This window comes from Pleuronectes platessa, chromosome 24, assembly GCF_947347685.1.
Source record: "Pleuronectes platessa chromosome 24, fPlePla1.1, whole genome shotgun sequence".
Lineage (NCBI taxonomy): Eukaryota > Metazoa > Chordata > Actinopteri > Pleuronectiformes > Pleuronectidae > Pleuronectes > Pleuronectes platessa.
In genome coordinates, this window is record NC_070649.1 from 8,274,091 (window position 1) to 8,332,832 (window position 58,742).

A 58,742-nucleotide genomic window follows, 5' to 3' on the forward strand; every position below is an offset into this window, starting at 1 on the left:
AACCAGCCGTCCGGACCGCTCCGTGAAGAAGGAGGAGGAGATGTTTCTTTACTTGGAATGCGGCCACTTTATTTCTCGGATATACAGCAGGAGCAACACTCGCATCACCTCTAGGTGCTCCGTCACTTCTCCTTATAAACACACTTTTAGCGTATTTTCCCACAATACCCTGGTGCACTACGTCACACACTACAAACTTTCCTTAAAGGGGCAGGCCATACCTGCAACACAACAGCTCTCGGTCTCATATACAGATGGCAAGAGAAAGCAGAGACGCAGACTCAGCAACTACATCCGAGATCCGATGCACCTTATTATTATCTGAGGGATTTTTACACACTGTCTGATAAACATTCCGACAGTAAAGGTAAGGGGTAGTGATGGATAAGGTTTTCTTTAACAAGTTAAGTCTTTCATTCTCACTGTCCACCTTAAACCTATGAAATGAACTGAAATATGAACTAGTTCAGAATTTAAATGGTGAACTATGAACGTGAACTATTCATGTTTACTTGTATGAACTGAACTTTGAACTTGTTCATGAGAGTAGTGAACTTGCACAACACAGCACTTCAGTCAGCTCCTACCATTTTATTCGGACAGAAAGTATCTGATGCACGTAAAGAATAACATCTTAGGTAAGAAAGTGCACAGCTGCATGAGCCGGCATGCAGTGACTTCAGTGAACTGTAGAAAGTTGTTATCAATTTTCCCGTCTGCCCCAATCTTGACTTTTTCAATCTCAGCAGGAATCTCAGCTTGAAGTCAACCAGATTGTTCATATCCAGGACTCGCAATTGTGCAAACTACTGGCATGATTTGTAGGTTGTTTCTTATAGTAAAGGGTCTCTTCTGTATAAACATTTCTGGAGGAGGTATGATTATACTTTTGAACTGGAACCCTCGCTTGAATTGTGTACAGTATTGAGTTTGTCTCTGTGACAATCTTCTGTGGTTGCTTTGACTTTAACCATTTCAAACTTCTTTGGGGATTTCTTTTTGTAGCAGCAGGCTATAGGTGACATGCAGGGGTGGACTGGCCATCTGGCATACCGGGCATCGTCCCGATGGGCCGTTGACCCAATGTGGGCCGGTCTGGTCCGCTATGTTTTTTTTTTCTTGTTTTTTTTCCTCTAAATTCCCTCCAATTGTGCCGGCCAATTGGCTACAGAGGGCTAGCAGTGTGTTGCCAGCATCGACACATATTATTGGTCTATTGTTTGTCATTGTCAATCAATCATGGGCTAACAGGCTCAGAGAGCCCTGACAGTGCTGTCAATCACAACACAAACCAGGGTGGGGCGGGACCTCATGGCATTGGCGGGGGGAGTCGCGGGACGGGCTGCTGCTGAGACAGAAACTTATTGGGTTACCCTTATTTTTCAGACATTATAATGTATCCATGTCCTTCTCAGGTTGACCACTTGACATGTGAGAGCCTGAGGAGTTGTTCCCCCTCTGTCCATGTTCGAGGACTTGCTCTCTGTCTGCCTCCACTGTACCAAAATTTGTCTGTTGAGTCTCCTCTAGTCTGGTGAGTTTATCATTTTTTATGTTTTATGAAATCATACTTAATTTGTGATGATTAGAGACATTATAATGTATCCATGTCCTTCTCAGGTTGACCACTTGACATGTGAGAGCCTGAGGAGTTGTTTTCCAGACACAGGTAGAGCTGGCAGGGGTGTCACCCTGGGCCTGCCCTTTTGGGCTGGGCTTCAGCTGCAGATCTAAAGGCTGCTTCCAGGGGCATGGGGCCCTCAGCCTTCGTTTTTCTTTGCTTCTGCACCTTACAACATACATCACACATTATTTTCACACATCCAAACACTGTTAACACCACTGATGCGTAACATATTTTACACATCCCACTACGTAGTTAGAGCTATCTTGATTTGGAGTTAAATAAATTTACTTTTGGCTTGAGAGGTTTGTGTGTGGCCTCCCTTCTTGTTGCCATCTTTGAGCTAGGTGGAAACAGTAGTATGCATGAGAGAAGACGCCGCGAGATTTTTGGACTTCTATGTGGTGTCCGCTGATAATGTAGTGGGCTGGTCTGGACAGACAATGCCAGGGCTGAAATTTTGTCTCAGTCCACCCCTGGTGACATGTATAAAGATTGTCCCCAGACAGCCTGCATTTTAGGAATAAAATCCCTCACAAAAAAAGTTTTAATTCGTAATTATAGCATGTTGTTGATTTGTCTCTGTTTTTAATGTATTCTATTTTTAGAATGTGGAATGCACTCACGTGTTTGTTGTAACATTTTATTTTCTAAATTGACATTGTGAAACAGATACTGGAATGATGCATCCATAACTTAGAAGTAACAGATGATGACTGACATACGAACTGTTGTTATAAATTGGTTTACAACACAGACAGGTGTAAGCTGACCACTGGGAGGCTCCTGCTTTATGTCAATAGTAACACAACAATAAACTACTGACTGACATTAATTGTTCTTACCACTAATTGCTCAGTATCTGTTTTTTTCAGGTTAACTTGGATTATTATTTCACAACACATAAGGACCTTGCCTCAGACTGAAACACCCAGTCTGTTCTTTAACATGTTTATTAATACTTATATTTCACAACAGGCTAGATCTGATGTAAGGACATTATCTCAGACTGGCACACCCACTCTGTTCTTTAAAAGCCAATGGCCAGGACTGGGGTTGCGTAGAAGAGTTGCAACTGCAAATCAAATACACTGCTAGTCACATCTTTCAGCGTTGACAGGAAAGTTCCAAGTCGTTGTCATCATGCAGTTTGGTGTGAGAATTGCTTTCCTTCTGCTCTTAGTTACTGCAGCAGTATCTGCAAAAGGTAAGTTGACTATTGGAAAATAGTATTTTTTTGACACTGTTACTTATAATTGGTTAAAATGTATTATGTAGTATCAATTAACTTTTTAAAAGGAGCCTAAAAATGTGTTTCAACTATACTGCTCAAGAGCAGTGTCAAGTGGTGTACATATTTAGCATTTTTACCTACTTAATATTTTAAAATGATTTAAACATTTAAAAAACTCAATTTGCACATATATGGTACTTTACCTCATCAGACTTGTGTGTCAGCTTATATAAGGTTCACACCTTCCAATCATACTTTTTTTTCTTATTAAATATAATTATAGCGACCAAAATGTACTGTATGACTCTTACCATCATCTGGAACTGTCAACTAACATTAACGTCATGGAATTTAAATTTGTTTATCTGACAACTATACTTAAGTGCACATGCATTCAACAATTTGTCAATAGACAGAATAAGGTCACAATTTTTTTTTACATTTGGACGTATAAGACGCTATTTGATATCATCAGCTTGTGATGTGTGCATGTGTTAAACTATTTTAGCCTACCTGTGTACAAATTGCCATTTAAGAGCACCCAAAGTTATGCATAAATCATTGTACACATTTTATTCTATTAACAGTGAGTTATGTTTATTTAAAAAAATTCATGTACAACACCCCTGAAATGTTATAAATGGGTAAATGGCAAATGTGTACTGTTAAGCACTCTGAGTAGTCATCATAACAAGAAAAGCACAATTTTAACACAGACCATTTATCTGTGACACTGAAGGGCATATGCAATTACTCAATTAGTATCTCCATGACAGAGAGCAAAATGGAATCAAACTTGAAATATCATTTGATCCTCTTGCTATGATGTCAAGAATAGTAGTGCTATACCCTGGATGTTAAAGGCACCCTACAACACTTGTGTGTGTCGCACTCCGGTCCAGATAATGCCGAGAACTTAACGAGTAAACCGAAGAAATACAAGTCAAAACAGCAACATGCCCTTCCCTCTGTTGACGGGTTTCTCAAGGTTGACAGTGAATGTGAATCATAACGCATGTCTACACTAACCTCAGCATTGCAATATTTCTGCTGCCGCCCAAGAATTAAACCTGCGGTGTGACTGATCCTAACTTCGCCATTTCATGGGGGTCACACACCCAACATTTTTTATTTATTGCTGTACAGAGAAATGCAAATACAATATACGATGATGCAGGTAAATGTGCATTTAATTGTGCTGAAAACTTAATAATGAAGAGCTTTAAAGATAATTTAATTGCTACTAACAATAAGGTGATGGATACCTACTGAGATCAAACCCCCATTTGATTAACTAACTAACATAAAATAGGAAATTAACAATTTGAGCAATAACTGTTTTATTTTATAATTTACATTCTTACATTCATGACTTTGGATTTTGATGAGTCATCAGTAACAGACCTTCTTAAACCTGGACTAGTTTTAGGTTCTTATTAAAAAAAACAAGCTTCAGCAGCCATACCAAGGCACGTACTTCCTGTCCAGACAAGCATATGTCATTTAATCTTTCGCAATTGATTTTTGTTTGCTTACTGTTTTTAAACTAGTTCTACGACTTCCGTGTTTGACATGACGTGCTGTAGAAATGTCTTGCCTTGCATTTCTGCTTTCTTATTGGCTCAATGTTTCCGTTCTCACAGGTCAACATCACAGATCAAGTCCTTGGAGTGGTAAGTGTGCAAATACAGGCCCACTAGTTTTTATTTTTACCAAATAATTTAGTCAGATATGTAAAAAGAATCCATGTTCACCAACAAATACCAGGAAGCAATGCTTTTTTAATAGCTAGATTTGTTAATGTCCTGCTGTATACAGTGCATGACTCATTTATCCCACATTTGGTTATGGGCGGAGTCCCTGATTTTGTTGGAACCTCCATTGATAACTACAAACCTCGGAAACTCCCAGCCTAGTGTTTGGAGGCTCAAGCTTTTGACTGAAATTAAATATTTGTGTTCACCATAACAGAAACACATAATTTACAACAACGAATACATCAATATTGTCTTAATCTAATTGCATAATTTCCTTTGTTTTTACAGTTTTTTTTATTTTCAGATACTGATTTTCAGATTCTACTTTGTACCCTTTCAATAATGATTGAGATTATTACTTTGATTATCAAAAGTAAATAACAGCTTGAATCGATATGATGTTTAACAGCTTTTATGTTTTTCTTCAACAGGATTCAGTTTGTTTGACAGGTTTCGTAACAGTGGTGAGTGACTTCAACAGAAATACATTTTGGTGGCATTCTCTGACAAACTTACTGCATATGGAAAAAGTTGTTACTGCTTTTATAGTTGCACACAAAATGTAAAAATACACCAGCATGTTATAGCTTAAAGACAAACAAAATCAGCACATCTCACACTTGGTAATTAACACATATATCGTATCTTATATATATATATATATATATCTTAATTGTCAAATTATATCTTTAAGGTATAGTGAGTAAAATATGTTTGGCAGTGACACCTTCCATTCATACATTCATGCAAACAATATCTATCTTACAGGAGATTCTTCCTTAAACCCCAAACCCACTAAAGCAACAAGTGAGGGTGAGTCTGAATGCATCTTTCAAACGTATCATGCCTCGATCAGAATAGCAGTGACCGGATTGTATTAAAAAAGTATTTTAATAAACATCTGTAGATGTATGTACTGTTCTTTAATCGGAATCCCTAGAAGTTATTAACTCTGTTAATACTTTGTTGGTTAAAGATTGACGTAGTGTTTCTGTAAATCCATAGATTCCAAACCCTTCAAACCGGTGGGAGGAAGTGAGTACACACAACTTCACTTGCTTAAAATTGGGTTGATAACAGTCTTCAGAGTTACAGTGACCTTCATGTAATATATTGAACAAGCTAAATCATCCCACAGAGCACAGAACATTCTTTACAGACACTTTATCAAGCAAAAGAGTAAACTCCACATTGACAAATATATAAAATGCTCAACTTGAGGAGCATCAGTCGACTGACTGATGGGATGATTACAATCTTGACTTTAATGTGTTAGCCCTGTTTGGAAGTAATCTATTTTAAATTTAACTTTAAATCTTTCATTCCTAGATGGATTTTCTCTGGAGGATGCTCTAAAGCCAGGTAAAAGGATAATGGACACTTCGTGGAAGAGTTTCTTCACCTGAATTTCAAATGTTTGCGACTTATTTGCATCACAACCAAATGTATAAAAAAAAGTGCAACCATGAACTCAGAGCTTTTCTAATAAATCTGATGAAATCAGGTGACCCAGCAGAAACAGAACAAGTTCAATTATTTATAACAACTTTAGATTTTACATATATTGTGTAAAAGTGTTTTATCTTGAGTGTTATGTTCTGATTATGTTCCCCCCAGCTGCAAAGCCGACTGACAATCCCACAGGTGAGTCAACAAACCTGCTACTCCGGTCATCTTGATAAAACACTAGAGAGCTTTGTCTAATCTTGAATTAAACTACCTATAACTGTATACATGTTTTGTACATGCAATGTATGTATTGAAAAGATTTCATACCAGCAGAATAAGAACATTTTATAAACTCTCCCTCAGATGATCAGGGAAATGTGGCTCAAAGACTTGGCAAAGTCATTGAGCAACAAAACCAGCAGCTCCGCCTGCTGCAACAGCTGATGGCTAAGTCCTCTTCCTGTTGCCTCAAATAAAAGGTATATTTTGAATAGGTTTCCCCAGATTTGCAAAATAAAAATGTTATCAGGACACAATTGCAGTCATCGACCCATTTACTCATTTTAACTGACTAACTTGTTTTTCTTTTTCTCAGGACATGAAGAGGATGGGTCAACAGCTGACACCATCTTGAATGTGCCTGAACTTCTGAATCTTTCTCCTGATGAATAAACGATTATACATTTATTCATGTTATGTCAATCTTTTCAAAATACGTGTTAAGCAGAACATCTGAACATAATTAAGGTTTAATGGGTATCAAGACACTGATGACTGTTTAAAGGATACTTTATCAAACTTTTAGTGAATCGATACAGATAATCATGAAGGGTTACCTTTTGTGTGATTCTATTTGCCTTATCCTTAGAAGACCACATTATTTTGCAAAGATGGTGCAAAGCAAAGTCCCAAACAAAGGGGGTAAGCCCAATTGGTTATCGAAAGTTCGATATAATAGATCAAAATATGTCAATGGCCCAACTACTGACCAATAAGATCAATCTACGGGTTCATAACAGGAACAGAAGAGTTAGCAGTAATGTGAGAAATAATACATGTCAACAGATATCTTTATAGATGATTGAAATGGTTGTTTTGCTCCAGACTTTCCGGGTGTCCACTCGTTTGGTGTTAAAACATCAAACGAGGGAGAGTTTCACAATATATAAATACCTCACAATAACAATCACCTCATTTCAAATTGAACAAAGATCCTTTGCCAAAATATTGTCTGAGAGTAGATGCAGACCAACTTCTCTATCTCAAGCTAGTCCGATAGCGTTTACTACAACACTTTAGTTGTCCTAATAACCGATATTTAATAAAACACTAAGTATAACTAAAACATAAACAACATCATGATCTGTATGTGAGGGGGGAGATTTGTAGGCAGCCAGACATTGTATTCAAATTCTGGAGTGACAGATAACATTTATTCAGAGTTGTCGGATCCCTGTCTCACTAGAAAGGAATTGTCTAATCATTGTCGTGACAGTCTGAAAATGGCTTCACTCCACTGGGCTGTGTTTAAAGATAGAGAGCGCAATGTGAACTCCTGCCTGTAGGGGGCAGCATTACGCTACCTGGCAACCCTAGAGTACAGCCAAACAGTTTGCCGTCACCGCAACTCACTGTTCTGTCTCTGAAACAACACGAGAGTTGGTTATACAATTTAAAAAATAATAATAAAAAAAAGGGTTCAGTGTAAACTGTCTACGCTGCAACCCGAAACGAATAACTGGTTGAACCCACATGTATTTACGCTTTAAATGTTGTTGTCCGGGTTCTTTGCTTTGCTGACAAGTAAGTTCAAATCAATTTGAAGTGATTAAATATTCAGGAGCTCCGTTAATGCTCTAAGGCTGAGTGGTGGATTCGATTTGTGTGAGGCTTCATATCTCTATTGATAAATAATGACAAGCCCGGAGATTCCTTGTAAAATCCTTTTTTATCGTGGGTGCGCACACACAGTGAACGCCCATGTCAGGCCGCGCCACACCCAGCGTGCTCGCCCATGGCAAAGTTGACTCACAGTCGGTAACAGGACACCAGTGAGAGCCGGAGAGCCGAGTCCTCAGATCCGTGCGAACTGGAGAAACACCCTCGAACACGGAGCAGAACACTCGGCGGCATTAGTAAGACTAGAAACTAAAAAGCTTTTAACGGAGCAGTGAAGGAATAAACTTCCCAGTAGACATGGCGTGTTGCCTGAGATTGGTTGTACTTCTTTTTCTCGTTGCTGGGACTTTAGGACAAGAAGGTAAGCCACTTACTAAAAAGGATCATAAAGAGGCATATATGTTGTTATTGTGTACACACACACACACCACATAGTCGCAACGTGTATTTTAGGCCAGGCTTTGCGGTTACTTTAAGACTGAACGTTTCTATTTCTAAGGCTATGCCATGATTTGCTGGAAGCGGTGGGAGGGGCATTCTCTTCCAGACGTGTTACATGAGCCTGACACAAACTTGCAGAGTAGAACCTAACCCTTTGTTTTCTCCGGTAACGGTTGTTTCAGTAATTGTACATCATGTCTATTTGTCACTATGTGGTCAATTCCACCGTTGTATGCCATGTTTTCGCTTTAAAATAATGACGCTACCCCATAAATACGACACCCCATAATGACAAGTTGAGACAGAAGTGGGATTTATCTTAATACATTTATTTTATGCCATGTTACACGTTTATTACGTATATTTAATTTATGCCTTGTTACACGTTTATTACATATACTTAATTTGTGCCTTGTTACACGTTTATTACATGTATTTAATTTATGCCGTGCCTAAATAGTGTTCCTCGACATAAACATCGTTAAAGTCACCACTGTGTAACGTCCCCTATTTATACGTGTTAATACTTAATTAAAGTTTGGATTGGCAAAATAGGTTTTAATAGGAGCAGCTCTCGGTATGAAATGAGATACTGTAATTTGATGGAGACCCGAGTATTTAGGTCACGGCCTGCAGCTAAATTATCATTGACCCAAATTATGATATGATTTGATTGTGTGGCTCCTTTTTGATCAATGAATAATTCATCTGGTTTATTTGAGGTAAGAGCATATTGAATTTTGTTTTCCAAAGGCTTAAATGGATTTCCAAAAGGAATGAATGCCCTGTATATACATCAATTGGGTAATGCTTGTTTTTTTATATGGGAATAATCTGATTTTCAAAGGATCGTCACATCATAGTTTATACCATATGATGACAAATTATTAATATGAAACGTTTAATCTCAATATTAAATGTCTCGGTTCTTTTGCAAAACTTAATACATTACTACATTATATGACATTCATGTTCTGACCCCTGTAATATTATTCCCACTAATTTAAATTTTTATGAACTTTAGGTCATGCCTACAGCCCTACAGGATGCAAAGATAGCTGAACATGCTTTTTTCTGCCATGCATTACACAATAATCAGACATCTTTGTGGCGTCTTCATGAAGTCACTATATGATATTTCAGGGAATCATCTTTTTCATCAATACAGCATCAGATTGTTCATTTAGCCTTAGCCACACACGCACATGCACACACACACACTTCTGTCTTACTGAGGACACTAATTGGCATAATGCTTTCCTTAGCTCTGCACCCTAACTTTGACCATCAAAGAAGGTCGGCGGCTCGATCCTAACCCTAACCCTTAAGCGCTTTGAGTTGCCATCAAGACTAGAAAAGCGCTATTTACAATTTACAACTTAATACCCAATCTAAACCTTACCCTTACCAATACCAAGTCTTAATCCTCGAACAGCCATTTGAAAGTGGGTCAGAGTATTGGCGAGAATCACTTCACAAGGTTTGTAGCTCTGTAAGGTTTAGGCTAAAAAAAAGGTCCTCGCAAAGTTATCTGGCAAATATACAACATGCATACAGGGAACGCGTCACTTCTCTGATGAGTTTCATTTAGTCATGCTTATTATGTTGAGGCTTTCAAATAATATTTAATATCCTTACATTGGATATTTGGGAAATTGGGATAAAAGGGAATGTAGCATGTTTGACGGTCATTCCTCCATGGTTCATTCATCATAGATTTATATTATTGTAAGAATCTTAATAACTAACAGCTGTATGCTGAAAGAACATCTTAGAGTCAAGGCTTTTCTCAGCTTTATTGAATTGGCCAAATAAATCAGTTACTGCAGACTGTCACTGATTTAAATGGATCTGTTTAGGATTTAATTACATTTTTCTATGTTATCGTGGTGCTTTACCCTCTGGTTTGTGAAATTAATTGATCTAAAAGGATGTATAACTCCACTCTGTCATTTTATATGTCAGAACTCTATATCGTATACATAAGAGTTAGTAATTATAACTATTTTACAACCTCCTGGGTAAAAAGTGCCGGCATGTGCTTTACTGTGGAAAACCACGTTACTAGTTTCACTAGTTATTCAGGTTCCAAAGCTGTTTATTGAGCTACTGCTACCATAGCAACTTGCAAATATACTGTATGACTCCTTGCATCACCCAAACACGGAACACATCTTCCCACTGTGCAGGGAAACTCAGAAAACAATGTGTGGCTGGTCGCTGTAGAGTCACACGGGTTCGGTGAAAGGCAGATAAATACTAGAGCTGGTCAGTCGTTCTATGTCAGTGCTGATTGATAATGTGCTCCCTTGTCTTTTCATGCAGGATTTGACCTTGCGGATGCCCTTGGTGATCTAGGTGAGTGACTCTCTCAGTAGAATTAGTGGTTGTAATAATAACAATAACAATAAAGGATATTAAACCAGAACTGATGCTTATAACAGAAACTATTTTAAAAGATTTTTTTAAAACAATAAAATCTTAAAAACAGGACATTAAAGCAATGGAAAGCAAAGTAATTAAGACCATACAAATACATATTTTGCATTTCCTGCAATCAAATTTAAGACTGAAGACATATCAGTTCACTGTTACTCCATATCTGCTGCTGAGTGAACTATATTTATTTTTTCATTTGACTGCTCTGTTGGAAATTTATCAGGAGATCTGAAATAATGAGTTTGTGATTCCGGAGTGGTCTTAGAGGTTTCATTATTAGCTCTGCAGAGGGTAACACAGCCAGCAACATGGCTCAGAGTGCAACCACGAGAGGTTAGGGTTAGACAAGACCGTCTGATATCAAATACACAGTTGCACAAAAATAGGGTCGACAGGAAGTGGACGACATTTACTGTCAGAGACAATATGTATTGTCTCTGTATGTATTCTGTCACTGACAGTAAATTTTGAATACGTCTGTGACAGTCTGTCACAGATTCATTCAAAATTGACCCGATTTGAAGTCGGTCTGGCAATCAAGTTGGGTGTGCTTTAACATGGGGAATATGTTTATGCACAAACAAGTTCCTGATTAGATATTTATTACTATGTCTTAAATTGGTAAAATCTTTATTCATAGCTGCACATTCATTCAGTCCTTCCTGACTTTATTTCTCCTCTCGATACTTCTCATTCGCCCTGATACAGACAAGCATGTAATTATTATTACCATCATAATTATTATCATTATAATAATTATTATAATTATTGTAATTGTATAGTATATAATACACTGTACTCAAAGATATAAACAGCGCTTTGGCTCAAAACATTATGACTGTTTGATATAATAAAATAACCTACCTAAGCAGAGGACAGTCAGATCAATAGCTGTCACAAGAGACACATTCAGAACGCATTGTAACGTCAGGTGAGCAACATAATTTGGTCTTTACAAACGCAAGTGACAAATCTGCTAGAGCTGGGAAGTGAGATCCACTCACAAGTCACAGGAGAATCATTTAGTGAACAGAAGGACTAAAGCCCGCTCAGACCACATCCATCCAACTCAAGTGACAACCGCTGACCTGATACAGTTTCATAATCATACACACGCGCACGTTTTCTGCGTGATCTCCATTTACTTTAAAGAGACTTTCGGTTAATAAAATGTACCGCAACAAAGAATTGGCGTCCACACCTGCTGCGCCCACGCGACACTTCCTTACACGACCGGCAGTGGAGAGAGAGAAAGAGGAAGAGAGCTACTACTGTGTCCCTAAATAAACTTCTCCGCCTCCGCGCATCGCCGTCCTGTCAGGGAAATTAGAGCTGTGATTTTATACCTACAGTGGCATATAAACATAACTGGAGAAGTAAAACTGATTAAAGTATCCTGTTTTAGCTAAAGCATTTATTAAGGATTAACCCTACTACTCATATATATGCGTCTTTCTTAAAAAGTTCTTGGATATTGATTATTTATCGACATAAACACTTATAAAGTTAAAAAAGCTGTATGCCACCACACATATATGCTGATATGAACTCGCTCTATATAAATAGGTATTAAAACATATACTAGATGTTCAGTTTCCTTGTATTATAAATCCTTGTGGCATAAACCAATATTACATGAAAGGGACACTCCCTGCATCAATGCACTGAGACATATGCATCATCTTTAATCATGAACACATGATCAGAACACACGTGCCTCCGGCGCCTCGCGCTCTGCACCTGTGGTTTCGGCGGCAGGCCTATTTTTTGCTTTTGCCGCGAGCGGATCGCGCCAGGAAACACCCTGAAAATTATTGAAAAATATATTAAATAGGATATAAATGGTCAAATATGCATCCCATACTTCTAATTTACTTGCTGTTGTTCTGGAGTTTCAATTTCCCAGATTTTTCCCCATCACATTATTAAATCTCCCCATCTGCCCATCCACCACAAAAGCACAAGCAGACAGAGGGAGAAAGAGAGGGATGGGGCTATGAAGACCATCATCATTTACCCCCTACATTGAACGGAGCATACAATAAAATACATTGGCACTATAATTAATTTGGTCTTTGCAAACAGAAGTGACATATGTGTAACCACTTAGAGAGGAAGTGAGATCTTATCCCAAGCAGCCACAGAAGACTCATTCTGGTTGCATGTTCCTGCCAGGCTTGAACAGGGTGTAAAACTCCATGTGTAAACAACGTAGCATTGTCCTGTTGTTGTGACATTAACAGATGGTACACCATCAGTAATTGTCCCATCTAGTATGGCTTTAAAAGTAAAGCAACATTATGATTCCCATAACAAGAGAGCTGTGTCCTGTTGAAAGTCTGCAACAACCGTGGTAGCAAAACGTTTTTAAAGGACCCAAATTCACATCCACTTGTATGACACCAAGGTCTACCTGGAGCATTGTGCATTATACAGGCTTATTTGTCTCAGGATGTTAAACTTCTGCCACTGGTATATTTATAAAACTTAGATAAGATACCATCACATGGATGAATGAGATTCTTCACACACTAAGTTTCTTTGTGGTGTACCTGATGGCTTCTCTTCAGATCTGTTTTTCTCTCTTAACAAAATTACACACTTACGTCTTCTCCATTTCACTGTCATTGTTGTAGTGTTTTATGTTCATAAATAATTATTAGTGCTGTCAAACGATTAAAATATTTAATCGCGATTAATCGCATTTATGTCATAGTTAACTCAAAATTAATCACGATTAATCGCAAATTTGTATCTATTCTAAACGTCCGTTCATTTATTTTTTTTCTCCATAATTTGTTTTTCGTTTTAATGCTCTATCAACATGGAAAAGTGGATTGGCTTGCTTTATGCAAATGTTTTATTTTATTGAAAAACAACACTGCCAAACAGGGCGGTACAAAATAAAATCATTAAGTGCACATTTCAGGTAAACAAGGAGTCAGCCTATAGTGCAGCTAAACCATGGCTTAATATTTTCTTTTTTTCAAGTTTGCTGTGAACATAGCATTCAGGCCTCTTATTTCAGAAACAATGAACCTTAACAGTTAGGTTACCAATAAAAGGTCAGACTGGAGGCGAACACAGATACTGAAGCTCGTTAGAAAAAACTGCAGCTTCTGCTCTGATCAAGAAGCTGCAGCGCTGATCTCTGATCAGCTGAGACCAAAGAAACTCTGGGGTTTTCACTGTTTCCACTGATAAAGAGCAGGTTTTTGAGAAGTAAAAACATATTTGTGTCATTGTAAATTTTATAGCTACAAATAATAACACTGGTTCTTTCTTTGTATTCCCTTAGATCCACCAACTGTAAAACCTAAGGAGGAACCAAAGGCCCCGGAGAAAACTGATGGTTTGCACCTTCTCACCTCTCATGACATCCAGATTTCTTTTAGATTTTTCTGTACATACAAATGATTTCCAGATGATGAATCTTTGAGGTTTAGTCACCCTTGTCTGAAAGGTCATGGGACAATTTTCACAACCTCAGGTCATTTGCCATGTTCCCTTTTGTCCGTGGACAGTTTAATAACGATCTCCACCAACCGACACCGCCTAGAACTGTTTCAGTAAGACTACGAGTGGTGGGGCCAGGTCTGTGAGGCAGCTCTCAAGCACCAGTGGTGCTTTGATCTAACTGCTACCATCTGCAATACTGGTGGGATGATTCTGAAACCATAGACAAAACAACTACACAAATCTTGTGTCGTGATACGGACCAGCCGCGATGCCCCAAAACTCAGCATGCTCTCTCAGCACTGGATGAAACCTCTAGAACAGTGTGTGTGTTTGTGTGTGTCCGAGAGAGAGAGAGACAGAGAGAGATTTCTTTACCAAATAACTTTCTAGCTATGAAATTATAAATGGTGAAGTTTGTAAAGTAATTCAGTTATTTGAGTGACGCTATGTTTGTATAATATGGTTTGTTTGGTCCAGTTTAAATCCCTCCCACTTCCTTTTCCTCTCAGGTGGGCTGGACCTTCAATACAGTGTGGGTCAGTGTTTAATGTTTGTGTGCTTGTGTATTACAGGTGGCTTCGGACTTGATCTGAGTGATGCATTTGGACCAGGTAAAATCCAGCGTGCAAGCTGGTGTTATTTTTGTTTGCTCTTTTTTTCCCTGTGTTATCCACAAGTTTGTGTATTTTGATGTATAATATGAATGTATTCTTTGTTCTTTGTGTCCTTGTCTGCGTGAATTATTTTTCTCCAGACGAGACAGCAACTGTGAAGCCAAAGCAACCAAGTTCTGGTGATACTGGTGAAGGTTGGTTTAATATTTTCAGCCACACGATGGTTTTGCTTTAGCTGAGGTTTCATGTGGTTATTTGGGATGTGAATCAACTGGTTTGCCTCATAATCTATCAGGAAGGACACTTGATTGGTCAGTGTTTAATGTTTGTGTGCTTGTGTGTTACAGGTGGCTTCGGATTTGATCTTGGTGATGCAGTGGGCCCAGGTAAAACCGTCAGATGAAATGGTTCAAATAAATGTGGATATCTTTATTATTTAAACGGTCGAGGTATATTTGTTATGCAAGTTGACTTTTTTCTGAAAACCCCCTCTACAATTAGCAATTGTCCAGTTAGAGCACCTGTTATTATAGTCATGATAGGCATGTCAATATTTAGTTTCCCCAACATCATATTATAATGCAGAATCAAAACATTCAAAATAAACCTTTTCCATATCTGACTAACAAGTTTATAACCTACAGCAGTAAGTATGAATTCCAAGGGCAGGGCGTTTGATTCTGTATTAGTTCATGGTGTTACAGATAATGTTTTAAAAAGCAGCATTCTTGCTTATCCAGCTTTTCTTTTGGTTTCTTACCCCTTTTCAACCATTGTGATCCTATAATATAATATAATAATAATATTTTTTTTCTCCCAGACACCGACCCCAAACCTGACAAACCTGCTGTCAAGCCACCAACGAACACAGGGGGTAAGCCTTCAAAAACACTGCCACATTCTCCATTCTCCTGAAAGCCGACATCCACAGACTGAGTAGCTTGTGAAAAAAATCCCAAAGTGGCGAGACATTAACAGACTGTTGCTTTTATCCTTAGTGTCATGACTAGAATGATTGTATTGAGAAAACAAATAAATTGATATTTAAATATTGTACCTTTCCTGCAGGTGGTGGATCATTTAGTGACTCCGATTTGTCGGATATCGGTGGAGGTGGGGAGTACAAGCCAGATGGAGGCAGCTCAGGAGGTAATCTTCACACTAGAAACATTTCTCATTTTGATTGGGGCTTCAATCTGTGTTGCCAGTCACTGAATTGATGTATATGAGGTTGTATGCCACATTCCATAATACTTCCCAATGTATGTCATTCACTCACAGTCGTATGAGTTCAATTAGACGCTGAAATATAAGATAGATGTGAATCTTTTTTATCTGCATTACAGTGTATTAGTAGAGTGAGCTAGTTTGAACCAGCACCACCATTAAGGGTGCAATTGTGTTTCTCAAAAGATTGATGATTTTATTTTATCTCCTGAATGTAGCTGCAACAAAACTATTGATGTATATATACATTTTATTCAACAAGGACACAAATTGCTTTCTTTTGCAACAATAAATGTGCACTTACACCATGTTTCTGTCCAGTAAACAATAACATATTGCTTTGTTTAATTCATACTTCCGAGTACATATTGTTTTTTGGAGAGAACAACCATTGTTTTCTCCATTGTTGTTTGTTTAGATATCCTTCACTACCTCTGACTCAGCTTAGTGGAGTAATTCAAGGCAATGTTCATGGTAACATTTATTTATTGTCATAGTAACTGATGTAAGGGGGTCATGTTGTTACATACAAATGTTTTGATCACATATTCACGTTGCCAAAGGGAAATGGAAGTAGTTTGTAGTAAATAATAGACAGATGTGTGTGTCACAGACAGCAGGAGTCATGCAGGGCTGAGGCATGCAGTGTGTTGTGGTTTTAATGAGACTTTCCAATTCCCCAACAGACAGTTTGTGACTGTTCAGAGGAAAATCCGATCTGTGTCACGTGAAGTGAACAGCCATATCTCATTTATATAAGACTAATTCAAAAGTCCTGTCACTTGTCCGAAGACGCTTTACCACAGTTTACACTTATTGTGGTGGAAATGTACAAATGAAAGGGTAAACAGAAGGAAAAGACAAAAATATAAAGAATTGTAATTCCCTCTTTTAAGGATGTCTTTGTGTCTCTGCACTGGGGGGTTAGTCAGAGCATGGGAGGATCTGGTCTTTCTGCCAAAGAAAGAAAAAATGAATAAATAGCCAGATGCTGATTAGAACCACATGACTGGTTATCACATCTTAGGCGGCAGCTACATTAACATGTTATTAACTGCAGCTTACAGCACTCACAACTTCTCAGTCAGAATTTTAGTCATAGTGAAAATAAACTTGTAAAAGGGGAGATCGATGGGACAGGAATATTGATCCAGCTTGACTTTTCTCCTTCTTTTGAACGCAGGCCGTCCAGAGGGCCCGGGCTCCGATTCTCACGGTAAGGGAAACTTCCTATATTTACTGGGCCTGCCTTTGGTTCTCTAAGTCATCTGTTTAAAAAAAAAAAAATCACTGACTATCTTGAGAAGTACATATCCATGTCCAGCGTTGAGACCTTTCTAAAGATTTGCTTTCTGTATTCTTCACAGGCGGTGCTGATCAACCTCAAGGTAAATCCCCCATCGCTGATCTTGTCTGGTGCTCTTCCGGGTGTTCTTCCTGTCTTAGTGCGTGCGTGCTCTCTCATCGCGGGCATCATTATTTTCTCCTCTCCCAATTGATTTGCTCTCGTGCTGCTGTCGGGCATTTCCTGTCATAGAGGAAGCTGTGTATGCCGCTGCTGTTTCCATGCTCGTGCATTGTGGTTTGTGGTTTTCAAAGCACGGGTCCTTTTAAATATTTTTCCGACTCAGTTTGGATTTATTTGTCTTTTCACCTGACAAACATGGCAACTCTGATTCTAAATTGGCCCTTGGCTTGAGTTTCATAGCGGCATATTCCTCATATTGACACCCCTGGTCTGGTTTCTCTGGCTAAAACGATACAATTGTGTGTCGTTGCAGATCCAGACCTCCCGTGGGGCCAAATCCTGAAGATGCTAAATGCTAACATGCCGGAGGAATTCTATATGTGGATCTCCAACTTAAAACAAGTCTTAACGCCCCTGTTAGAGAGGGCCATGAATCTTCTACAGGCTATGCCATGAGCCATTGGTCCATTTATGTTCTGACTGGCTTTCAGGTCTGATGTTGCTGTTGAATAGAGGTTTGCTGGTGGTTTACAAATGTCTGTGGGACTGGATGTAAACATATATAAGGGTGTTTGAAAAGCCAGGAATCGAAGAGAAATTGTCAAGGTGGTGAAAGTGTTCTCATTTTTTTGTTCCCAACATATGGAATTCCGGGGTTGTGTGGTGCTCCCCTTTGTGCTTAAGTTTAAAGGATTTCAACTGGAGCTCTGGAGGACCTAGGATAAACATATTATGAACTAAAGGTTTCAGTGTGTAGGAGTTATTAACATCAGGTTGGTTGTATAATGAGGTGTTTCTATTAAATTGTCCACCCCTTTTAAAGTAAAAGAGACCGAGGCATGTTTTTCATTTCTGTTATTAGACTGTCTTCCAGAGCTCTTTCTGTCTTTCCAACTCGGCTCAGTTGTTTACAGATACATGCCAACTGCTGAGCCACCATCAGGTTTAAACTATGCAGCCCTGCAAGTATTATATAGCATTGAGTTTGGGTGTGTATGCTTTCCTACTTTCTTTTTTTTCATATCTACACCCTGCTCTCGTCGGTGCCATGACTCATTCATGTTTTGCTGTTAGACGCCATTTATCTAAAGGTGGAGTCTGAACTCCTGTTACATAGTAGACCACATCTATTTGAATGAGCTACTTTTCACAATAAGACTATGGTGGAAGGCCGTTTTTCCTGGTATTTTATTACCACTGAACATGTTCTTATGTGAGGAAATGAAGAAAGCACTGTTCCCAGATGACAGTTCTGTTTTGTTACGTTTTGAGATCTAAAAATGCACTCAAAAGCATATGTGTTTTATTATTTTGTGGTGGCTTTGTGAATGTTTCTTTCTATCCTCCCTTTCTGGGCATGTGTGGCCTGCATTCCTAGCATTCCTAGCACTCATGGGATTGTTGTAACCCTGTTTGTTATTAAGAAAACCCATCATCTTTGAATAATGTTAAAGTTGAGATATTTTAGCACATGATGTTTTTTTCCCTTTTAGCACTTTGTAGCTTATGAATAGCTCTTTGTGTACTTTGGTAACTGGGAGCATATTTATTTTTGGTGGGTTTTTTGTAGTTGCAATTTTTAAAAGTTTACCTTGAGTCTTGATAGGATTTGTAACATTGATGCAATCACGAGAGTGTAAGAGAGTGATGACTGCTGTGATAATGAATAAAGGATGCGTCATCAGTGATCAGTTTGATTTGTCGATCCATCAAGGCTGGAGAAGCCAATGAGCATAGTGGAAAGAACACCGACCATTATCGAGTCCCTCAGGTGTCCTGCATGTGTATGGGAAAGAACATGCTCAGCATTTCTCAGGAGTATGTCAGGCCCTAGGCTGGCATCCTGTTTTCTTTTGTATTTTTTTCTTTGTGTGTCTAGGCAACGCCCTATTTTTTCACACTGTACCATCGTGACACACACATCTAGCTCATGACTCACTGCGGTTTTACAGTCATGCCAATTCCTCAGAACAGCTAGGTTTATTGGCTTGTGTGTTTTGTGTGTGCGCGTGCTGCCTTTGTGCTCCACCCTGCCCTGGTGTTTGGGTGTGTTTTTTTTTTTTTACTCTTAATCCACCTTTTTTTTGGGGGGGGGGGTAGATCTAGTCTCTGCACTGGTGTTTAGTCGGAAAAGGAATTGGTTTTTCTGTCAAAGACAGAAATGAATAAAAAGCCGCTAGGACCGTTTTTTTAGACTTATTAGAACTTTTTAAAGTTTTTCCTTGACGTGTGTGGGATGAACTTTTTTCAAACTCAAAGTAGACTGTTATTTAAAGTTATGGACTGCCACTTTGTGGAAAAGGGAGGTTATAGCAGCTCACTGGTTTGGAAAACTTTGTTCTACAATTCATCAAATACTCTCACTTGAAATATGGTTAAGGTCAGTGTAAATCTCCAGGAAATCAGTTCAAGTCAACGCAATGTCTATCGAAGTCATAAAGACATCTGTGTGTGCGTGTCTCTGCCTTGTGCTGCAGAAGCTGGACCTGGAGCGATTGCAGGAATTGTCAGCACCATAGGAGTCGCTCTGGCCGGGGTAGCAGGCAGTTACTTTGCTTACTATAAGAAAAAGCTCTGCTTCAAGCTGCAGGGAGGTCAGTATGTTTTTCTTTGTCCAATACCTGACATTTTTACAATGGCATAAATTATATATATATATATATATATATATAGACTAGTATAAAACAGTTATCATGGCAGATGACGGAGAGATCATATTGATAAAACCTTCCCTCAGGTGTGGATCCTGAAAGTGGTAAAGCCGGGGCTGGCACTCACTCTGAACCTCAAGGTGAGTTTCTTTGTTTTTCTTGGACACTTACTGCAAATACATTTTGCTGTTTACATTGAACTGAAGGGTCATGATCAGGTGGGTCTCTCATCGCCGTGACTTAACGGTACAGCTTTATCAAAAATACAGTTGATATAAAGAAAGATATACCCTCTGTCCATCTTGTTCGAAAGGCAAGGGCCCTTGTAGCTTCTCAGCATTATAATACATGAACGTGAAAGGAGGATAGTCAGTACAGCTGTTCACAAATGTATACATTATTAACACTATGTAATCATAAGAAGCATATTTAAGCCTATAAAACATTACTTACTGTCAGTAAAGGTACAGAATTATTAGCAGTTAAATATACGTAGTGTTATGCAAATAGGCCGGTCAGTATAATGTATAACATTCAAAATCAATGAAATTTTATATGTATAGCGCCAAATCATAACATACATTATCTCAAGGCAATATACGTGTTAAGGTTGAGACCTTAAAAATTATAGAGAAACTCAACAGTTCCCACAATGAGCAAGCACTATTTAAGCTTGGTCAGGCTGGTTATTATAATAAAAATGGTATGAGTGACAATAATAGATAGCAGCACCAGTTAATGCAATAATAATAATAATAATAATAACACTTTAAGTCTAACCTTAAATATAGAGATTAGAGATGGTGTCTGCCTCCTGATCCCAGAGTGAAAGCTGGTTCCACAGGGGAGGAGCCTGATATACTGTATTTTATATAATTATTGCATTATTGTTTCAGTAGTATTGTACTGTTATATGTTGTGCTTTATTTACAGCTCCGTATTAACAATGCATATTTTAAGCCCTATCTAGATATGTATCGTTCAACAAGTCCACAGAAAAAAGCTGCCTTAAAACTAGCCTGTAGGCTGACACCTAGTGGTAAATAACAGATAGTGCAGGTAGTTACTCTATATTTTGTATTGACTCTTGCACTCGTTGTTCTGTTCTTTTACCTTCCAGTACTCAGTAACCTGCTCAGCACAAACTAGACGGCCTCTTTTCCAAGCACAAGACAAAGGGGGTCTCTACATCAACAACATAGAAGTTTATTCAACTTCTATGAGACCTTCTCTGCATCATTCTGCAGCCGGATTAGTTAAAACTATAAAAAGCTGAAGCCTAACTGACAACTGTCCAACTCAAAATAGTCACGTACCATTTATTTCTCCATTCACTTTGAACAAAACCTCAATCCTGGTTGTTTTATAGAGCAAAGTGGGGATTTCAGCATGTATATTTGCACGGAGCTCTGTGTCCATGTGCTTTGGCTGTGTGTGAGTCCGGTACCAGCTTTCTTTCTTTTCATAATTTTAACACTGTAAAGCGTGTGTAGTTTAACAAAGTTGCTAAGTGGGTGGGGCACGGTGAGGTGGACATCTTTTTTTCCTATGGTCTTCTGCGATACATTGTGGTATTAGACTCACTCAGTTGGCATCAAAGAAGGATTGAACAAACCTTTAATTGTATTTGTTTGGCTCAGAATGTATATACTTCTACTCTTTCATCTAGCTGTTTTTTTCAGCTTAAGCTCCTATCAAAGCAACTCAACACTCTCTGCAGAACTTTCAAACTAAAAGCCTACCACTAACTAGATCTGTTGAGGTAAGGCTTTAATGTGAAACTGCATTCCTCAGGAAGGGCCTATTTTAATTGACAGCTATTTAAATTAGAATTCAGTCAACAGTGGACAGCGCGATAACAAGATAATTAATCAGCTGATTATTAGCAATATATTCTATTTTTAGATATTCATTGTCTTTACTGATCTACATGAAGGATTTAAGTGGCACTTCATGGCGTTGGAAATATAAACTACAATTGTTTTTTCAATATTTGCCTGGCTGTTTGAATAAAACATTTCAGATAGTTTCCCCAGCCAAACATTAAGTTGACAACAAATATCGTGAAATTCAGCATACAACACAAGTAAGCTATATCGAAGATGTAAACTACCTAAGTCAGAGTATGTGTTATCATATATGACATCCTTTTTAGAATTAAACATTTTTTGTAACTGTGTGAGCACCACGGCTTCCCCATGTCCTGATCTCATCGACTGCTGGTGCCGGCTTGTGAGCTCTTTTATTTAGTTTTATTCTTTCATAGCTGCACTGACCAATTTTTTGCTGGTTACAAACGCACAGAAATTGTGTTTCCCTTTGGTGATTTCTTTGCTTTAACAAGCCAATGTCGATATTAAAGTGAGACATCTAACATTGTTATATTTTTATTATTCTAATTTAAGACTCTTTTTTGACTTTATTTTTGCATGCAAAGCAGCATTACCATCACTGTTGAGTCTGTTTATTTTTAAAGACAACTATTATCAGCTGCATTTATGTCTTCATTACATTTTGGTGCATTTTGTTATTCATGTGAATCCACGAAGAAAAAGCATCGATTTCGCACATCCTGCGATTAGACAAAACCAAATAGACAAAACAACTGCAGATAGGTCTTGCCTATTGTGCCATTTATCTGTTCGTATGGGTCTTAAGTTGCAATATGCTCTCTAGCAATGTAATCAGTTTTTTTAATCACAAATATGCACACTTATGCACACTAATAAACGTTATTGCATCAGGGAATGCCAGTTGAGCGAGAATTGTTATGATGCCAAACAATACATTGAATTGCATCCTTGTTGAGCTGTAAATACTTGAGAATAAGGTGTATAGATATCCGCTTCAGGCTGCGTGCTGCAGTGTGCTTTGAGCATTTCAATATCAAAATGAGCACGAGCTCAATTTGAAGTATATTTTGAGTATTTCTTTTGTTGCAACTTTTACAAGCAGAAACTTGATTCAGTTTTTATCTCATCCGATGGGATAAATGTTTCTTTTTGAGTGGATTTAACGTGTGTGTACATGTTTTCAATAAAGTGCTGTTGTGTACAGTTTATGAAGTATTGCTACTCTGTTATATTCTGCTGTATAACAACTAATCCAAGTTGAGCACAGATATTTATTTAAAATGTTTGGGATCAGTATCAACACATGGTCCACTTACTAGCTTTTCAGAGTTTTTATGCAAACAGGTCTCGTAAAAAACAACCGAGTTCATTTATAAACAGGATAACTGAGAGAACTACTTTTGAACTGAGTCTGTGTACACTTTAAATTTGCTGATGATGTGGGTGTTAAGCCTTTTATTGAAATAATGCTCCGATTGACTTGATAACGGAATCAAAGAACAAACATGAAGTATACAAAAGACAAGCCCTCTACCTAAATCCTGGTCCTACTCCCCTGACTCATTGGTCACACAAAAACAAAACAACACTTCACATAACCAGAAATACAGCCCGAAGGCCACCCATAAAGACTAGTGAACTAACAAAGGGAAACTGTGGGGCGTGCCCAATGAAATAAAAATATAACAAACTCAACTACGGCCCCACAAAAGAACCCTCATATACAAGTCAATATAATACAGCAAGAGGCGGAGTGATCGCATTCAATTTTGACTTATTTATGTGCCAACATTTATTGTAAAGATTGTTTTTGCCCTTCTGTTAAAAAAGAAAAAAACTTAATAAAAAAAAACGACATGTTTATCTCTCGTCTCATGAGCTGTACCTGCAAAACAAAAGAACTGATAAAACAAATCACCACACGATTGGGTGATTGGATAATTGCATGTATAAGCAAACTAAATGGCCGCTATCATAGAGATCATTGGGAAAATGTAAATTATTGATTGCAATCTAACTATTGTAACCAAAAAGGAACTGGGAAAATATAAAATCTTCGCAACCAAAAACACCCCTGAACATCAGCACTGCAATAAATGCTTTTTGCAAACAAGGCAAGCTAACATCACTTCACAGCTACAGTAACCGACAGACTTTATCCAGATCCAGAGTAATCTTATATACTGCATACTATGCTGTGCTGTTTAATGAACAGTAGATGTCACCAAAGCTACCACAGACCTTTTTACATACAGTCTAGACAACACACCCATGTCTGTAATGTGTATGGAAATCCAGCTGCGTCCTGTCACATGACAGTATGTCTAATTTTCCAAAATACACAAAGACACTTATCTCGTGCCAACGTAACCGACTGTGCTGCTGACTTACACTGAGCCTAAATCTCCATCTGCAAACAGTGTTGGAACACTCTCTATTTGTTGTGTAAAGTAACATTATTCAACATGTTAGCACAAGGTTCAGCTGTCTCTTTAAGCTTTGCAGTTCCTTCCCAGTGATTTTATAACTTCAGAGCATCTCTCCTTCAAAATAAAACTCTTTCGTGGTGGGATCATATTTAAAGTTGCTCCAAAAGTTGAATCTGTTTTGTTGCCATCATATTATTTCCCCCTTCTCTGTTTTGTTATTGTCAGGGTTTTGTTAAGCAGGTGGACCCAAGATGCAGAGGCAGAGTTTGAAACTAAAAATGTCCTTTTAATGGACAATGTCAAACAGAGAAAACAATAAACAGAGAGTTCTCAAAAAAGTCCAAACTAAAAAGAATAAAAGAGCAAACAGGGGAAAACACGAGGGACTTACTACAAGACAGAGATGACGCAGAGGACGACGGGGACAGGAGACGAGGCAATGAAGAAAAACGAGAAGCACAGAGACTTATATCCACACAGGGAAAGCAGGGGCAATTGGACACAGGTGGAACAAATAAGGACTGGTGCAGACAATCACAAAGACAGGAAGTGAAGAAATAAAACCCACCAGGAGCAGAAACTACAAAATAAAACAGGAAACAGAACACAGGGAGTGGAAAAGCACGAGACACAGACACAACTCCTAAACAAACATAAACACAGGGGTAAACATGAAACACGAGGAGGTAATAATTAAACTGGATAAACAGTCAGATGACCAAACCATGAAAGTTATCTGATGGCATTAGAGTTCAGTATAGCTCCAGTCATCAAGTGCAGAGGAGGAGAAATGTGTTCCCTTTCGTCATCAACACAATTATTTGAAATACATTATAAAATACAGCAACATTTTACAAATATATATATATATTGGTCAAATCTAAACTGTCATTTTGTCTAATTTAGACAGTGAACAATAATGCATGTTTTTGAAAACTTATGAAACAACAAAAAATACAAAAAAGTTCAGCCCCAGCTGCCTGATTGGTATGGGTTGTCCTACAGTACATATCGTCCTATATGTACTGTCTTTTGTAAATGTTTGATATTAAGTCACTTCTGTCCGTTTTATAACCTGTTCATAGGGTGTTCATTAAAGACAAGAAAGGAGGTTCAGTCTAGGCAGAAAGTTGAATAAAACGTAAACCCACATTTACTGACTTTTGTTTCTCCCGGAGCATTTACCCATCTGACCTTCATACATGACCTTTAGCCAAAACTCCTACAAATCCAACAAAATGTATTGTCTGCATTTGCAATGAGATTCGAACGCGGGGATGGTTTTTCCACAATGTTTTGCCGCACCACTCGTGTGCGGAAGGTGAAAGTGAATGGACAGTGTACGAGAGGGACATTTTGCACAACTTTTGGACAGAGCTCACTTTCTACTGGTTGACCGATCAGCTGAACAAACAGACACCACAACACACACTCTTCCCTCGGCTGTTTAAAACAGACTGAGATGTGACTTTGCGTGCAGCGGGACGTTCATGCTCAGGAGAGGTTTCCGGGAAAAGCTGGTGTCAAGATGCAACTGTCATCTGGGCAGGTGTGATTGGCTACTTCTACAAGACTCTCTGAAAAGGCTTTTGCACGAAAGTCAAGCTACTTCCTGGCCTATTTAGTGGACATTAAAATGTCAGGTAAGTGATGTTTTTTATTTGTTTGCAATTCTCTCTTGTTTCTTCTCTCTGAGTTTTTAAATATAAAGAGCACTCATTAGGCCATGTGACAAACAATACTATAATACAATACTATTTTCTATAGTAAAGCTAGTACTCTGTGCCAGGAAGTTAATACTAAAACTCTCTGCCCTTTAGAAATCACCTGAACCACTTCACCCCCCCCCCCCCCCCTGTCAATTTCCCCAAAATTAATTATAGATCCCTAACAAACACAAGCTTCATTTAAAAAAACGTTTTCCTTTTTACAACTTTATCGTCTCTTTTTTTTTTTTAAGGTTAGCCGGAAGCAGAGCTGTACTTACTTTAGATCTCCAAGGACTTCTTTAAATATATATTATATATTCTAAAGTCAAATCACAATTTTATTCCAAAACAATAAACAATGCTGGTCACATCTAACTTCTCTTTCAGACTATTTACTCTATTGTTAATGCTACTACCAACCACTGCCTCAAATTTCTTTTTAGATTTCTTCATCCGTAAAACTGATAAAAGGAGATCTTATATCTCACTCTCTGACTCGGATCCCTGTCACTCATCTCCCAGTTGGCTGCATCCTGTACTTTGCCCTTCTGGTGCCCTCCGAGTTGACTGAGTTGGTCTTGCATCCGACCTCTTGTCCCTGACTTCACACCATCACTTCACTTACAGGAGGTGTTCAGAACAATCTGTCCACTTACTCTGGCCATAATTAACAGCTGTTTAAAAAATGGAATCGTCCAGTCCTGTATTAGAACCCGGAAGAGTAAAGACCTTTATCTTGTGTCTTTTATTGCATGTTTCTCTTCCACTTCTTTTTATACTTTATTCTATCCATACACCTATTGTGTCTTTTCAATTTGCCATGTTTGTGGAGTCTTCTGGCTCAACTCCTTTTGTTTTAAACTTTCCTTATAAATAAATCGGACTTAACTTGACCGTTTGACCAATGATCATTTGGACACTTTTATTGTGAAGAAAGACATTTAGTAATTCCTCAATATTTGCCTCATTATAGACAGAGCCTGACAGACAATGTAAAATATACTCTGATCGTTTTTTAAATGATTAAATGATTACTGGGCTTTTTAGCCTAAATCAGTGCAGATTAATCTCATTTCATTTACATGAAGAATCTGCAATATGTTTCTTGTGATTGGCATATAAATCATGTTTCACAAAGAAACATAACTGCACAAACAACTGCACAAACAAAAACAAACAATAGGTTTTAATTCACAGAAGAAATATGTCATTATTACACGTCATATTTAGTGTGCTTGTTCTTTTTTAACACTATCCACGTGTCCTCCCCTTCTGACATCACTGTAGCTTCTAATATTCAAGCACACCCACACGGATGTTTATGCAAGTTTATGTTCAAGTTCTACAGTTTGGGTCGAAGATCAGTTCAAAGAGTTAGGACACCAAATAACTTAAAGTCATCAACTCAATCACTTTAGACGGACGTATCAGGCTCACTCTAAACCTGCCATGTGATCATTCTCTCGCAGATGAGGCCTTCATCACCCTGGCCACCACAAACTCCTACTGCAAGGGAGCCACAGTGGTGGCGAGCAGTTTACGGAGGCATGGGACAACTCGCAAGATCATTGCCATGGTCACACCAAACATCTCAGAACAGTCAAGGTGGGTGTGCAAAATATTCCTTGATCCCCTGACAGACACTGGCCTTTAACCAGTTTAATGAGTATTAAACTGGTTACAAGTTGGAGTATTAATGGGGGTTTTAGTTCACTAAGTTAGCTCTGTCTCATTTTATGGAACATGCTGTTGAAGATTTAAGAAGCTGCTTCATCATGCTGTGTGTGGCAAACCCTTTTTATTAGTAATAGTATCTTATTATCGCAATATCTCATATTTAACGTAATAGTTAATTGCTATGTGGAAAAGTGAACAAATTGTTTACTGCAATTTAAAATTTGTATCTGGTCATTGTGTAGATTTGGTGATTTGCTTAATGGGATTTATTTACTTGTTTATTTCCTTGGCTGGTGTGTTGTCAAGCTTGGTGGTAAACACATTTTAATACTGGTAACAGTGGCTAACCTCAGGTCTATATTGACCCGTGTGAAACGCTGTCCAACAGACTCGGCCTTGAGAGTGTGTTTGATGAGGTCATCCTGGTGGATGTGATGGACAGTGAGGACCGCCTCCACCTTTCACTGCTGGGACGTCCTGAGCTCGGCATCACCTTCACCAAGATCCATTGCTGGACTTTGACACAGTACAGCAAGTGTGTCTTTCTGGATGCTGATACACTGGTGAGTCAGTTGAACATTTAGTCACGGGTTAAAGCAGCATGTGGAAAACGTTTATGATTATTTCAGAGATCATTTCTTAACCATTAAATAAACTACTAGCGACACGTTGTAAATCACTCAAAAAAAGAAACATTAGAAGTGTTTATGGTACGCAAAGCGATTAGAGCGATAAGGACAGTTTCAGACATTTTGAGTCTTCATCATTAATTCCTGGAGTTTAAAACAAAGTGCTCATTTTCTAAATGAACAGATTATATGCCCCAACAGATAACACAGCATGTGTTGTGCATGCACAGGATGTACAGAACTGATCAAACTGGCTGATTAGGTGATCAGAGTCTGTCTTTAAAGTTCATCTCTTGGCCAACATCTCTTTGTCAGTCAATAAAGCCATGTATCAATGAAAACACTGATGTTTGGGGACAATGTCTTGGAGGATGTTGCTACTGCAGCTTCTATCTCTGTTTGGTCAGTGCAAACATGTACTCATGTCAGGTGGAACAGGCATGTTTGAAGGCTGAACTCAGTCAACACAAATGGAGATAGTGTGTTCAGGTCATACCTGCACTGACGCACATACATGAACAAGGACGGTTTTGTAGTCTAAGTCTATAGTGAGCAAATGTCACTATTTTCCTGGACCTTGAATTGATAATTTCTTTGATCTTCTTTGAACAAATTGGGATAATCTGAATGAGTTTAACTTTTCTAAGTCTGACAAGAACTGTTTAGAATTTGGTGGTCAAAGTTCAAGGGTCGAGGTCATTGTTATCTCCTAGAATAACATGTTTTGGCTATAACTGTATACTTATTATTATAAAACAGCCTTTACAGTGCATTAACTAAACCTGACATCATCATATCAAGCCATGCGTGCAACAGCTCTGCATTCAAATGAAACCATTTGGCCTCACATCCTCTGTTTCCTCAGGTGTTGAGTAACGTGGACGAGCTGTTTGAGAGAGAGGAGCTGTCCGCGGCGCCTGATCCCGGCTGGCCCGACTGTTTCAACTCGGGCGTGTTTGTCTTCAGGCCGTCTCTCCACACCCACGCCCGGCTCCTGGATCACGCCCTGCAGCACGGGAGCTACGATGGTAACACGTGATTTCATTTTTGGGGGTTCAGACTAATAAGCAGGGAACTGCGTGTCCTCTGAATTCTGACAACTGAATATCTTTATGAAAACGAAGAGGGGCAATAGAAGTATTTTGTCACAGCACATCACTATTCTCTGTTCATGTCTTGCCTCTTTCCAAACGAATGAAAATCATCCATGAAGCTTGATAGCTTGTCAACAGTGATCTAAAATTTGGCTTGATTCAGTTTTATTTACTCAAAATTACCGTGAACAAAACTATTTATCTCTGTATATTTATACCTTAAATTAATACTTTTACAGAAAATGTCATTGCCATCTCTGAAAATATCATTTGTTTGTTCTTCAGATATGTAATTATTTTCTCCTATTTCCTCTTCTCAGCGCAAAAAATAACATTATATGAAAATAAAGTTAAACATATATAGATGAATCATAATTTTACTGTAGAGTTAGATTTGCTTTTTTAACAAGTATATTGTGATGTTGTCTTTAGGCCTGTATGAAGTAAACCACAGTTCAGGATAATTATTAATTAATAATAACAACTCAGTGCCAAGTAATCTGTCCTGAAATCTGTCCCGAAAAACAGGTTCACAGACAACAGTTCCTCTTATTTCAAGGTGCTGAAGGCAACATTTTATCTATATATACATTATTTACATATGTTTTACTCAACCCCCCCCCACCCACCCCCTCTGCTGTAAGGAGGGGACCAGGGTCTGTTGAACTCTTTTTTCAGTAGCTGGCCGCTGGCAGACATCACTAAGCACCTGCCGTTTATCTACAACCTCAGTGCCAGCTCCATCTACAGCTACCTCCCTGCTTTCCAACAGTGAGTGTGCTCGAGGCCGTGTGTTTCATTGTGCTCAGAAGAAGCCTAGTTTTCTCATCAGTAAAATAAAGTATTTCATTTAGTTTATTACAACAAAGGCTCAAATTTTTTGTAATTTTGGTCATGCCAATCATTTGAATTCATCCAAGGAATATCTTCAGAACATGTATGATGATAAATGTGATTTGAACTCGAGTCAAAATTCAAAAGTAGATTAGTGTCAAACTAAACACAAGAGTTGTTTTTATATTTTCTTCTTTATATGTACAGATTTTCCATGGTAGAGTTAGTGTAGTGTTTACAAATTAAATTGCTCACTCGTGAAATTGTGATAGCTTTGTTACTAATCAAGAATTATGGTAATTGAACAGTTCTTGTTTGCAAAATGGGAAAATGCTGGAATTTCTTCCTGCAGGTTCGGCCACAATGCAAAGATTGTTCATTTCCTTGGAGGAGTTAAACCCTGGAGCTCCCGTCCGAGGGATGTCAACCACTCCAACCCCATGGGACGGTTTATGTCCCTGTGGTGGAAGGAATACCAGAGTCAAACAAAACCAGCTCCTCCAGGGAATCAGCGTGCCCAAGAATGGGATAAACCACAGCAGGTACCAACATCTCTGTGCTGTCCAAACTCTATGTCCCGTCAAGATACAGCACAATGACAATGCAATCTCATGAACTTAAAACTTCTTCAGACTCAGGTCTGTTCGGTTTGTACAGTTTTTTCAAAGCTATTGGGCTAACTAATATTATACACTTTGATCTAAAGGGGGAAAAAAAGACATCCTCATGTAACATGAATGCCTATAGATCTGGCAATGGAGCTTTAAGTAAAACAAATTATAGTCTACTCTGTTCTCAAACCAGTTTCTAGTTTTCATACTGGTAAGAGCATATTATAATAGATGTTTCAGTTCTTTGGAGACAGCTTGGATTGTATTTCAATCAGGAAAGACTACCAATGAAAATTAAGCAACATTTTATTTACTTAAACAACAAGAGGAGAAAGTGAGAGTATTTGGCAAGGGGATGAGGCTGTGTGTATTGTAGGAAACCCCCTATAGACAGTGATGGTTGTTGTGATGGGACGGAGAGAATGCAGCAGATGTGAATGAGCTGATGAGTGGAGGAGGGTCAAAGTGAGCAACTCAAAGAAGAGCTGATAGCAAGAGATAGATAGGTACTGTAGGTCAATAGTTAGGTTTTTAACTATCGATTACTCAAAGCTCCAATAGAGGAGCCACAGACTAAAGCTGAGAGCTGCATGATAGCTCTCCTTTTAATGTCCTCTCAGCACAACACTCCATGTTGTTGAACCATACAGAATAAATTAATTATGCGCCCTGTTTGGCACGTTTTCTCTCCAAACACTCCAACAGCACATTTCACCGATGACTCCCCCTCTTTAGCAGAAGGGTTTGCTAATCAGTCACACGAGCTGCTGTTAGAGTTTGGCCGGAACATGAACATGCAGACTGGAAGCCAAACGCAACACCCGGCCGTGCAGCCAGCACTCAACATCCTCTCTTGTGTTGCAGATCCAAGAACAGGACGCCAAGATGCCATTTAGAGAAAACTCGGACGGGTCCAATTCCCTGCTCACACATCTCATACCTTCAACTGAGGAGCCTCATCCACCGTCTGAACCAAAGCTGGTAAACTGACAAACCAAATCATTGATCTGTTTAACTCAATTATATCTGTTATTTGTGTCACTGTTGGATATATATATATACATATTTTTGTTTTTGTGCTGTAGTATCTTTATGAGTGTGTTTGTGCATATGTCTATTGACTGAATAGTTAAACGGTCGGAACATTATTTCCCCACATTTGAAGCACCTTTACATAAGTAAATACAATTCTTACCTATCAAATAGATGAGAGAGAGAGAGAGAGAGAGAGAGAGAGAGAGAGAGGGAGATAGAGAGAGGGAGAAATCCATAATAATAACCCCGATAACCTCTTACCCTTAAACAAATACTTTTTGAGACAATGGTAAATAGTCTATATTTATATAGCACTTTGCTAGTCTTGAACCAAAGATTATTATTTATTGACTTTAGTGCAAGGCACTGTGATTTTGATTAATCTAAAAGTAACGAGTGTTTGCTAATTCATCCATTAATTCACTTAATGAATAAGCCTGTTAACATAGCTGCTTTTGTTTATCATATATTATGTTGAATATGAAGGTTTGTTATGAGGCGGCTTCTTGTTAGTTCCAGTGGATGAGCCTGTTATTTTTTAAGAATTTGCTCGATTGCATCCAACTCCAACAAAAAACACAATAAGTTCGTCTATCATCTGCCACAGGCCCATGAGCCTCAAGTAGCATTTCTGTTATTTGTTTAATTATCTCAGCTTGATGCACAGTGTTTATAAGAGCTTGGACAATTAGCCATGAACAGACATCAACAGTTTTATCAAGCACTACCCAGTAAAACTGAAACAAATCCATTTTATATTTAAACATCACACTTCCTCCGCTGATGACACACCTTTAGCCATCGGTTATTTTACATCGGTATACACCAGTTACTGTTGTGTATCGATGAGTAACACAACTACTCTATCTGTAGGGTTCCCACAGAGACAACACACGTTTTGAAGAAGACACAAGCGCATGTGAGGACGCTGAGTTCCAGGACTCGCCTCCGGGTGCAGAGGATTTGGCGATTGGCACAACCGCTACGGAACCTGTACGTAACTTTTTCCTTTTTGAGCTTGAAACTTGAACCTTACATTCAGCTTGAACAGAGTTGAATGTTCCTTGTTGACAACTGATCTGATTTCTCTCCCTTCATGGTGGCAGGGGGAAGCAGACAAAGAGCTGGAAGAGCTGGAACGTCGCGCGCTGTGGGAGAATGGAAAGGCCGACTATCTGGGCAAGGACGCTTTCCAAAACATCCAGAAGATGCTGGACTGTTTCCTGGATTAAAACACACACATGAGAAAAACCTCTGTGACTACCAGTGTACCATTCCTGTTTTTCTTCTTGAAGACAGGGGTTGTTTGAATTTTCGACATGAAACCAATGCTATCAAGTAAATTGAATTATGAAACAACCCCATTTCTTAACATTAAAATCTTCTTTTCAACATGATATCAATAAACTAAATAAGTATGACTGAGCACTCTATAATCATGTACTAAGACTACTGAAAACATCTTGAGGGATGGCAGTGAAAGTGACCTTTCACAACCTTTCAGTTTAAGAGGAATCTTAATTTACAAACCCTTGTCCCCAATGGAAATAACAATTTTCTCACTGTCAAGTCAAAATTAAACAAATTACACTGCACAAAGTAATTTCATTTTTTTTTTTTAAGCATTAACATTTTCTCAAATTAGCTGCCCAATGTCGTAAAACGCTGTGACATAAAACTTCCTGGCAGAAAACCCTCACAATTTGAAAGACTTCACAGTAATTTCCTTCTAAAATCGGTTGTGTGTTAATTTTCCCACTAGGTGACACTGTGGCTCTTCTATCTGAGCTCTTTCCATTGCAAATCAGAGGAGCCAGAAATCCGATTAATAGATGTTTAACTGCAGTCGACAGCATGCTGTGTGATCCTTATCCAATGGCCACACAGTGCATGTCATTTTTCTCTCGTAATGTTGTGACAGCGATGGAAGACACTGTGCTGAGTACAAAGCAAAATGGCAGGAGGTGAGCTCGGGCTCAGCAGAACTCAGGCTGCTTGTGAAAACGCCTGGTGGTGATTGTTTCGAAGGACGACCTGGCACACTGTCACTGAGCGGCTCCATCTTGACTCTGATTCGTCAAGATTAAACAGTGAGCACCAATCTGGCATCAGGTTTCCGGTGACCGCCACATTGAGTAAGCTCTTAAATAAGCAAAAAAGGAATCTGAGATCTGTCCCTGCAGACACTAACATTCCATTAACAATAATCTAGTTAATCACAGCTTCTCAACCAAATAAAAAAAATAAGGGAAATATATCTTTATTTGGGGTTTAGCTATATATCTACACATTTGTATTCTCTCGGATAAACAGCAGCAAAGTTGATTGTGCATATATCTGCATGATCAGCTCCAGGAGCTTCAGACTTGAGGGTAACTCTGCATTGTAGTTGTGTATTAATTGAATAATTAATTCAATATAAGTAGCTTGATAACGTGTATGGCAGTCTCAGATAATTAAAGGCATAGATTCGTTAGCTGCAGTTCAGTTGAGGTTCAAAAATTAAATGTTTGGATGTGCCTCATGTCATAGCAAGAGGTCAAAATGTGGCCATGATTAATGTAGGCTACACATGTTTAAAACGGGAAGACTGCATGAACCTCAATAACAATGTCAAGTATTCTGAGATCAATTTTGATACTGCATTTGGTTTCAAAACATCTTGAAGAGCCAACCTGCTAACTGGCTTTCTAAGGTCTAGAATGAAGAAGGTTTAGATTCTATAGTTATGCCTAATGTAAAGCAGTGATTTGACAATATTAACATGCTGACAAGCTGATATGTTATTCACCATTTTACCATCTCAGTTACCATGTTAACAGTATCTTATTACAACCAAATATTAGCTTGACACATGAGCTGTGTCTCAATTCAGAGGCTGCATCCTTCGAAGGAGGTCCATGGCAACTCGACCACAAAGAGTTAGCAGAAAACAAAAATCTTGAATAATGTAATCAATACTTATACACAGGGAGCCCTCATCATCACTTGTGCAACCTATAATAACACCACACATGACCCCACAGAGAATTATACCATTCTGACCCCCCATACTATTTGTTTTAAAGTCAGGGGCCTACACCTATATGTGATTCCATGAAATTCCACCTTTGTCAGGTGCAAATCTCAAGGCAGATGGAACTGAACGCCGTGCTTGGTCAAATAACCAGAGCTCCAAGCTGTTTGGTTTAGATCAAGCACCTGGGTTCTGTTCTGTTTCCTCCCCTCTGCTGTTTAGTCTTTATTTCCAACATAAGTGATTCCCCCTCTCCTACTTCTTTGAGTTTGTTTCAATGAGCCAATAGTCTCGATAATGTCCCCATCTGGAACTCCTCTGTGTGTTAATGATTACACAAGCTTTCTGCTTGATGGAGTGTTTGTGATCCGGTGATTATAGTGGATGTGGATGAGGCTGTGTGTGTGTGTGTGTGTGTGTGTGTGTGTGACAAGGGAAAAAAAGGAGAGAAATTGTGTGTGAGTGCAGATGTCCAAGACAGTCGGTCCCAGATATCATTTAAGTAACGCTGTGATAACCTTCAGAACCATGAACCATGACTATTTTTGATTCATTCTTAAAGCCAGTCGGCTAATTTGACCAGCGGTTCAACCAGAGACTTTGGATTCTAATGACCCCTCATTTTTGTGATCAGGCTAATTGGGGATTTGAGAGTAATGGCAGTCAGCTGTGGAAGGGAATGTGGGGTGCACTCATTCCAAAGCTCCTGATGGGGGGTAGGGGGCTGGCGGAGCAGCTAGGTGGAGTTTGTCATCGCCGCAGCAGAAAGTCGACCAGGACTAGGCCACATACCGGATTCTCTAAATTAGACATGTGAGTTCTCTGCTTTTCAGGAAACAGATGCAAACTGAGGGACATCTGAGGTCAGTTTGTCGAGATAACCCTCCAGAGGATTTCGCAGCTGCTGATGCTGGCACTGTGTCCCAAACTTGTATATTAGCTCTAATATCTGTGAGTCCTATTGAACCCAAGCAGAATAAATTGAAGAGAATTAAGCACCATGATGGCCAACAGGCAGATGTGACCATTCCTAATTCCCAGAGTGGGGGGTGATCCAAATGTTCAGAGTTCACTGTACAGCTGGTGGAACCTGAGAGACTCTTTGGGATGGTCTTGTATCTGTTGCATATTTGACACAAAGCGGAGGGTGTAATCAAATAATTATCTGGAAAAAAATTATCATTATAATGTTTTAGATACTCCATTATTTTGTTAATTGGATTTTCTGTCACATTTTTTCAATTTAGCAGCTTATTTACTGGGAATGATGGTTGAATGATTGGTTTTTGCCTGCAGTCAGCTCAGCCCTGATGTGGAAAACAAGCAGTATTTCATACATGCTCAACTGAGTGCTAGATCTGAGCCTGGTAAAAATGTTGTCAACATCACAGAAGCCACAGAGGAAGAGAGGGTTTAAGTTACATTTCATTACCAAAGCCTCTCCACATAAACACTGTGTTCTCATACACTTAAAACTTGTCGTCAAATGTAGTTTCTCGGCTGCTTAGACAGGAAGTGCTCTGATGCTCACATGTATTGATCATGTTGCTGTAAAGGCCAATGTATGCTTCTGCGTTTTGACGGACACGGACAGATAGGACCGCCCTCTCCAACGTGGAACGCCCTCTCCGTGCCTCTCCGAGGCTCCTCGGAGAGCTTTTCGTGCCGCGCTCATTTTTCTAACTATACGTCGAAATGACGGACAGCCCACGGATAGCACTTGGCTGTGATTGGTCCGCTAACGCCAGCATTTCGGAATGGAAACTTCCTGTTCCATTCCCTACATCACAATAAACCAAAATCACAACTACGACTCTATGATTAATGTGACAAGTGTGTCCGGCTGACGGTGGCTGGTTAGAGCACTTACAGCATGTGTGTACGGTCACATACGGTTATAACGAACTTTGATAACGGGGCTAGCGGGCTAGCCACCATGCTAACTGCGGTGGGAACAGCGCAAAAACCCGCTGACTTTAATCCCACGGCTCATGACACTGTTTCTCAAACACCGTCAGGTTAGAAGCAAACACTTGGTAGTAGTTAGTATCGGGTGTCCGTGCTGACTGTGTGTGGAAGCTGGGGGGAGCTAGCTGCCTCCGTGTAGCTTCAAGCTGTTGCAGCTGTTGAATTAGCAACGCAGTTTGGAAACAATACCGGGGAACCGCTGCGCTAAGACACGATAACAAAAGCATTTTGACCCGCTGGGTGTCACTTTATTCAGCAAAAACTGTCAGGTCATCAACATCATTTTTCTGTTACCATCGTTCACTGTGTTTGAGGAGCCGGGAGGACGTAAATAAACCAGCGTGGACTTCTTCTATATACCTCATGAGGTAGGCTTGTCTAAGCTCGACTTCCGTTTCGCCATCTACTGTTCTGGCGGTGAATTGTTTTCACAATAAAAAGGCTCGTAGAACTATAAATCAAAAAGGGTCCGTCCGATCCGTCCGTCCGTCATTCCGAAACGGACTCGGAGAAGCATACTGAGGCCTTAAGACACAAATTCTCCACAGCCAGAGCTCCCTTGTTCTGTCTTTGATTCGTCAATCAGCTGCAGATCTATAAAAAAGTCATAGATCACAGTGGGTTCACTATAAATATATATATTATATGATTATAACTAATGTATCTATCAGAGCAGATAAGCACAGCAAAGTAACTCTTCATCTTGATCTTTTCTGTGAATACTGGATGAGGTTGAACAGACTAGTACCGGTTGACCTCAGTGCCCTGACTGTTATAGGTTTAAAAAAGGGGGTGGGGGGGTGTCACTGATACTCAAACTTCCCAAAGAGTGACTCTTTTAGCCTGAATGTGCTGAACTAATGGGAGATTTCCTCAGGGCTCCAGATGTTCCTTCTTTCTGGAAGACAAGACTGGGGCTACATTCCCAGTGCAATGACTGCATGTTTCTCCTCTCTGTGAGTAATGGTGACCTACTTCCTGCATCCAAAATGCTAAGTCGAGCATTTTCTCAGGTTTTCATCTGTTCTGTTCACAACAGCTGGCTGGGAAAAAAACCCAATAAACTTTTTAAAAAAAGTCATCACGACAGAAAAGACACAAACATCTGTATGTTTGCTTTATTTTGAGCCTTTTATTTTATTTTCAAATCAATATACCCACTTATTGATGATATTTTACAGTTATGAATTGAAAACATTCTTAAGACATATTTCTCCAATCTTTTGCTTTCCATAACTGTGCAATAAAGGTGTTTTTTTTTACTACGAGTAGTAGTAAGGAGTGGAAATCTTATATTAAACTATGGAGGAATTGAAGTTCATTACAGTCTATCCAAGACATTATTTACAAATGAGGACATAGAACTTGCTGGGAACAAGATTAAAACATTATTGATTTATCTGACCAAGATAATGGAAAGGCACAGGATATTAACCATTATCTCAAATAAGGCCCTAGTTCAGACAATCCCAGCTACATTTGATACATTTTCAATAAATTCTTTAATTAAGTTAAACCATATTTCCAAGTTAGAAAAACAGACCGTTGACACAGCTTGACATTATTTGTCATTATCAGAAGCAACTGTACAATGTCAACAAAGATTAATTTACTGCTCAGGAGGCTGCAGAGCCAAAGCATCAAGGTTTTAATGTGAATCACTGAATCACAGTGTTTACTGTCAAAAGTACCTTCCCACATGGACAATATCCATTTTGCGCAAATACCTTTTTTTTTGCATTGGTCAGTGAGAGATCCAAAGTGCTATATTGATCGCTGTCTCCTGAAACTTCCCATATTGTTTGATAATTATTGGTTAATGCTTCCTAAGAAAATGGACTTGGTCTGATGATGGCAATATAAATAACAGCCAAGAAAGTAAGAACTTTAAAAGGCAGCAATTGGCTTGAAACTGTGCCCTGAAATACACCTCCATTTCTTCCATATACTAGCAAAGGCAAAGGACAATAAAGGCCACTATGGTGGACAGAATACGAAAAGAGCAGTAAAATGACATTGACTTTTTGAATTTGACTACTATTAACACCTGAGACTGAGGATGATACAACTGTGTCATAAAATGGCAAGATAGGTCAAAACGATGGGGTTTAACAGGTATTTGACCTTATATCTCAACCTCATGAACCAATTGTTAACTCCAGTTAAAGTATTTCCCGATTCTCTTTTGGAAAAATATGAATAAATGTCACTGAAGTAAATTGTGTTCATCAATGGGGTCCCGAATTAAGTTACTACACGGTAGACAAGATAAAATATAACACCAAACAAGTGCCATTTGGTGTATAATAGTGGACATTGTGATGATCCGACAATTGTGTAATTGTAATCTCGCTTTATCTAATAACAGAACTATCTGACATTGCCTGGTTTTGTTAAGCCTGTAACTGTTTAATGCTGTTTGATTTTGGGATGATTGAACTTCCTCCTTTTGTTGCACGCCAAAGAGTTGGAACTTGCAAACTGTAACTACAACTTTTCCTTCATGCTATTACATTGTAGGAGAAAACAATTATTTTTACAGGTGTTATTTCTAGTAAAGTGGACACATGAGGTGAAGACCGATATACTGTCGAGGGGGAGGAAGTCATTAGACTCAAGCTAAATTGCACAATAAACGAGTAAGGCATGTTGATATTTCCTAGGGATGAGGAAATTAATATAGTGAGCACCAAATACCACAAACCTTTGAGGTCTATACACATTCAGAACAGAACTACAGGTTTCAATCATCTCATTGTTTCATCATGGCGACAGCAGTTTTTTACATTTGGAATCATTTAAAAACATTAGCTCCTTTGAACTAGGCAGTTGCTTGGGCAAACAGAGAGAGAATGACCACGATGAAAAGTGAAATTCATCAGTACACGTTGAGATATGTGGCTTTGGAGTCTATGCCAATGGCATTCCTGGCTGTGCAGCGGTAGACACCAGTGTCTTTTTGTGTGGGGTTTTGAATAATGAGGGAACCTTGTGGATGGAGGTACTTGTTTCCAAAAAGGCGTGGCTGTGCACTGACAACCAGGCGGGTTTTATCAGGTGTTTCCCATGCCAGCTCCACTTTTGGAATCCCATTTGCGACACAGTTCAGCTGCACAGCAACTCCACGCTTAGCATAGGTCACCGGCGGAGGGCCATTTGTAATTTGAGGTGGGTATGTAATCACACTTACTGCCGCAGAAAGCTGAGAACTACCATACTCATTTGCAGCCCGACATGTATAGGACCCCCGATCATGGACTGACACTTGTTGGATTGCAAGCGTCCCATTGGGCAGGACAGAGTATCGTCCAGCTCTCTGTGGTCTATTGAGGACAACCCCACTGGGTAATGTCCATGTTAGTCTGACGGATTCGACACTGGTTTGACAATGTAGCAGTAGTATTTCCCCGTTCATGATGCTAATAGGAGAGCTGTATCTGTTGTGGATCTCTGGTTTTATTCCCGGGGACAACGTGAGAGTTCGTTCCACAAGCCCTCCAGAATTATGCCCAAGACAGCGGTACATACCAGCTTCACCAACAGATGGATTACTGATGATCAGGGATCCATCAGGCTGATGGAAAAACTTGGAGAATCGAGCACCACTCAGCAACGGTATGCCATTGGGTAAGATCCAAGTGACACGAGGGAGTATCGAGCCCTCAAAGGAGCAATTCAAAGTCATGGCGTTCCCCACAGTCAGTGACAGACTATGTGTTTTGGGACCTCTAATTTGTGGCCGGTCAACAACTTCTTTCACATCCAAATCGACCAACAGTCTGACCTCCCCTCCTTCATTCCGAGCGATACAAGCCAGTTGCCCTGAGTCTGTCCTCTTGATTGACCGGATTTCCAACGTACCATTCTGGTGAACTGTCATTCTGTTGCTGTAGTACGGTGCAGGCAGGATCAAATTTCCTGTTAGAACCCACATAATGCGAGGGGTAGGTATTCCCTTTGCGACACAGTCCACCAGTTTCCGCTGATCCTGGACAGCAGTTATCTTGACAGCACTTGCAGTTTCTCCGAGGCCATTGATCGTCGGAGTGGTTACTAGGACTTCCAGCCTGATGACTTTATGGTCTTGTCCTACATTGTTCCTGGCCATGCAGGTGTAGTTACCTCCATCAAAACGTTGGACCTTTTGAATCACCAATGTCCCATCATCCAGGACCTGATATTTGTCTAATGCAGAGGCAATCACTCTATTTGTTGGGGAAATCCATGTGATGACAGGCATTGGTTCACCTCTGGCATTACATCTCAGTGTAGCTGACTCACCATAGAAAACCCGCACAAACTTTTGATCTTTATCCAGGATTTGTGGTGGAGAAGTTGCAACCTTGAGCTTAACTCTGACCTTCATCTCATCTTTGCCAACTTGGTTCTCAGCATAACAGGTGTAGTCCCCTTCTTCTGGCATACCGACATCATTGAAATACAGCGTCCCATTGTCAAACACCAGATACCTAGAAGACATGCAGTGGGATACAAATTGTTTAAAGACTTTAATGACTTTTTAATTATATGCAGTTACATCATCATGAATCAAGACCGCATTCACCAATATCTTGTTTTGTTTTTTCCTAGAATTTCCTGTAATGAAAGCTCCTAAGAAAGCTCCATTTCAAATTCATGCATGTTGTTGAACTGCGGAATTGTTTACACCTGTGTTTTAATTCTGATGAATATCGGTGTCTTTGCAAGTTTTAGAGTGTGCGCCGGTTATTCCAAATAAGCACTGGACAACACCCCACCAATGCCCATAAGATGGCATGAGACTGTAGGGCCATGCGAACACACAGAAATCCCAGAAGCTAAAATAAATTTGAACGCTTGAACAAAATTAATGAGACTGTGGCCCATTGGACTTGAATAGAAATGTAGGAAATGTGTTGTATTTAGTTGTATCAGCAATGGAAACAAGATAACACAAAAATTATACATGGGATGCAACTACATGTTCAGTGAAAGTTGCATCGGGAAAAGATTGCAAAGTTGCTAAGGAACACATTTTTTAAACGTATGTACATGATAAAATATTAGTGTCAGTTCAATCAGTTTATACAGTTGTAGCATTGGTAAAAAACACATCTCTCAAAAGTGAAAATTGGTGGATGTATGTATCTTCGTAAACATTTTGGCAAAGTGAGTTTTAAGAATAAATGTCTTCCTCTATTTTCCATTTATAATAATACTTCTAATTTGATTTCATCCTATTGGATTTATTACAGCTCTTTTGTCAAATAAGTCTAAGGATTTGAGTTTTTATGAATACCACCAACGATGATGGGATATTTAAAAAATCTATTAGTAATTTCAATGATATCTTAAGACAACAGGATAAAATACTTGCAGGTCAAACCAGATCCATGTTAGAGTTAAACCATATTGAAGAGATGTCCTTGTGACCAAAGTAGCGTTCCAAATAAAGACAGTTAGAAGGTTCTGGATTTTTTCCCTCCAAAAAAGATGTTATAACATTTATAAGAATTTCAAAAATTTGAATATGTCAGTCATTTATTAAGCGTCACCACAAACTAGAGTCTTTACAACAATATTTTATTTACTCTTGATTTTTTAGGTCTCAGTGGAGAGGTAGCTCAACAGTTTAACTGTTGAATACAAGCTACATAATACAGGAAAGATGTCTAAATAGAGGCCATCAGCAACTCATACCTGCGACTGCGTCCTCCCCTGACATGGTCTCTCTGTTTCTCCGGGTTGACCATGGTGCCATCCGGCAGTGCCCAGCTGATCTCGGGGCTTGGGAGCCCTGACGCCACGCAGTCTACCTTCAAGGCTCCACCATACACCACCTCCTGACTGGATCGCTGCTGCTTCTGTTCAATTTTGGCTGGCCTTGTCAGCACAGTGACCCGCAGCAGGATGTAGTCATCACCTATCTTGTTGCGTGCCATACACAAGTAGTCCCCACTGTCCTTGTCGGTCACGGAATGAATGGTTATAGTGCCATTTGGGAAGACCTTAATCCTGGGGTCAAAACTACAAAAGTGAAAGAAGAAGTACCATTCAGAGGATGTTACATAAATGCACTCATTTGAACATTTAATTAAGGATGTAGAAAAATTATTGAATAATCATGTGTGAATTTACTACCTGTACTGATAATCCACCAGCTTCTTAGAGGGTGTCCTCCAGATGATCCAGGGATTTGGGTCTCCTGTTGCCACACAGTTGAGCAACAAATTTCTTCCATAAATCACATCTGTTCTCCGGGGGGAGGATGAAGCGATACTTGCCTTGGAAGAGGACGGATTCTTCTTGGTAATCAAGATCACGGTTCTCTTGCTGGATGCCACTGCATTACTGGCTGAGCACTCATATCTCCCAGCATTTCCCGGCCCCAATCCCTTGATGTAGAGGGTTCCATTAGGAAAGACAGAGGGGTTGTGTCCAGTGAGAAACTGGGAAGCAGTGAGTCGTACGCCTTCAGACGTGATCCACTGAATGACAGGTTGAGGGACACCTGTGGCGGTACAGTGGATGTAGGCATCGCTGCCCTCTAGAAGGGTGAGGTTTTCATTTGGTGTCTGTTGAATCGATGGTGGCAACGCTGACACATAAAGGTGGACAGAGACACTGTCAGTTCCAACTGCACTGCTGCCAATGCACTTGTAAATTCCTCTGTCTGTGTAGCCGGCCTTGCTGATCCGGAGGGTTCCGTTACCGAAAACAGCCACACGCTGCGGAAGGGGCGTACCAATTGAGGCAGCAGCTATGCGAACATGGTTAGGGAGCAACCATGTGACTTTAGGCAAAGGGTGCCCCTCTACTTCACACTCCAAATCCACTTGGCCACCGAGCTGCACTGTCATGTCTCGGTTCAGAGGCTGGAGCACCCGCGGATGCTGAGACAGGACCACAAGGGAGACCACCATTTGGTCTGTTCCATACTGGTTCTGGACCTTGCACAGGTACTGACCCCCGTCCATGCGCTGTGTGTTCTTGATGATTAATGTACCATTCGGTTGGACCTCAAACCTGTGAACCCTGGTGCTCTGCGCAATACTTGCCCCTGCATGAGAGGAAAGACAGATATTTTAGATAAGACAATGTTGACTTACATACATACATTATAGGTGGAGAATTACTGTAAAGAAAAGGTAAGAAACAACAATAGTATTTTTATGGCATGAAAAATAATTTTGTGTGGGTCTGTATATCTTAGAATGTTCAAGGAGAATTACTTGATCTTCTAATCATCCTAATAACCAGACATACGCTAGCTTGACTAACTTTTTTTTGTAAATTTTTCTTTCAGAGCTGGGGAAAGATGCTGTTTGATTATTTGTTTTGTATCATATACATACTGATAATATATTTGTATGTCATGTTTGTATTTCAAATAGTTTTTTCAAGGTTATATATACTTTACTTTAGAATTAAACTTCTTTTAACCTATGCGAGAGTCCAACCATGATATAAACACGTATTACACAAAGTACATGTTCAAATATTTCCATTCAAATATCTTTTATTTTATCTGATATAAGATAGTTACATACTGTATGACCCAATGACATGCAGCTAACAGATGTTGATTGATTGAATTATTTAAAGTTGAAACACAATATAACATAATATAAATTCTGATATATTTATAATATTATAATAATACGAAAATATGATGATAATAATAACAATATCTAAATTACAGAAATGTCTGTCAGGCTGTCTTTCTTTCGTTCTGTGAAACACATTTCTCATTTCTCCATTCAACTTATCAGCTTCTCAACTCACTCTGCGTGTGTGTTGTTAAGGGCCCGAGGAAGTGCAGTGTTAAATTTGTCATGATTCGGACACGGAATGCATTCAATATTAATAAAAGAAATCGAAAAAACAGGCAACCAGGACATTGCTACGAGTGGGGCTGGGGTTTAACAGTCAGTCTATGGACCCAATTCAGCATGTATACTTCTACGTCTCTAGAATACATTTGTTCTACAGTTGTGGTTACTGCTGGCAGACCAAAAGTAACGCATCAGCAATAACATTTAGCCATTTCACTTTGATAATTTCATAGAATAACTTCCTCTTAAGCAGTTTGTCTACAAAGTATTTTGGAACAGTATAGGCCTGTTTGAGGAGAGATCGCTAATGAAAAAGAATACTTCTGAAGTAGGCCCCTGAGTGTATCAAAGAATCTATTCTTTAAATTATAATACATATTATTCACAAGTGAAATTTTAGAAAGAAAGCTGCAACCAGCACGACAGGCCAAGCAAACAACCAATCCCAAGCATTCATGTTAATAATCATTATTAATCACAATAATTATTTCCATTTTCCATTACAGTGTTCATAAAACAGGAATAGCCAAGACTGTTCTAAAATATGTGTAGACCGACGTTTTCATTTTGAATCATACATACCATTGGCAACTTTAGTCCATGACAGGAACGGCTTTGGCTCTCCATCAGCCTCACAAGGAAGATGAGCATCTGTTTCAGCTTTCACTGTGAACGTTTGGACATTGCTCGCTGATATCCGTGGCTTCCCTCTTGAAATAGATCCTCTTCCAGGTAGCTGGTGCGCACTGGACACATCCTGGGTGTTTGTCAACAGTTCCTCTCGAAATTGATTAGTTTGGATTGCAGGACTTGCTGGGGTAGGAGTGGCCTGTTTATGTATTTGCCCACTGGTGAGTTTTGAGGCAAAGGATGTAGTTTTGTGGTCAGGTGACTCGGTTGCAGAGTGGTAGTCTGATATTCCCCAAGCCTTTGTGGTAATGATGGGTTTGATTTGCTGGACTGTGATCCTAGGGCCATCCTGGGCGGTGGTCTTTGGTCCTACGTTAACTCCTTCGGGATATGTTTTGGGTGTTGTGGCATATAACACCTCTTGGGATGGGATCAAGGGATCAGGACTTGATGCGGTGGTAAGGGGAGCTGTTGTTATGGTGGTACTTGCAATAGAAGGATTCACAATATCAATATTTGCCGTTTCTACCTCTGAGTCACCGCTTGGGGTTGTATGCTGACTGACTCTATTATAATATCTCTCAGACTGGTTAGGTTTCCACTCGGTAACCGGTTCTGTCTCCAAATGCCCATCAAAAAGCAAACTCTGAGTTGTAGTTATATCACTAGACGTGTATTCAGATGTTGTCTTGAATGCCTGCTCACTCAAGGGAGAGGATGAGGCAGTTGGAGATGGCAGCGGTGAAAAATGCATTCCAGATTCTGTCACAAGCATCTTTCCACTATCAATTTCAATGGATGGGTATTGTTTGGCATCTCCTTCCACACTTACAGTCTGAAAATCCACAGTGGAATTGTTAGAAAATGGCCCATGTCTAAGGTCTCCTGTTATACTTTCTCCAACTTTCTCTAAAAATCTAGAAGTTGGAAAAGGTCTGCCTGCTAATGTCTGCAAAGTGGTTAATGCGAGCATATCCAAGTGCTCTTGAGATGCATTCTCTGAGACTCGCAAGGCTGTCTGAGAACTTGTCTTTCCATGACCCACTGCTGGAGACGCTGCTGGAAATGATGGTGCTGCTGATGTGCTTTTGAATAGTGGTTTGGCCAGGGGTTGAAGGGGGTCCTTAGTTTTGGGGAGAGAAGTTGGCAGGGAGGAGGGTTTGGTGGCTGGCTCAATGTCATGCCTGGAGACTGGGTTTTCTTTATGACTCAGTCTTCCTGATGATGCTGCTTGGCCTCTGGTGAATGGAACAGTGGTATTGAATTTGGCTTTTGTAACTTCTAATGGCTCTATTTTTAGCAGTGTGGAGTCAGTCGTCCTGACTGTTGCATGTGGAGCATTTACAGGTGTGGTGGCAGTAAACTGGGTGGGTTCATTCAGCCTTTGTTTTCTTCTGTTTGGTCTTTTCCTCCGATTCCCATTCCTTCTCCGCTGGTTAGGCTGGTTGAGGCGCAGGAACTGTGCAACAGTTGAACTGCTTGCAGTGGTGGGCACAAGGGTGGTTGTCACGAATGATGTTGTAAGCATTGCTTGAGAGTGCAAATCATCAAGTGCTGTGTTCTCTGCCTGAGTATACTTGTCTGATATTGTTGTAGCTTCTCGCAGATATTTTCCACTTTCTTCTTGGCTTGTCTCTGACTCATTCCGTTCGACTAAAGAGATGATTTCAGTTCCACTGGAAGAATGCTCTCTGTCATTATTAGAGCTGGCGACAACATTCGGTCTATTCGTATTCTCACTCCTCTCAGATGTGTTGGTCCAATCAGCTGTTTCGTCCGCATTAACATTTGTATCCGTGCTATAGTTATCTCTTGGAGAAGTCGTGCTGCTGCTTGCACTGTTTGTGTTTGCCTGCAGGGGAACAGGTGGAGTCTGTGAAAGGGGAAATGTGGTGTCTGAAGTTATGTATTGATCCAAGTTTGTGTCATGGGTTGTGCGCCATTCATTGTGTGTGGTCTGCATTGTCTGTGACTGTGTTGTAGCATGTATAACGTGTGCTTGCTGACTGTTAGAAGTGACATGGGTTCCCTGACTTTGTCTGTTTTGTTTGTTAGTTTCCATTTGTGTATGTTGTACTGGACTATTTGGGGTTGTTAGGCGATCTTGTCTCTCTCTGTCCTGCACAGTCATGCCGTCTGATGACCCTTCGATCATGTCTCGTCTCTGTGTTGTTTGCTCTATCTGTCCCCTCTCTGTTGTGTACTGAGCTGGTAGTGACGTTACAGTATTCAGAGTATTTCTGTCTCTAATCTTTGCCAAAATATCAGCCCACTTCTCTGGGTCTATTTTACTCTTTGAGACATTAATTCTCCTCTTGCCCTCAACTACATGTTTCCTGTCTTCTGTTGGTTTTCTAAGCACTGGTAGCCTCTGCCCAATATTCTTTGACGGATGGACGCCCCTCCTCCCTGGGGCCACACCTGCTGGAATTCTTCTTCTCACAACATCTTGTCGGTTAACTGGGGACATCTCTGGACTTATCTCAACTTCCCCTGATGCCTCCTCTGGATGGATGTATGTGTTGACCCCTGAGGCGGACTGAGGTCTTGCTGGAAACCTCCTCAAAGGCCTCATGAGCCCATTGCGCCGGATGATGGTGACTTTTGCAGCCACTGTATCCACACCATGTTGATTAATGGCAATGCATTTATAATAGCCACTGTCTGATAACTGAGTCTGTGGGATATGTAGAGTGCCATTGGAATAGACCAAAGCTCTGGAGGATTTGTCCTGGCCATGAACGATGGTGTTGCTTGGGAGAATCCAGTTAATTTCAGCATCGGGGGAGGCAGATGTCCTGCAAGGTAGGGATAAGGGCTTTCCTGCAATTACCTCTGTGGGTGTATTCGAGGAATCCTCTCCGGGGGGAGGGTTGGAAGATTCCTGCACTGTCAGATGAAATGACAGAACAGCCAGGTCTCCATGAACATTAGCAATGCAGTAGTAAATTCCTGTGTCTGTGTGGCTGACAGATTGAATGACCAGCCTTCCATTATTGGACACAGACACCCTTTTGTCTGGGCTGCTGTATGGGGCCTTCACTTTAGAGCCATCTGGTAGCATCCAGTGAACTACTGCTTGCCCAGAACTGTGCACATTACAGTGCATTTGATTTTGACTTCCCAGGATAGCACTTAACACTTTACGAGTCGAATTTGTTGACTCAATTAAGACCCATTTCATTTTTTGTCTCTGCAACTGCTCTACTTCCACTTTCTCCGAGAGGTCTGTGCTGAGGATCAACTTAACTTTCTTGGCTGATGATTGAAGTCTGTTCAGCTGAAGCTCAGCAGATGTTTGCATCAGCCATGCCGGCTGGGCCATGACGTTGACTTTAATGCCTGTATAGTAGAGGGCATCCTTTTCAGAGTCCTGTTTATAGACATAGGTTGGATGAGGTTCTTGGCTGAGCATGATTCCCCTTTTTAAGTGGGCTGGCACGCTGCTGTAGTAAGCAATTAGCCTCCACAGTCGCTCGTACTTGTCTCTATCAACAGGACATTCAAGATCCACAGAAAAAGTGATATTGTAGGCCAGCTGGAGCTGGTTGACATGCTCCCAGTTGATCCTGGTAATCTGTCTTGGCATGCCAACGGAACACTCCAGATCCACCTCATTTCCATGTTGATCAGAAAGGCCCAGGGAGATGTTTCCAAATGGTTCCCTGAAGTTCTCTGCAGTCAAGACCTCGGTTTCAGTGTCCTCGGGTGGGGAAGTCCTGAGAGGAAAACGGATAACAGGGCTGCTGCAGACCAGGTCCTCCATAAACAGGAGCTCTTTCTTCTCAAGGTGCATGGGAGACAAACACATAGGACACAGCTGACCACCAGGAAGGGCCTTGTCCTTTTTACATTTCAATACACCTAAATCAAAAGAAAGTAAAAAATAATATTACAAAATATGTACATTAAGTAGTCTTGAATAATCATATTTGATAAAATGCTCAAATGTAGCATGGACAATGAAAAGACTCAAAGTCTGAGGTCATTCTTTTTGCTCTTCAAGAATAATGAAAGGCATGGATGAGATTGCATATAGATATCAAATGACTAACCTGGTGAGGTTTTATCCCAGTCATGGAGCCAGTTCATGTTGCAGTCACAGGTCCACGGGTTCCCATGGAGGTACAGGTTTTCGAGCTGAGACATGGTCGCCACCAGCCCGGACGGCAGCGATGTCAGTAGGTTGTCTGACAGGTAGAGGTGCCTCAGAGTGGACATGTGGAACTGGCCCATGAGAGTGAAGGTGGTGAACGTTGCTGGATGCAGCTGCTGAAGCTGGTTGCCCTCCAGCTGCAGCAGCCGCAAGGAGGTAAGACCCTGAAAGGCATCAGGGTGGATGAACTCCAGTCGATTGTGGTCTAGATGTAACCTGGACACAGACCACAGGCCCCGGAGGGTATGTCTGTTTATCTCCTTCAGCTTGTTGTAGCTGATCTTCAACATCTAAACCAATGAGAAAAGGAGAAACAAAAAAGATCATTAGTAATCGTGGCAGTATGAATCTCTTCAACCCTGCCACACCCATTCACAGACATTCATCACATCAGATATATGATGCACATCATTCTGAACAGAGGGGAAATCAAAAACACATTGAAGATATTTCTAATTGTTTACTTAGCTGAGTTTATAAGGTGTGTGTGTGTTTTTGAGACAGTTAAATGCTGCATTAGAGTGCAAGTTTTGATTCACATTCAAGCTTAAGAATATTTAAGTGCAGTCAAGGGCAAGGTATCAGGTTTATCTTTGGCTTTTTAAAATAACAGAAATAAAATAAATTGCTGTCTAACACTATCTTGAACTCCTCTGAAAGGTCATTCTTTGAGTACCTCTTAATGCAAGAACACAATGGAATGGAACCACAGTAAGTACAGTTGGACACAACCAGTTCCAAGTGTTTTGATTCTAGCACGTTGTCTCTATCTTGGTTAACTTGGTGAACTTTGAAAGGGAACGGAGACCATGTTGTGCAAGTTCAAAATTAAAAAGAGCAAGCTCAAAGTTCAGTTAATAAAGGTTCAAATGAACTCGTTCATGCTCATATCACCTCTTGAAACATTACAGACACTGATGAGGTAACATAGGAAATAAGGTTTTGTCAATATGGTCATGCTTTACCTCATTACAGGAAGAAGCTAATAATAACCCAATTCAAAAACCAAGCAACTGAATTTCGACAAAACAAAGAGACTATACATTTCCACAAAGGTATCAATGATAAAGCTACTTCATGAAAACAACCCCAGATTTCACAGATACCAACTATCTTTCAATAATTAATAATTATCTTTCATATCTTTGGAAGACCAACACGCACTAAATCCACAGCCGAATAAGAGCAAAAAAGCATGCAAATGATTATGTAAAAAATATTAAAGAGCCTTAAAGGACATCAGAGTCATGTCCAGGGATATTTGATTCTGAGCATTAAGTTATTAATAAATTCCAAGGTTACAGTTTTCGCTTATCCTCGGGCCAGTACCTGTAGTGACACAAGGTCCCTGAACACTCCATCATGCAGAGTTTGGATATCGTTTCCATGAACCATCAGAAGCTCCAACTTCTGAAGACCAAGCAGTGATTTGTCTGTGATCTTCTGAATGCTGTTGAATCTGAACAAACGAAAAACAAATTAATACAACTTTTTTCTTTTACACCGAGATATGATAATCCTACATTTAAAAGAATAAACACACATTTTAAACATAAGGAAATATAAAATATAAGTAGAATAGAAATAATGTATAGAATATATCACAGTGAGCAGAGTATATGTGCAACTGCTTGTACAGACAGAATAGTTATCGCAGTTATAGTTAAGTTACACCTGAGTTTATAGTGCAATACAGTATAGTACTATATTACAACTGTAGCAAATTAACAGGCATGCTGAATCAATGCCAGAGACTGACCCCAGGTTCATGCGCTTCACGTATTTAGGCACAGCTTCTGGGATGGTGAGGAGTGAGCGGAAGGTGCAGTGGAGCTCAGTGGGCTGGGGGCAGGAGCAGGGCCGTGGGCAGGACACAGAGGTAACAGGGGGCAAAACCATCAGCACCAGCATGGTCCGGAGGACGCGTACCGCCGCAGGGTCCATCTTTATCTGCAGGAGGGGAACTCACAGCAACTGTCCCTATAACAGTACAATGGCGGTGTTATTATTGTTGTTGTTGTTGTTACTGTATTGTACCTACAGAACAACCTCGGGTCCATCTATCCGAAAGAGGTGGCGTTAAATTTGGCTCAAGCTCCGTGTGGCTCTCCACCTTCATCTCATAAATGGATGAAATCCGGTAAATTACGCACATTACGCCGCAGCAGGATTTCAGCCAAAGTGCTCCCTGCCTTCTTTTTTTTTAAACTAACGGTTTATTCATTGTAATGGAATATAAATGCTCTCACCTCAAACCCTTGATCGATTCTCTTGAAGAAGATCCTCATATTCCTCTGCAGCATGGATAAAGAGAGAAAAAAAAACGATCACGCACAAACGCCGCACAGTCGAAATGTCACTTGAAGAAAAAGTGAAACTTCTGTAAACGAGGACAAAGTTGGCGTTGCAAGACAGAAAATAATAAATCGAATATACAGTAGTAAATAAGCACAGATTGGATAAATATAGGTACGCGCTTGATCCGCACGCGCTGCGGAGCTCCTGAAAAGAAGTGAGAGAAGGAGACTCTCACGCGCACCGTGGAGACACAGGAGGAGCCACACACTTCTCGAAGAGAGAGTTTCAGTGGGAGTTTTTCTTCAGTTGCACTTGACCGAGAATATGATACTCTGATACAGACAAACACACACGCTTCATGTGGCTGGGATACATTAGGTGAGCCATATTGAAACCATGGGAAATGGATTAACCCCAATCGGGGTGGATGAGATGCAGGACGAAATCAAAAAGTTTAGTCAATTATGTGGGGAACACTGAACGAAAAGTAATTGAGAGTAATGGTTGTTGCCTGTTATGCTTAACACTCAATTATAACTTTTGTTCCTAATTTTATTGAAGAACGCACATTTTGTGATTCCCTCATGGCCACAGGCTCTAACGGCTGGTTCTTGGTTCAAGTGTTGATCTTACAATGAAATAAATTATAAGAAAAATATACGACTAATAAAATCAACCCACTCTATTTGATTATGTGCATCTACTTAATAGACTTATTAATAAAATAAAAAATGCGATGGTGATCCAGTATTTCAACAAATTGATGGGAGAAAGAAAGCCCTCAGAAAAGAGTAACACACACACACACACACACACACACACACACACACACACACACACACACACACACACACACACACACACACACACACACAGCTAAAACTTCTGGACAAACAGAAGGAAAGTTGAGGTAAGTTGTTGCTGCAACATTTTGTGAAAGTGGAACCTGGGTATCTGACATCAGCTTGGTGCTGACCCCAGAGTTGTAATAAGACTATGTTCTGGCTTCTTTATGTTGATGTTGGGTTTGCGTTCATAGCAGTTCATGAAACACTACCGGCAGTGTTAAATGGGTCTCTCCTCTCAGCTGGAAGTCTCCATCACCTACTCGCAGTCCAGAGGCCAGTGGATGCTGAATTCCAGCTTTGTGACAGTGTTTTAAGTTGGAACCACGTGGAGGTCAGAGGTAACAGAGGTAAGGCAGCAGAGGGCCTCTGGTTCCCGCTGCTGTACTGAGCTCCTCCATCTGTCAGGGTTTCACAGAAAGCATATAGCCTGATTGTACCAAAGCCACAGGGGAGGGAGGTCAGTGAAGCTCTGTGCCCTGTGGCAGAATCGAGGCCAGCCTCTATGGAACACCACAGGATCATGGATCGCTTCCTGTTAAGAATGAATATTTCATAGAGCTCCTGAAAAAGTACATGTTAAGCTTACAGATCTTTCAAAAATACAGGTGAGATTCACTTATTGGATAAACTCCAGATTCATATTTCCATAGTGGCCACACAGCAAATTCTGCTTCCATCAATATCGCAATATATAAATACTGCAAAATACAATTGTTTGCTCATGAGTTTTGAATGACTGTCACTTTCTGCATCAATGCAAAACTGCATGTAAGGAATGACAGCATCAGCATGCAAGATCATTGATTAATACTGTGCTGTAGGTCTCCATTTCGAGAGACTTACAGGGAATCAAATGATATGATGATTGTAATATATAATTGTGCTCTGCTGAGCCACCTCAACATAAATATGTATCGCGATCAGCAGGAATAGACTTTGGCGCTTGGACATCAGCAGTAGAGCACCACAAGAAGCAATCCTACAAATGAGGGGCTTTGGATATTAATGAGACTTCCCCTGGTGGTGGCGAAAAGGGAAGGAGAAAAAGTTGTTATGATGAACATTCTGTGAATAGACATAGATGAGAATGTACCTGATATATTGGAAATTTGGATTTTAAAACCGTACTGTTTATCAGATATGGTTCTATAAATAAGCCGGCCAGTCAAGTGTTGTGTCTGTTGTAGTTGAGGAATGGCTGGATGAGTAGACCCCCTTTATCCAGCCAGCTACCATGACATACTTGGAAAATAATAAAAAACTTCTGAAGGGTCTCTTTATGCGAGTGAAAATGCAATAAAAGAATCGGTGTGAGTATTCCTGCTTGAACTCACACTGTAAATCTCAGTCCGACATATGGCTTTCATATGTGCTCAGGATGACTCTCTGTGATCTAATGATGATTTGGTTGGAAAAAGGCCGAGGCCAGGCCAGAGAGTGCCTGGATACAGTTCTGACATTACGTAAACACCAAGGGAAGCATAATGCCTGGAAAAATTAGAGGGTGAAATCCTCAACATCTGCAAATGCATCCCAGGATGTGGGGTTCAAGGGTGACGAGGCAGCAGAAGGTAAAAGGATTAGCACTTCATTCTCCATGGCTCCAAACTGTTTTCAGGGAGAGAGGCAGCGCAAAGTGGAGCTTGATCCCATGAGATCTATTCACGTGCCCACACCATTTTCTCCTCTAACAGCCAAGGCAGATATTCGGAAGTAGTTCAAGAAATACAGTATGCAACACTGCTTGACTGAATTTAAAGTCCTAGTAGAGTCATGGCTTGAAACTCCAAGGAATGGAAAAAAAGGAAACTATTTACATACTGGATGACAGCATATTGTTCCAGCGGTTCAATTTCATAAGTCATTGAGGTAATTTTAAATGTTTCCTTGATCTTTCCCCCTCTACCTCTTGAGGCAATATGAAGCAGACGTTAGAACGAAGCACAATCATCCTCCGAGTCTGAGTTCCCCTCAGCTGCGTGTACCTTGATCACAAGTTTAATGTCCTGGCGTTCTCGTCACTTGTTTTGAGCAGCAGCAGATGTTTTCGGATGGAAAGCTGCAGAATCCACTCAGCAGCCAAGAGCAGACACAGCAAACAAACTAACTGGTAGCCATAGAGGAGAGGTTAGCAACTTAGGAGCCAGATATTTCCCTCGGGGTTGGGCAGACACCAAAAACAAAGCTAAAAAAGACAGACACACACACACACACACACCATTCCAAATGATCCACTGTGTTTCAATTTGGATGCTTTACACTCAGATGTACACTGTGTATATATATATGTATATCACTTTCTGGTGTAGTGCATGCATCTTAACAGGAAAGGCAATTTTAACATGCAATTTGTAACTCTGGCTGTTTTAACACCTTTATTCCTTTTATCTTCCTTTTTTCGCAACCACATTTTGAAACCTTTGAGATTAGGGAATTAAGCCTTAATTAAGAATTAAGGCATTGAGGTAATGATGTGGGATCTACTGGGCGGGCCACATGGCTTTCATAGCACTGCCATACAAGCCGAAAGCCGGTTGTGTCTAGACAGACACACACACAAGCACACAATCTCTTGTGGGGGGCGGCTATAAGCTTGCGTAGGTCAGTCACCTGTGAAGACCATCATCATTTACCCCCAAACCAGGCGGCTGCTCACAATGGATTCTGATGTGCATTTTATACACATCCAGAATTTCTGTTTTAAAATATTTTTTTGGTTAACTTGTTTCATTAACTAATGAGTGTAACCTCTGGAGTGAAGGCAGGAATTTGTGTTTGTGTCTGTGCATGTGCTGCGGGGGCTCTTGAAGTTTTGCTTGTGTATGTTTGGGGGCCTAGGGGGGGCCCAAATCTGAAATCTGGCCTAGGGCTCCTACATTGCCAGGGTACCAGATATATGGCAATCAAAAAAAGCCTATAACCAGGTATGGACAGGCCCCTGGTCGTTCCCTGGACCTCAGGATGCCCTGACTATTTACAATTGCCCTGCTGACGGAGCTCAAATGTGACGGAACACAACGGTTAGTGGTCTCCCCGCCCCCCCCACACTGAATCTGGTTCTGCTGGAGGGTTCTTCCAGTTAATAAGGGAGTTTTTTCTTTCCACAGTCACCAAAGTGCTGGTCATTGTGGGAACGGTGGTGTTTCTCTATAAATGTTAAGGTCTTGACCTTATTCAAAATGTAACAATACTCGGTGTTGAATGTTCAGTTAAACACAGAACAGACACACACACAAACACACACATAAGGGCTATGTGTCAGAGTAAATGTATGCAGCCATTCATATGTAATTTGATACAGTTTTATGAAAAATACCCTGCAACTTACAACATCCTCCACTAAATAACCTCTATCCAGATGTGTTCCAGTAACTCCCTGATTATTTTGCCTATCACTTGACTCAGGGCTGTTCTGTCCAGTGTTGCTGCAGTGATATGAAGCAGGGGAAGTTGAGTAATTTGAGTTTTGGAGTTTGTTTAACTTTGAACATTGAGGAGGACAATTTCATTTATCTTGAAGGGCAACTAATGGTAGTAGCTGAACATTTATCATTTAGTGCATTTGTAGTCTTAATGAAGTTTACACTACAAGTCACATTCACCCAATCACATAATGCTTTTATATGCCACACCTTTTCATTATCACTCTGACAGAGGTATCAGGGGCAGATGAGGGTTCAGTGTCTTGTCCGAGTTTATGCTGCAACATTCTGTAGATTGCTGATCAAAATATCGGAGATTCCAGGTTCAATAACATTAAAATGCCAAACATATAAAGAATGATTTATGAGTCAATTCAGCAACTACTCAATTTGCTGGCATGTATATCATTCAAAAACATACTCTGTCATCACAGAACAGTAGAACATTATGTCAAGTCCGTGTTGATGGTTTGTGTAATGTATACTTCATTACTGGTCAAGTGATAATTTATCAATGGTGGAGAAATCCTTTGTAAACTGAAAAAACATTCGATTTCAAGTTTGTAAAAAAATCCTTTAGGGGTTAATAATTTGTATTTTATAATAATAGTGCCAATATTAATGGAATTATTAATGTTATCAATCCATTTATAAAAACCTGGGGGTTCCTATGGCCTAATAAGCCATTAAAACTATAATTATACATGATTATAAATTGTTAAGATTCACTCTGGTTATCAGAGGTGGTGCATTGCAGGGACGTCCTGATGAGTTAAAGAACTAGAAGGACATTTCTGTAACCCCCCTAGGTTGTTCTGTTAAGGGTTTATTCTTAGCGATGATGGAGACATGGCAGCCATGAGCAATCTCTGATAATTTGGAATTGTCCTCTGATATGGCCACGCACTTCCATTAGCAAACGATACAATAATGTGTCAGTGTCTCAGTCACAGGTTTCTAGGTCAGCACCTCCATTCAAGGGAAGCCTTTTTCTGTCTTTTGTATTCTGCGGGCTTGCAGCCTCACTTGAGAGAATAAACAGTCCCCCCCCCCCCCCGCCTGCTGTGCTGCAGCTGTGCTCACACCCTGCAGACGCCTCTGGCTGGTGGGTCGAGAAAAAAATTATAAAGCACTCGCCAACACACAGAACCACCTGAGACAGAGGAGCAGCAGGTCAGGCTGCGACTGGCTGCCAGGTGTCGGGAGCCTGGCTGCCATTAAACATACACACTAATTACAGGATTGGGAAAGGGGTCACATCAAACGCACACACTTATGCCAACAGGCATGTTGTCACAACCCCCGTCGAACACACGCACACACATACAGTTAGGTAGCTAGTGGGAGGTTATGGGTTCATGGTAAAACCTGTACTGTGAAGCACTTTGAGCAGTCATCAAGACTTTAAGAATGTATGCAGTTGTACTATGAATATATATTTATTGTAGAGCTGAATAAAGTGTGTCGCATATATTCCATAAATAAAATATATACATATTTTATATACATATTAACATGTTGACTCAGAACCCTTGTTCAAAATGGTCTCATATTGTCAAAATGCTCTTTCAGAGGACACTAATAAGACGTCCCTCCCAATTTTAGCTGCAATACTTGTTAACCAAGCTACCGGCCATCAACCATCATCCTTCCAGATAAGCTGTTATCAGATGAAGTCCAAAACAGGAACTGGGGATGGTTCCATAAAGATAAGTCTTTGCACACTCAAGGGAGCAACAGATAAGTCGTAAATAACACAAAGATGAGTAAGGAAGTTGGATCATGAGGAAACTATGCATGGGAATTGTGATGTGAAAGTAGCATGAGAGAGCGGGGCTGTTTTGTTACCATCTCTTTTTTATTATGTTTCTTTGTCAACAGGTCCTATACAAGTTGCTCTTGATGACTTTGCATTAAGGGTTCACAGCATGTTTTTATTTCTATGTCATGAGCGTCATCCTTGTGACCTGAATGCATCACATTTAGCAAGATCACAGAGAAAAAACTGATCCTAAAAGGATATCCCTGCTCCTGACGTTCCCCTTTGAGCTATCAGTATAAGGTAGTAAAACTTCAATTCTCAGGCACGTCTACTACTCATTTCCAATCTCCTCTGCCTGAAGCATCTCGCTCTCGGGAGCATCCCATCCCCTGGGCCTGAGCCAGCCCCAATGTTTCCTCAGCTGGGGATAGAAAATTCCGCCAGGCCCATTTGTCTCCATCAACAGATGGATACATCTCCAGAGAATAATGCTCAGGCATCCAGAAGTGGCTCCAATGGAGGGTTAGGGTCGGGGCTAGAGTTAGCAAAGAAACACAAAGAGCTGCTAGCTGTGACACTGCCGAGGAGCAAACTGAAAGCCAGTATTTAGACCAATTACACCTGCATTGAATGAATGAGTGTTGCTGAGGACAGTTGAGTGTAATTGGCAGAGAGATCTGACTCAAAGAGACATG

The 58,742-nt window shown here is 40.0% G+C and overlaps 3 protein-coding genes across 4 annotated transcripts; 2 read left to right on the forward strand and 1 right to left on the reverse strand.

The window, feature by feature from the left end:
• Positions 1-8,057: 8,057 nt before the first annotated feature.
• On the forward strand, positions 8,058-23,321 carry cd99 (CD99 molecule). Of its 2 annotated transcripts, XM_053416918.1 has the most exons (13): positions 8,058-8,324; positions 10,730-10,762; positions 14,142-14,195; positions 14,875-14,913; positions 15,057-15,110; positions 15,264-15,302; positions 15,737-15,790; positions 15,985-16,065; positions 17,327-17,359; positions 17,511-17,531; positions 20,089-20,205; positions 20,349-20,402; positions 21,383-23,321. In XM_053416918.1, exons 1-13 carry the CDS (start codon positions 8,261-8,263, stop codon positions 21,409-21,411), a joined length of 672 nt encoding a protein of 223 aa, XP_053272893.1. In that variant the 5' UTR covers positions 8,058-8,260; the 3' UTR covers positions 21,412-23,321. The 2 variants fall into 2 exon arrangements, with proteins under 2 accessions (XP_053272893.1, XP_053272894.1); XM_053416919.1 differs by lacking the exons at positions 20,089-20,205; positions 20,349-20,402; positions 21,383-23,321 and adding an exon at positions 17,925-19,299.
• Positions 23,322-25,907: 2,586 nt separating this feature from the next.
• Positions 25,908-33,554, forward strand: gyg2 (glycogenin 2). The gene is made up of 9 exons (XM_053417182.1): positions 25,908-26,187; positions 27,723-27,858; positions 28,319-28,493; positions 29,425-29,587; positions 30,298-30,424; positions 30,840-31,029; positions 31,963-32,079; positions 33,007-33,126; positions 33,240-33,554. The coding sequence occupies exons 1-9, from the start codon at positions 26,181-26,183 to the stop codon at positions 33,363-33,365; spliced, it is 1,161 nt and encodes a 386-aa protein (XP_053273157.1). The 5' UTR covers positions 25,908-26,180; the 3' UTR covers positions 33,366-33,554.
• A 4,686-nt stretch (positions 33,555-38,240) lies between these two features.
• On the reverse strand, positions 38,241-52,214 carry mxra5a (matrix-remodelling associated 5a). The gene is made up of 8 exons (XM_053417478.1): positions 51,967-52,214; positions 51,477-51,697; positions 51,047-51,176; positions 49,617-50,007; positions 45,514-49,425; positions 43,238-44,156; positions 42,797-43,123; positions 38,241-41,586 (listed from the first exon to the last, which is right to left on the reverse strand). Exons 2-8 carry the CDS (start codon positions 51,659-51,661, stop codon positions 39,996-39,998), a joined length of 7,455 nt encoding a protein of 2,484 aa, XP_053273453.1. The 5' UTR covers positions 51,662-51,697; positions 51,967-52,214; the 3' UTR covers positions 38,241-39,995.
• Positions 52,215-58,742: the final 6,528 nt, after the last annotated feature.

Bases quoted from the DNA above. Each gene is read 5' to 3' on its own strand.
- cd99 (XM_053416918.1), top strand. From the start codon at position 8,261: ATGGCGTGTTGCCTGAGATTGGTTGTACTTCTTTTTCTCGTTGCTGGG. The intron at 17,532-20,088 runs GTAAATCCCCCA...CTTGTGCTGCAG, and splicing joins CGGTGCTGATCAACCTCAAG to AAGCTGGACCTGGAGCGATT. The intron at 20,403-21,382 runs GTGAGTTTCTTT...TTTACCTTCCAG, and splicing joins CACTCACTCTGAACCTCAAG to TACTCAGTAACCTGCTCAGC.
- mxra5a (XM_053417478.1), bottom strand. From the start codon at position 51,661: ATGGACCCTGCGGCGGTACGCGTCCTCCGGACCATGCTGGTGCTGATG. The intron at 50,008-51,046 runs GTACTGGCCCGA...TCATTGGTTTAG, and splicing joins GGGACCTTGTGTCACTACAG to ATGTTGAAGATCAGCTACAA. The intron at 43,124-43,237 runs GTAGTAAATTCA...TCACTTTTGTAG, and splicing joins CTGGTGGATTATCAGTACAG to TTTTGACCCCAGGATTAAGG.
- gyg2 (XM_053417182.1), top strand. The intron at 31,030-31,962 runs GTACCAACATCT...CTTGTGTTGCAG, and splicing joins AATGGGATAAACCACAGCAG to ATCCAAGAACAGGACGCCAA. The intron at 32,080-33,006 runs GTAAACTGACAA...CTCTATCTGTAG, and splicing joins CACCGTCTGAACCAAAGCTG to GGTTCCCACAGAGACAACAC.